Source organism: Equus przewalskii, chromosome 14 (assembly GCF_037783145.1).
Source record: "Equus przewalskii isolate Varuska chromosome 14, EquPr2, whole genome shotgun sequence".
Classification (NCBI taxonomy): domain Eukaryota; kingdom Metazoa; phylum Chordata; class Mammalia; order Perissodactyla; family Equidae; genus Equus; species Equus przewalskii.
Window position 1 is genome coordinate 75,877,215 of NC_091844.1, and position 72,089 is coordinate 75,949,303.

The 72,089-nt window shown below is 39.2% G+C and overlaps 2 protein-coding genes and 1 non-coding gene across 6 annotated transcripts; all 3 read left to right on the plus strand.

Annotated features, from left to right (window-relative positions):
- Window positions 1-27,033: 27,033 nt before the first annotated feature.
- NT5C1B (5'-nucleotidase, cytosolic IB) lies at window positions 27,034-48,842 on the plus strand. 4 transcript variants are annotated; one of them, XM_008520236.2, is made up of 10 exons: window positions 27,042-27,178; window positions 28,989-29,078; window positions 29,417-29,599; window positions 30,210-30,347; window positions 31,653-32,096; window positions 32,388-32,555; window positions 34,020-34,149; window positions 35,475-35,597; window positions 35,985-36,169; window positions 47,494-48,842. In XM_008520236.2, exons 1-10 carry the CDS (start codon window positions 27,146-27,148, stop codon window positions 47,824-47,826), a joined length of 1,827 nt encoding a protein of 608 aa, XP_008518458.2. In that variant the 5' UTR covers window positions 27,042-27,145; the 3' UTR covers window positions 47,827-48,842. The 4 variants fall into 4 exon arrangements, with proteins under 4 accessions (XP_008518461.2, XP_008518458.2, XP_008518459.2 ...); XM_008520237.2 differs by lacking the exon at window positions 30,210-30,347; XM_008520238.2 differs by lacking the exon at window positions 29,417-29,599.
- Window positions 33,521-33,627, plus strand: LOC139075870 (U6 spliceosomal RNA). The gene has a single exon (XR_011526782.1). It is a non-coding gene; the product is annotated as a U6 spliceosomal RNA (small nuclear RNA).
- A 2,045-nt stretch (window positions 48,843-50,887) lies between the features above and the next one.
- On the plus strand, window positions 50,888-55,750 carry RDH14 (retinol dehydrogenase 14). The gene is made up of 2 exons (XM_008520240.2): window positions 50,888-51,406; window positions 54,688-55,750. Exons 1-2 carry the CDS (start codon window positions 51,014-51,016, stop codon window positions 55,303-55,305), a joined length of 1,011 nt encoding a protein of 336 aa, XP_008518462.1. The 5' UTR covers window positions 50,888-51,013; the 3' UTR covers window positions 55,306-55,750.
- The last annotated feature ends 16,339 nt before the right edge of the window (window positions 55,751-72,089 follow it).

Below are 72,089 nucleotides of genomic sequence, written 5' to 3' on the forward strand. Positions count from 1 at the left end.
TCCAGCTGGAAAGAGGAAGTGACCAGCTTGCCCCTTGAAGTAAAGGGTAAACGGGCAGTGGCTAACTGTATACACTCCTCTCTCTATCTTGCTACCCACTTTCTAAGTGGACTATTCCAAAACAAGTAACAGGTTAAAAAGACTGCATTATAGAGACAGGTACACTGTAGGCGAGCAATCGAAATTGTTACAGTAAATGAATATTTAGCAACATTTAATTCAACTCAATAAAAATATTATAAGTAAAAGTAGGCAGTGTAAAGTAAAGCAAATGTTATTATGCCCTGACAGCACAAGTATTCCTTCTGACAGTTTAAATTCAGCTCATCTTTAAAGGCCCAGCTGATATTTTATGCTCTCCACAAACCTTTAGTCTGGCCACGGGTAGCTCCTCAGAACTCCTGGCACGTTTGACCATGTACCACTTCTATAGCATGAATGCTTGTTGGCGCGCATTGCCATCTTTTCCTTTGTACACTGTTTTAAGCTTGAGCAAGCTGAAACTACATATCAATGCTTTGTGCATAGTCTTTCATGCTAAATAGTAACCAAGGAAATATATCTTTGGTAGGCAGAAATCTAAGCTGGCCCTCCAAGATTCTCCCCCTACCCCCGGTATGGGTATGTACACCATGTGTAATCCTCTCCCCTTGAGTTTGGGCAGGACGTCTGCACATAATGGATTCCAAAGGTGAAGTGAGTTTTACAGACGTAACAAAGGACCTTAACCAGTTGATTCTGAATCAATCAAAAAAAAAAAAAAGAAGAAGATTATACTGGGTAGGCCTGACCTAATCAGATTAGCTCTTTAAAAGAGAGAGGAAAATTCAGAGATTCTCCTGCCGAGTTTGAAGGAGCCACCAGGAGTTCCACAGCTGAAGGGAAATGAATTCTGCTAAAAATCATGTGAGCTGGAAAGAGCATTCTACTCTGCAGATGAAACTGCCGTTCTAGCCAACATCTTGATGGCAGCTTGTGAGACTCTGAGCAGAGGACCCAGCTGAGCTGTCACTGTACTACTGACTCACAGAAACTGTGCGATAATCAATGGGCGCTGTTCTAAGCCATTAAGTGTGTGTATATTGTTATGCAGCAACAGAAAATTAATATAGCGTCTGTGCTGATGGTGCACACTCGTGCAGGGTGGTCTGGAAAGAGGGAAGCTGGTTCCTCTAAGCACACAGTGACAAACTGTGCATTAGTCAGCTTGGACTGCCACAGTAAAATACCACAGGCTGGGTGTCTTAGACAACAGAAATTTATTTTCTCACGGTTCTAGGAGCTGGAAGTCCAAGATCAAGGTTCCAGCAGCGTTGGTTTTTGGTGAGGCCTCTCTCCCCAGCTTGTAAACGGTCACCTTCTCTCGTGTCCTCACATGGTCTTTCCTCTTTGCACACAACGGGAGAGACAGAGAGAGAGAGAAGGTGCTCTCATGTCTCTTTCTCTTCCATGAACACCAGTCCCATCAGATTAGGCCTCCATGCTTAAGACTTCATCTCATCTTAATTACCTCTTTCAAGGCCCTAGCTCCAAACATCATCATATAAGGAGTTAGAGCTTCGACATACGAATTTACGGGGACACAGTTCAGTCCATAACAAATAGGGAATGTGAATGGACGGCAGAGGCGTGACCGGGTGGCAGTGGAAAAGGAGTAAGAGTGGCACAGCCTGGAAAACGTATGAAGGAATAATTGTCAGGGCCTGAGGCTTACTTGGAGTGTGAAGACAATGGAGCAATTCAAACTGAAGTGGAGCTTCCAGTTTGGGGGAGATTCGCCAAAAGGGGTGCAACTGACAGAAGAGAAATCACTATTCCTTAGGGGACTGTTGTCCTCTTGTTATGGAGGGAATTATCAGGAAAAGAGAGGAAGAAACAGGGCAAGGAATTTAGTTGAAATCAAGGAATCAGCAAGTCATACAAACAGCTGTATCTACTAGACATTAAGATATATGGCTAAAAAAATAAGTTCACATTTTTAGCTAAAAGAATTATTAAAGTGTACATAGTTAGCAAAAATCTTAATTAAAATTAGTGGAAAACTATGGATTTTTTCTATTTTTTTAAAAATACAACCCTGTGTTTTGTTTCTCAATAAAGAATCAATCTATTTTATTTTGTTTGATACAGTCAAATATGGAAAAGTGATCACCTGTAAGTTTACTGAAACCTGAAATATTTCATATAACAGTTATAACACACGTTTTGTAAAACATAAACTTCATGAGGTAATCTGTGATTAGAGTTTTATGGTAATAAAAAAGGGGATAAACTCTCAGTCTCTACCAGAGCTCCACAATGCTCATTAATTATGAAAGATCCTGAAATCAGTAATGATAGTCCAGAGAAGTGGTTCCCAACTTTAGTTGCATAGTCGCATCACTGAGGGGTATTTATAAAAATGCTGATTAACAAGGTTCACCCAAAGCTTACTGAGTCAGCTTTTGGAGCTGGGCCTGGATGCTTCTAAATTTAAATTACCCTCAGATAATTCTGATGGGTGGCTAGAGTATTAGTCTAGAATAGGTTAGCAAGACACTTCTCAGGCTAATCTTGTGCTTTGTCCTTCTGTCATCATGATCAATTAAGTAATTCCTACTAGAGGCTGCTATTAGCCTCTTTCAACAAAGGAGGAAACTAAGGTTTGAAAGAGCTAAGAAGTGACCCTTCCTGTTTACTGGTATAAATGGTACAGCACAATCCAACACCGTCCTACTCCAGAATGCCCAACATGCTCTTTCCACTACACGAAGCTTCCTTCCAGCGTCTGAGAAATCTCATATTTCATTCAGAACTCTCTGAATGTATTCAATGAATATTTTCTCAGTATCTACATATTCAGCTGCACTACATAAAAAGATGAGAAAGCACAGTCTCTACCTCTAAGAAGCTTAGAGGTTAGTGCAGGGAAGGAGACAATTATGGGCAGAGGAAGAGAAAGAGAAGAGGGGAAATAGGACAAATACAGATATGACTACGATAAAATGTGGTCTGTGGTCTTGGAGAGGTTCCAACAAGATGCCTGGTAAGGAGGGTGGGGACAGAGGCTGAGGAGTGGAGCAGGATAGCGTCTTAGGATATTTGAATAAGGGAGAGGGTCAGGAATGGCTCCATGCAGGAAAGGGAAGCGGTGTTTGACCTGGTTCTCACAGGCAACCCCACCCTTACCACTTAGAGAATGAAGAACAGTACAATTAGGGTGACTTCTATTCTCCTCACACCACCATCTTCAAGGGACATGCCCTTGAGCTGCATGGTCCACCCTCTGAAGGACTGACCTGGGAAGGTTTTCCAAGCAGGTTCTAGAAAAACACTTGGTGTGGTGTAGAATGCAGAAGAGGGTAAGATGTGGACTCAGGAAAGACATAAGCCTTTTGGCCCTATTGATTTTGAACCTTGTAGGGAAAAGCATGGCTCGGGAAGACCAGAGTGGACCCCCTAGGCAGAGGCCCAGGTTGTCCAGAAGGTAGTGCCTCTTCAAGTCACAATCACGTAGGATTCAACAGACAGTGCTGGAGGAGGAAGGAGGAGGCAGGGAGAAGGGAGGTCATTTTTGGCAAGGGAACTAAATAACCAAACTATTAAGATAAGAATAGCAAAGAGAATCATCAGGGAGTAAGTAACTTAAAAGTTTATTAAAAGCAGAGGTATACATTATTCTTGCTTCTGGGAGGGCCTTCCCTCTTATTCCCCTCCTGTAATCTCTGCCTCCTGAAAACCTACCTGTTATCTGTTGAAGTGTCTCCCCCTAAAATTCATATCTTGAAGTTCTAACGCCTAAAGCCTCAGATTGTGACCATAGTTAGACATAGTTCATCACAGATGTAGTTAGTTAAGATTAGGTCATACTGGGGTAAAGTGAATCCCTAATCCAATATTACCGATGTCCTTATAACAAGAGTAATTTGGACATGGAAACATGCACGCAGAGAGAAAACCATGCAAACATGAAAGTAGAGAATGGGGAGAAGCTTCTACAAGCCAAAGAATGCTATAGATTGCTAGCAAACCACCAGCAGCTAAGTGAGAGATGTGGAACAGATTCTCCCTCAAAGCCCTCAAACGGACTCAACCCTGCTGACACCTTGATCTCAGGCTTCTAGCCTCCAGACCTATGAGACAATAAGCTTCTGTTATTTAAGTCACTCAGTTTGTCATACTTTGTTAGAGCAGCCCTACCACACTCATGCACTGCCCACTCACTCACCTCCATGTTACCTTCTCCAGGAAGTCGTTTTCTTCAGGCCCTTCTAACTTTATTCTTACCATCTCACCTTTGGACCCTCGAGCATGATGCTTTGTGTCCACTCCTCTTAGAATGGTCATGGCACGCACTTGTGCTACAGTCATGCATGTGCTTGATTCCCTCTCTGATAGACTGGAAGCTGCAGAGGGGGGGAACAATGATTCAGTTGGATTCATCATTTTATTCCTGAAGCTTAACACAGCGCCTGGAGCATGGTAGGTACTCAACACATGTTTGTTGAGTAGAAGTGACCTAAAGGAAAAACTTACAAGGAACAAAACCTACAAGAATATGTTTTTGGTCAATGCTATGTAAAAATTATTTTTCTTTCAGATGAAGAGCTATCCTTAGGGTTAGTTATTCGGCACCTACTCTCCAACAGGCATTGTGATAGCTCCTAGTGATGCAAAGATGAATCAGGCACAGCCCATGAGTTAAAGGATCTTACAGTGTCGTAAAGAAGATGTTGGAATAAACCTTCACAATAAAATGTAGTAAGTAGTAGGTTAAAATGAAGCACATGTTAATTCTATGGGAATTCCAAAGATGAAGCGCTAACCTATCCAGGGATCAGGATGGCGGTGGGGGGCTTGGAAAGCAGTGCATGTTCAGTGATAGTGACAGACGAGCTGGGACCAGAAGACTGGGCCTCCTCACTCTCTTTTGGAGGTGACTGTGAACACACAGGCCTATATTGTTGATCTTAGCTCTCCCAGCAATGTTTATTTGAACATTTCAGCATTTCACTGAGTAGCAGGTGATTAAGCATGAATTTACAGAGAAAGGATCAGTAGGTGGCACAGTTAGAAAACAGTCACCGCTGTAGTCAGTGGTTACTCCTACCAGGAATGAGATCAGAAAAGGCAGCAGGAGGGATGGTTACAATGAGTTTGCAACAGATTGGAATGCAAGTCAAGGAAGTGTAAGACAGAGGACAAGGAGCTGCCACTGGACGCTGCTCAAGGAACCAACCCAGTTCTTCAGAAAGGGCTCCGCAGGACACAGTGCTGTGCAGGCTCCTGACATTCAGGATAACTCATTCTTCCCTCAGGCTTGCAATCTTGGAAACTGCATGATTTACCACGCAATCATGCTGGGAAGCCATGGCGCCTCCTTTTACCTTGATCCCACTGTATGAATTTGCTGGGCTGCCGTAACAAAGCACCACAGACTAGGTGCCCTAAACACCAGAAAGTTATTTTCTCACAATTCTGGAGGCTGGAAGCCCAAGGCCAAGGAGATATCACAGTTGGTTCCTTTTGAGGCTTCTTTTCTTGGCTTGTAGATGGCCTCTTCTCCTCATGTCTTTACATTGTCTTCCCTCTATACCTGTCTGTGTCCTTATCTCCTCTTCTTATTAAGACACCAGCCACACTGAGTTAGGGCGCAATCATATAACCTCACTTTCTATTAATTACCTCTTTAAAGGCCCTATGTCCAAATACAGGTCACATCTCACATTCTGAGGTAGTGAAGGCTAGAACTTCAACATATCAATGGAGGGGGGAACACGCTCAGCCTATAGTACCCTGTGAAATGGGTCCTTTTGTTCTGTGTTAGATTAAGTTTTTCTATTCATGAGGAATCTCAGAACTCTGAGCAGGGAAAATCATCTTCCTGGGGCATTTCTTCCCTTCGGAAGAGGTAAATGCATTCTCAGAGCAGTAATGAGGCCTGGAAGGACAGGCCCTGAAGAAGGCAGAGATGGACAATGAAGCTTAATAAGGCATAAGCAGCACAGCCTGCCATCACAAGCCTGGAGGTCATGGAGTGTTCTGGTGGGAGAGAAAAAGCAAGGCCACAATCAAAGAAGCATTTCTAGACACACACTTCCAAGAAATTGGCAAAGAGAGTTCAAAAAAAGAGATCTGGACATCCAAGTCTCCAGCAATATGTGGTTATTTTGTTTCATGTTCTTAATAAATATTTACCTTCATACCTAATTTTGTATTCTTTCTTTTAAGCTTCAGACTCTCCTCAATACTAGATCTGCCCTCTGGAAGAAGAGGAAACAGATGGAATTCTTTCTCACAGCTTGGACATTGAAATGTCTGGAAATGGTGGAGGGAGCTCCAGAGCTGGAGTGTTAAATCTGCAGTCTACTAAGGAGAGGTAAGAGAGAGTTGGAAATGAAAAACTTAGGTAAAATGTGTTTTGTCTCTGGAATTCCACAAGATTGAGAGAGCTGACAAAACCCGCACACTGGTGCTGTCTACTCTTCATGTAACTTAGCTAATTTTGAAGTATTCAGTATTGGCCTGCTATCCGTGCTAAAAAATTCCACTGTGGAGAGAGAGAAAAAAAGCTTTCATCAGCAAACAGTTAAAAAGCCCATATACTGATTCTAAAACCTCTTTAACAGGAACTAAGAGACTCCTTTACCCAGCAACGTAATTCCCATCTCACCCAAATCATACCTTTGTAAATCAGGTCAAGGTGACACACCAAGGACCACACAACTCATGTTTACCAGAGATTCTATGGCCCATACCAATTAATAATCCCAGCTGCACAACTACAATATACGCCATGCCAACTGCCGAGCTTAAAGGCTAAAAATTGCAAGACCTTTGCAAAGAAAGATGTAACACCTTACCTCAATGCTGGTGGTACTTGAAATCTTACTCTCTTTGTGTTATTTTGAGCTCAACATGCCAGTCCCTCTAACTATAGCTCAATTCTTCCTGTCCAGTGAGCTTATATTTGGAGTTTTAATTTGTGACAATCACACTTCTCTCTCCAATTTTGAGTTTGGAACTAATTGAGAATTAGACATGGCTGTTCAGAGAGATGAAGACCAAACATCAGGTGTATTACTTAAAATCACTAGAGAGGTGGATATGAATTAGATGAACAGTCACAGTAGACTTTCTAATATTCCCTCCAAACTTCAATTAACTCCTAAGCAGAGTGGCCAACTGTAGGCATGCCCTTCCAGCTAGTCTTCCCTGGTCATCTGACCACAAGGCAAAGAGAAATCCCAGAGGAGAGGTACCCTCTATGTGGGCAGCCACATCTGAAAGACATAGAATATAGAAAGAGCTGAACAAAACTGCCTGCTTCCAAATTTACTCAGTAGATAAGTTATGTCAATCCCTATGGGAAGGAGTGAGCAGAGGTGGGAGGGCAACAATGCCCAGGAGGGTCCCTCTGCCAGAACACCAAAACATAAAGCATAGGGAGTATTGGCTTCCATCTAACAGCACTGGCAACAAATGTGGTTTTAAATTTGTTTTGATTTTTCGATCAAGTAGCTGCACTTCCAGAAATATATCCAAAGAAAATAATCAGTGATGCAAACAGTTATATACCAGTGTCTTCATTTTAACATGAGAGTAGGAAAAAAATTGATACAATAAGGAAAAAGAACGGTATGTCTCTATTAAAATGTTTTATACATGCTTTTAATGAAAGAAAAGACATTCATGTTGTAATGGTGAATTTTAAAAAGGCAACAAAATTGTATTACACCATAATTTCAACATGTTTCTGTTAAAAGTGTTTTCACAAAAAATATAAAATAGATAAGAAACATTACAAGTGTATTTTTTATTATATCATTACATATTTCCTAAATGTTCTAAAAGCATGTATATTATTAATATAATCAAAATAAGATTATATTTTTCCATTTTCCCAGTGTATCCATGATGTTTACTATGTATACTAATCTCATAAAGTAAAAAAGAATTTCATATTTAGGTATCACTCTTCAAACATGAGTTAAACAAAAACAAATCCTAAACCTGTACAGCACATTACTATATAGATAAGAAATATATATTCATATTTGTACGTATATCCCCACTAGTTCCACAATATAAAAGAGAAAATATATATTTTATCCTATTAATGTGATTTACGTAAAAAATGGGGACAGATATCTAATATCTCTATTGATTCTGGTGAATCTAAAAAATGATAAAACAAGTCACTTTCTGTAAACGACAGTAACATCATCTTTTAATTATTCCTGACTAGGGTTGCTAGATGAAATACAGTATATTCAATCAAATTTGAATTTCAGATAAATAATTCTTTTGACTGTAAGTATGTCCTTTGCAGTATTTGAGAGAGTCCATACAATATTTGAAACATACTATACTAAGAAATTTTTCATTGTTTATCTGAAATACCAATTTAATTGGCCACCCTGAATTTTTATTTGCTCAATCTGGCAACCTTATTCATGATGTCATTTCAGAAAGCCACATTCTCTGCTCTGAATATCCATTACTCTAGTTCCAGCAGGGGCTAGAACAAGTGAATTAACCAGAAACCAGTTCATCAAACTAAAGCGAGAGCTTTCTGATTCAGAGGGAAACACTCCCAGGGAGGACACTTGAAGAGATGCCAAGCTTGTAAAGCTTGCTGTGTCTACAGCACTGTAATTGCCTTTGCAGACCTCTCCCCGTCCCCATCCCTGGAGCACAGTCCCAGATCAAACGAGAGCAGCGGGGAATCCAAGCGCCCTCATTTCCAACCTAATCCTAAATGAAACATGCAGGAGCCCAGCAATACTCCCTCCACTCTGAGAGCCGCTGCCGCCACACCACACAGCCGCTGCAGGAGGGTGAGGTCCCACCAGCGGAGCTTCCTCTCTAAAGCACAGAAAGCAAGAGAGTCAGGAATCACCAAAGTAATTCCTGCTACCACTGGAAGAACCAAGGAAGAAGTTGTGTGGCTTCCTTCTTTTTATTCCAAAGATGGCTATCTCACACTGTAATGACAGTAGAATGGAGGCTGGGCAAGGAAAAGAGGGCACCTGGACAGGTGATGTGTTATTATCCTATGGCTGTTATTCCCTTGTTATATGAACAATAAAGAAAGATATGGAGCAAGGGATGAAGGTATTCAAACCTCTGCTTCACGTCCAGATGAGGACTTGATCTCCAAGAAGACTTTGCTAGCCAGGTGGCTCTCTGGATCCTTTATGAAGCGCTGGCCCCAAACCCCAATTTTATTGTTTGGTGCATTACTTCCAGGAAAGTTACTTTAGAGGAAGATCAGCAACAATGCTGAACTCTGAGAACCAGACCAGCAGGAGTAGGAAGGAATCCAGCAGAGGGCCTCAAAAGAGGACACGTTCACTGTCTGACCTTTGAACCAGATGACCCACCATGCCAACAGGGACTCACAAGGGCAGGTCCAGCTTCCTCCCTGGATAACGTCACCTCCCCACAATTCTCCAAGATGCCAGCAAGGAGATTTTATAGCCTAGTGGAGAAAGTGACAAGTAGACAGCTGCATGGTTCACTCCTGCTGTTTAATCACAAAAAAACAAGCTAATACTCAAGCTGAAAAATTATACATTTATCACCCTGCAATTTTATATTTTTTCATCCTGCAACTGTCCTATTCACCTGCAACTGTCCTGCACACACTAAGTGAGGACAAAAACCATTGTCCAACAGTTTGAAATCTATACTATTAGCTCAATGCTGAATGGATGCAAACCAAGAATCAGAAATCATGCTTTCTGTATTCTAATTTTTGCAACTTAAATGTCACTTGCTTTTAAAACTATTTGCATTTTGCTGAAAAGCCAATGTCATCCTGGTGTGTGTTTAGCATACTTTATTTTCGCCCCATCCTTTGCAATACTGTACACTTTAGTTATATATCACTTGCCTTAAGAGCCAATAGAAATCCTGTCTCCGTTCCTCTTCTGGGGTATGGTCAAGAGGCAGAAGGTCTGGTTCAGTCCCAGGGCTTCTACTTGCTGGAAGTACTGTAAGGGACATTTGGCAAGGCCTAGTGTAACAGTCAGCTTCCTTATCTATAACATGGAAACGAAACCCTGCCTATCTCCTAGGCCTATTGAAGGAAATTAATGAGATAATGTGAGTGAAAATATTCTATAAACCTCAATGACCCCAATAAAAGCAAGTTCATAGCACGTGAGCTATAACTACAGAGGAGAGTCAGTCTCTTTGGATTCCCCTCAAAGCAGGGGCAGAAACTGTGACTTGAACATAAGGCTTTATTTTAAGAGACGTATTTTAAACAATGTATATGTGCATCAAACAGATATGTTACTTTGGAAAAAAAATACCGTGCTGGTATTTTCAGTTTGTTTATTTTACACCACTCCTACAGAATAGCACAGTTCCTCTCTCCATAAAAGCCTTTCCTGATCAATAATGTGTTTAACTTCAACGTTAAGGAGGTATTTAAATTAGCACATGGTTCTCAAGTTCCTTCTTCCCAGAGAAGTTCCACAGAGTGACTTTCTAAATATTACTGTTGTCTGGGCCAAATCAACTTGCGATGCCAGAAATACATTACTGCAAAGTTGCATTATAAGACAGTGCCATCATAACAAAATGGTGGAAACCAGAGCAGTTTTTATTAATAACAGCAGAACCTAATTTCATGGGTTTTAATTTACCATTTTTACATTTTACTATGACACTATCCAGATATAAATTGTTATGATGAGAAGCTGTTCACTAGGGACACAGAAAAGGTTACAACTCTGTTTTTAAAAAAAGACTTTGCATATATCAGTGAAGGACACACTAATAAAGATTGGTCTGGAACATTTCTTTTTATGACGATTGACTTATCAGCAATAGTTACTGCAGCAGAGTTGGAAATTACATAATTGCCAGAAACTGTAGATATTTGACTTGGCAAGAACCCTAGATTTATCTGATTTATTTTTGTAAGAATTGGGGCCCGTGGATATTTAGAAATGTTTAATGAAAGAACAGTAGAATATAAATGAAACAAGCAAAAATCCTCTTTTCAAAGGCTGCATTTAACTCCATCGTCACTGTTGTGATAACACAAATAAACCAAAGACAAACCTTTGGTGATGGCATTGAGAGAAAGCACTACTCTCAGTTTAAACATTATGAGCTACTAACATCTGGACATTTTCTCCCTCTTCATAATCATTTTCATCCATTGTCTGCCGACTATTTATCAGTGGGCACTGCATAATGTGACACTGAGCCTTGAAACAAATGTACACTAATAAGGAGCACAAAACATGAAGGCCCACATTCACGGGCAGGCATGTTCTGACCTCTGTCTGCACTCAGGGAAGAGGCCACCCATTGTTGAGAGAGAGAGAGAAGTGTTTTGCTAACCCAGACTCTGTTCTCCTGCCTTTGGATCACCAGTGCCTGGTATAATGCTTGTTACAAAGCTGATCCTCAATAAATGCTTTGTTGTTGAATTGAAGTAAATAAGAAAGATGGCCTGAGGGGCTGGCCCCGTGTCCAAGTGGTTAAGTGAAGTGGTTAGTCCGAGTGGCTAAGTGGTTAAGTGCTCTGCTTCAGCGGCCCAGGGTTTCGCCAGTTCGGATCCTGGGTACGGACACGGCACCACTCATCAGGCGATGCTGAGGTGGCATCCCACATGCCACAACGAGAAGGACCCACAACTGAGATATACAACTATGTACCAGGGGGCTTTGGGGAAAAGAAGGAAAAATAAAATATTAAAAAAAAAATGAAAGATGGACTGACCAAGAGAAAATGAAATAAAAGAAAGTAGCTAGATATAGTAAGAAGAGAGAGAATGCAAGAAGAGCTGGTTGCTAGTCCTGGTTGCATTATCCACTTGCGGTGTGACTTTAGGTAAGTCCTTTCTTCTTTCTAGGCCGTGGTTTCCTCATCCGTAAAATGATGGTATCTGAAATATCATCTACTCTAGTAACTCATAATTTTTTAAAAGCCTATTGTCCCACCAGAAGTGTCACACTTTCTCCCCAATACAACAAACTGTTTGTATTCACCACTGTATTTACTTGATCAGTTCACTCATTTTAGTGATGCCCCTCAACAGAATTTCATCCATTACCTAACTTTTTTATTCTGTTTCCTCTTGATTTTCCTACCTGGCATAGCTCTCATATAACTCAAACTCTGGTGGGCAGTTACCTGGTAAAAAGAGTTCAAGATTTGAAGTCAGACCAACCAGTGTTTGGATTTTGGTCCCTTCATCTTCTCAGAAAGTTACTTCGCACCCATGAAACTTGCCTCTGCAAAGTGAGATTCCTATTTCCTTCACCAGTGAGTTGTTGTAAGGCTGAAATAAGATAAATAAATAAAGCACTCTTCTGGCACCTAGCAGGTCCTCAATATGTGTTTTTGCTTATGATCCATCTGTTGCCTTGTGGATCCTATTTCAGAAATGTATGTATGTCCCTTCTTTCCTATACCACAGCTTCACATTGTGAGATCAGACCTGGAAATGAATGGGTTAAATAGATCCTAGAGAAAGGGAAAGTCACTCATTTCAGAAGTTAGTCACCATCCTTCATTCCTTCAGAAACAGTTATTGAGGACTTTGATGAAGCAGGACAGTATTAAGCATCAGAGTACAAAATGTAATCAAGTTGTTGCAGGAGAGAGAGACATATAAACAACAGTCAAAGCGTCAAGTAATATGTTTGATAACAGAGAGATTTACGTGACGTTATAGGAGCGTGAAGGAGCATCCAAATCTGGTAAGAGCTGCCACTAACTTGGTAGTTTCAAAACTCTCGTCTGCATTAGTAACAGAGGGATATAGTGCTGGGGAAAACACCCAGATCTCCCCCTTGCGGCTCTTTTTTAAAGAAGGGTAAAAATTTAATAAAGAATTCACTTCCTCCATAGGACTATAAGCAATGGGATTTTAGTTGAATAATTATTTCACAGATACCTGTGCACATGAAAGGATTATTACAAACAAGATCTATTTGTACATTAAAACATATCAAGCCTGTGGTTTTTCTCAACACTACAAAAATGTTTATGTACACAAACTTCAAATGTCCACAAGATCTTCAAATTTCCAAAGTCAACATGGGTAGCCAAGAGGTTTCTCACACTAGAATATTATTCAGACTTAATAATTTTCAATTGTTTTATAGATCAAGTATCTTCAATGATCCAGTTGCTAACTGGCTAGCAAAATTAGCAGGATTCTAATCTAATGCTTATCATAAACATAGTAAGTGTTGACTCTGTTTTCAAATATTTTTGTCAACAAAAATGACTAAGTTCCTTTTAGGTCCTTTGCATTTTATCTTTCATTATCTCTTGAGTAGCAAAATAATGGTTGCAGTGTCAAATGCCCAAAATTTGGTCTGGTAGCTATGTGGCGATAAGAAACTGGGGCAAGAAAACTTGGAGGCAAGGAGACAAAGAAGAAGGCTATTAATGTGTTCAACAAAACTATATTTGCACAGCGTTATGAGTTAGAAATTCTAAAACTACCTTATGTATACTCTAAAGCTCAGGAATAAATATGTTGAGAGAAGGTGGAAGAAAGGAGTTACAAATATACAAAATGAGATTAGAATGAACCCTGTAGAGCTGGATTGCAACTGAATATGCTAGCATTAAGTAGCAGCATAAACTACTAGATAAACTGATGGTTTTTAATACCATTGACAAGTAGGTAGATAAATAGATATGGAAACAAACATAGATTTGTGCATGTACGTGTGTGTGTGTGTGTGTGTGTGTGTGTGTGTGCATGGTGTGTATTACACTGCTCCATCCATTGGAAGGGCCTAGAAGCAATGCCATACCAGAAACAATAAGCCACTTAACGTCTATATATTGTTTTTAAATATTATCATCCACTAAAAGGAAATAGAGGTCTGGAGAAATAGCTGATTCCAGGGATGGAAGAGAGAAAGTACAAGATAAATTTAGAGAATTTTGTTATTCCAGAAAGTAAGGAAGTAAGAAGGAATCATGGGTATATTTCATAGGTACATGGGAAAGCACTTGGAAGGGCTCCTACTGGCTAAATCTGGGACAATTTGAGCATCGAAATAACTAATGAAAGTAATGAAGTACACACGTTGAAGAAAATAAGAATCTATGAGTTCATACTTTTACAGAATCTAGTAAATGCGTGAGAGGAGAACATATTTTGCTAAAGCAGAATGCCATCTAATAATAAAGAAGGAAGAATGGAGCTGGAAAACCATCAAAGGAAGCTAAAACTAGAGATGGAAGTTTGATGAGGAATGGATATTTATAGTCTCTCAATGTATCTCCTCACAATTACATATTATTTACAAAGGAAAAATTAGTAATTTTATAATGGAGAAATCTGGAAGACATAAATTCAACCAAGTCATCAAACCAATACTAGCACAAACTGACACTGTGACCCTCCTAATAAGATGCTCTGAGAAGGATACAATATTGCTTTAGTGACATTACTGCCAAAAGTACATAACCAAATCTAATGATAAGAAACTGTCAGACAAACCCAAACGGAGGGGCATTCTAGAAAATATTTTGCTAGTAATTTTCAAAAAGGTCAAAGTCAAAAAGAAAAAACAACAACAACAAAGAAAGGCTGAAGAATCATACCAGAGACAGAAGATCAAAGAGACATGAAAACTATGTAACATATGATCCTGGATCTGATCCTGAAGGTGAAAATAATAACTATACAGAACATTATATTGAGATAGTTGCCAAATGTGAATACAGACCATGGATAAGATAATAATATTATATCAATGTTAAGTTTCCTGATGGTAATAACTACACTGTAGCTATAAGAGAACATCTTATCTTACTAATGCACATTGAAATATTTAGGGGTATAAGAGGCACAGTGTCTCCAAATCTCAAATTGTCAAAAAAAATTTATCTATCTACCTACCTATTTAGAAGGAGAGAGGAAGAGAGGGAGAGAGAACTAAATGGGATAAAACATAAACAATCATTGAATCGGAGTAAAGGGAATTCAAGAGTTCCTTTTACTATTTTACTATTAACTTGTCTGTAAGTTTCAAATTACATTAAAATTCATCTATATCATACATTTACTCAATGAACATAATTCTTGTTCTCAATCAGTTCACAGTGTAGTAGTGAGAATTTAAACAAATGCATGAAACACCTTGTGTTGGTAGAAATTTTTACTGAGCACAATGGTGGCCCAAAATAAGAAGTGGTCACCTCTGCTTGAGGAAGTCAGTGATGAGGGGTGGAACTAGACAATGATGGGGAGGAGGAGACAGATTCAAGAGATGTTATGGAAGTTGAATCAGTAAAATTCAGTGACCAAATGAATGGCAGGATTGTGGAGCTATGAGAGGCTCTGCATGACTGTCGTGTTCCTGCTGAGGTAACAGGGCTCACTGGGATAAGAAATGCAGGAAGAGGACAAGATTTTGGAGGGAGAGGATAAGCCTAATTTTGGGCATGTTGAGTTTTAGACGTCCTTGGGTCATCAGGGAGCACTGATATGAATGTTTACTAAGAATAGTCTCTGTCAAGCCATCAAATAGACGCTAATTATTGAGTACACTTTGGCTGAAAGTTGGAAAAACCCAAAGGGGTACAATATCATTCAAGCCAGGGTTGATGGAGATAGGATGGGGGGGTCTAATTTTGGGGTCATAGAAAGCATTTCCTAAAACCCTAGTCTGTCCTCTAACATAGAAAGTCTTTCCAACTGGGGACAAAACGGCTTACACTCATTCTTTTAGTCATCAAGGAAACATTTACTTCAAACACTGTATGAGGCACTGGAGACACAAAAATGATTGATTCATAGGCCCTGTCCCCAAGGGTTTCACAGACTAAGGGAAAAGAATAATAAATAAATAAATCAGTGTGCTAAGTGCTTAGGATAGAGGCTGTAGACGGTGGTGTGGAAGGGACCAGAGTATGACAGCGAATGCATAATGGAGGGACATGGTTGGTTTTGAAGGATATTAAGGAAGTCAAGGCAAAAGATGCTAATGAGGGACAGGATGTGACAGGGAGCAAGATACAGGAGTCTAGGAAAAATCTAGGATTTTACTTGAGCCACTGGGAGGACGGGTGGTCATCCACAGGAATAAGACCACAGGAGTAGAAGCAAGCTTTTGGGTTTTACCAGGGAGGAGGAAGTCGATAGCCAAGGGGACTAACTGGAAAAGAAAGGAAAGGCTATCAATCTCGAAGCCAAACTCCAAAAAACTGGAAAATGTCACAAAAGCCAATTTTGTCCATTTGCATTACCAAAAATACAGAATCCAAGCTGGACTCGACTTGGGACTCCACTTTGAACTGTGCTGCACTGAGGCACATTTATCACTGACCTACATTTTGTAACAATATCAGGGGGAGGAGCACCCCTAGAAGCAAGCTGCTTGCTCCTCAAATAGCAAACACACATATTTTCTCATCACCAACGGGGCTGTTGCCAGGAAATCACACAGACCCCAAATAAAAAACAGGCCAAAGGAAAACAAAGAGACAAGACTCCTAGTCTCCTGTTCACGGGGCACTGAAGTTCAGGGCAAGGCCCCCTCTAGGTGGTCATGGGGTCCGGATAAAATCCTCCCCAGAGTCCCTGACATTTGTTTACGCAGGTGAATCTGGAGGCAGGGGACCTGGGAAGAGGATGGTTACTGAGTGCCTGTCCTGTGCCAGGCATTGTGCTTCATCCTTCCCATTCCTTGTTTCCTTTCGCTCTAGGAGGTCGGTATTATTATCATTCCTATTCTACAAATGAGGAAGCAGGCTGTGAGGTTAAGCAACGCACAGAGACCCCTAGGCAGTGGCAGCACTAATGTTCAAAGCCAAGCCTGCAGACTATGAAGTTGTTTCTTTTCTCAGCAACGTGCCGCCTGTTGCAAGGAGGTAAACTTGCTGCCTGGAAGCTCCTGGTGCCTGGAAATGAAGCACCTACAACTGCTTCCTCCAGGCAGGAAATAACTCCGTGGCAATGCGGGGGCAGTGTGATGAATGTGCGTATGTGGGGACGTCTCAATCCTCTCTTTCTGTTTTGTTGCTTTTTTTCTTTTTTTAAAGTTACTTAATAGAGAAAGTCCCTTGGTCCCCCGCAGTCCCTCTCAGATCATGGAGTCTCCAAGCAAGATCATAAACTCCTGAAGTTGCCAGGCCAGGGATGTTTTTCTGCTTGGTTCTACTCCAGACCTGGCTGTGGAATGCAGAAGCATCAGAACATCATACAGACGCAGAGAGCTTAAAGACAGCCCCTGTGACATCCAGGTCACATCCTCCTTAACACACCAGAGTTCAGGTGCAGCAGCTTATGTACCGTGAACAAGGGCAGGGTACATATTTAAGCTCTACTTAGCACTTGTTCATCTGGCTGGCATGCAGCAGGAAACTGGATAATTTTTTTTTCTTTGGATGAGGCATAGCAAGCTGATTAATGATGTGAGGGAGAGTGGGCTAAGGAGGGGAATTCTACAAATGTTTCTTTTAGGAGAGCCATAGCAGGCATGAGGAAAGAAAGGTGTGCATTGTAAGGGGGTGGCAGGCAGTATTGGCTAATTAGGGTTTGGTTAATGCTGGTGAGTGTCGAACATTCCTGCTAATGGCTGTTACTAATGGGAGAAATGGAATCATTTGTTAACTTTACTCAGGAAAGTGAGTGTTGAAGGCAGGTTGGAGGAAAAAAGGTGAACACGGATCATTTTGGCCAAGCCAAATGAAAAGTGGAAAAAACTCCTCATGCTTTTCTTAAAAAGAGCAAGACCCCGATTTCACACTGGCACCAAGCTCCCTTGCCTTTATAAGAAAATGTCACCAATTTCTATTTAGCCTGCCCAATTTTCAAACCCTTTGGCCATCTTCCAAGTGACATTTTCTCCCTGTTCAACATGCAAAGTTTTTTAAATGGAAGTTTTCTTGGAGGCATGTGTTGTTAAGAACTTAGTGAACTATGCTACATGCTTTTACTTGCATGATTTCATTCATATTTTACAACAAAATTTTGAGATGTATACATGCATTTAATTCCTATTTTACATATGAGAAGACTGAAGCTCAGAGCCCTACTCTATACAACAATTAAGTGGCACTTTTATTTTTCAAGGCCTTATATTTTACAGAGCATCTTTACCTTTAAGATTCCCCCAGGATAATTTTTAAAATTTATTTTCTAAAGTACAAGTGTTTTACATTTTTTTATTCTTTCCTAATCCATCAAACACATTCCATCCCAGGGTCCCACAGACAGAGTTCTCTGGCCTCCTGAATCTTTGGTAACACCTGAGTCATGTGGATAATGAAGATGGACTGACTCAAGAAATATGAACTTCAAAAACAACTTATTCTTCACTGGTGAATTTTGAATGACATACTCTCCTCTCTAGATAACCTTCCCAGAATTTGTACTTTGCAGCCTTGACCTATATAAGCAGAATGCTAATATAACCACCATCTCGGCAGAGCCTGGTGTATGCACATTGACTTCCAGTCAATATTTTGGATAAGGAATTTCCACTTAAGCTTTGGGTAAGGGTACTCTGCATATGCACTATGAACAGGGTTGATATGAGAAGCTACTCCTTAATCATGCTCTGAGACTTGTAGAGATAGTCTCATTGGATGGGGCTCATATTTAGAAATTATGAAGGCTTGTCTGATCCAATTCTTTAGGCTATTCAATTAGCTGCATGAGATTTCCGATTGACGTGTTGCTAAGGTGGATATAGAAGAGAATGGGCCACTGGAGAAGCTCCCTAAAGAGGAAGTATGATTAAACAAACAATCATTGTTAAGCTTTATAGGCAGGTAGGACGGAGTTACCTGACTGAGCTACTTGAGAATCTTGATTCTACCAATTGGCCATTTTGTGACTTTGGACAAGTTGTGTCACTTTGCTTGGTAGTTAAAAAGTAGTATAATATAAAATAAATAAAGTGTCTAGTATATGCTCAAAAACATTAGTTCTCACTCTCTGTATTTTTTCATTCATAAAGATTTCAAACCACCTCTATGGCAGCAGCATGCCAAAAGTAGAAAAGTAGTCACTGTAAGCCTTTGAAGGCCTGAGCTCTAGAACTCAGACAATGTTACTTCTGCAGTGTTATATTACATAAAACAAGTCTTGGGCAGGCCTGGATTCAAGGGTTTGGAAACAGACTCCACTTCTTCATTGGAATGACTACAAAATATTGTGCATGATTCACTCAGCCACAAAACCAAGTAGTCTGGGTCAACCATATTACATGCATTACTCATGTATTTCTCCTTAAAAAACACTCAAACTAGGTATCATGCACCCATTTTATAGACATGAAAAACAAGGCATAGAGACATTAAGGACTTATCTGAGTTTAACCAAGTGGTTAGTAGCAGGGCTGGCTTTTAAACTCAGCTTTGACTCCAAAACCAACATCGATACCTCAGACATATATTTTGAAGGCCAGTCATGAAAGATGCCTCAATTTCTACAGAAAGGAACTCAAAAGGATGTATCACTTTATCTCATATTTATTTTTTAGGACAGTTCCAAAGAAAACATCTTAAGTGTATAAAGTATTTTGGTGTCAAGGTTCTCCCAGGTCTGTCCCATGCCTGCCTCAACAATCACAGACCTCAGAGAACTACAGGAAAATGTCCACCGCTCTTCCAAAAATATCCAAACTCACAATCCAAGGGACTCAGGAATAAGCTCAGGCATCTCTTTATCTGTTACCTTTCTCAACCCATACTCTCAAAATATAAGAAATGTCTTTAAATCAAGTGGCCAGAGCAGCCCTGTTTAGCCCATATTCTCTGAGGTAGATAATAGTGGTAACCAATTTGCAAGACTGAGTTTTATACATTTAGCTCCCCATTTTGAAAGTTTACCATGGTAAAGTCAGTTAAATGAGTGTGGTAGACAAAATTCCAAGACGATCCCCTCAGCCCCAAAAGATCCTCATCCTTGAATAATTCTGTTTCCTGTCAATACATTGGGACATCACTCCCATGATTATGTTATTGTATATGGCAAAAGGGAGTTTGTAGCTATAAGATTACTAATCAGTTGACTCTGAGTTAATCAAAAAGAAGATTTTTCCAAATGGGCATAACCTAATTGTGTGAGATCTTTAAAAACAAAGAGTTTTCTCTGGCTGTTAACAGAAGAGAAAGTCAGAGAGATTCAAAGCATGAGAGAAATTCAACATGAGGGAGGTTCTCCACTAATGAGATGGAGGGCATGGGGCAAGGATCTGAGAATGGCCCCAGGAGCTGAGAGTAACCCTCAGCTAACATCCAGAAACTTGGACCTCAGTCCTATAATTATAGGAAACTGAATTCTGCCAACAACCTGAATGAGCTTAGAAGCAGATTCTTCCTCAGAACCTCCAGAGAAGAGCCCAGCCTGGCTGACACCTTGATTTCAGCCTTAGAAGACCCTGAGAAAAGAACCCAGATGAGTCCACCTAGACTTCTGGCCTTCAGAATGCTGAGATAATTAATAGATGTTGTTTAAGCTGCTCAATAGTTGGTAATTTGTTATGCAGCAAGAGAAAACAAATACAGCTAGCCAATCCAAGTGGTGGATGGAAACAATAGGAAAACCTGAGTCTTTCTCCTTCTCTATAACCTACTCTTTCACCTCAGGAAAGGTGCCTCTGTATTGACTAATCTTAGGCCCAATATTCCTCAAACTGTCCACTCTTTGATATTGACAGTGTGCATGGCTAACTATACTAAATTTTCTAAGATAGTCTTGATGTGAAACATCTCATTAGACCACATATTCTCACTTTCAATGAACTTCCTCATCTAGTTGGTAAGGCATTGGTCATAGGATCATAACAATGTTTTTTTTCAAAATCTATGTTCATAATCCACTAAAACAAAAAGATAATTATTACTTACCTATAATTTCTGGGCACCTTATTGTGCCACCAATAATTCTCAGAGCCTCTCTTACAGGTAGATATTACTCCAATTTTGAGGGCAACGAAACTGAAATTTGAATGGAGTAAGTGGTCCAAAGATATTGACTAGCAGAGGTAGGATTTGAATCCAGCTCAGTCTTACTCCAAAGTTCAGAAGTCTGTTGTGGAGAGGAGCATAGGTCTGCAAAATGGGCAGTGAAGATAGCAGGTTAGTGACTAGTTAGTGGTGGGCAGGAAATGGGCAGATAGGCGGGTGATATCTAAAGGATATCTACTAGGTTCATTTTGGGGTTGATGAAAATGTTCCAAAATTGACTATAGTAATAATCGCACAAGTCTGCAAATATATTAAAAATCACAGAATTATACATTTCAAGAGGGAGAATTATATGGTATGTTAACTATATCTTAATAAAGCAGTTTTCTAAAAAGGGTGGCAAAAAAGGTTGTGTAGGGGAAGTTGAGGTATATAAAGCTAGGAAGCAGGTGAGGGATGGCAGCGAGGCTAACTCATGGAAAGCCTTATATATCAGGCTAATCTCTTCAAAATTTGTTCCTTCAAAAATAATGGTTTCTAGAGGTCGGCCCAGTGGCACAGTGGTTAAGTTCACACGTTCCACTTTGTTGGCCCAGTGTTCGCCAGTTCAGATCCCAGGTGCAGACCTACATACCACTTGTCAAGCCATGCTGTGGCAGGTGTCCCACGTATAAAGTAAAGGAAGATGGGCATAGATGTGAGCTCAGGGCCAGTCTTCCTCAAAAAATAAATAAATAAATAAAATAATGGTTTCCCACAAAGGGTTTTACATAAGAGAGTGAAAGATCCTGTTGGTATTTTTGAAAGGTGCCTCTAGTGGCTCCGTAAGGATAAATTTGAGAAGAGGAACATAATACTGTAGACTAGGAGGTTGGTGAGGAGACTCTTGCTTAGCTCACTGGAAGGATGATGACTTGACCTAAGGCTAATGGAATGGAAGAATTCCTAGTGTTTGAGAAATACCGCTAGGAGAAAAGAGATGCAACTTTGTAAGAACCTGAGATAATAGAAAGGGAAAAGTGAAAGAAGACTGGAATTCTTAGTTGGGGTGTCCAGCTTTGTAAGGATGATGCTACCTGGCCCTTTGTAGAATCTGGGGAACTGGACTGAAGGCAACTGGGTTGGGGAGGGGTGTATTAGGTACCTTAGAAATTCTCCTTAGAGCCTGGGACTCAGTCTTCTAGTCAAGCACAAATGATACCGATATGTGGGCCCTACACTCAGAGATTCTGATTAAATCTGTCTGTGATTGTGGTCTGGGTAGTGGGATTTTTAAAAGCTCCTAGGTCATTCTAACGTGTAGCAAAGGATGTGAATCTCAGGCTTGTATACTTCCTTTCCAGTTGAGGCAGTAAGAAGAGGACACAACTGTTGCTCTCCAACTGCTTGCTGCCCAGTGAACCAGACTTGACCCTACTGAACAGAGGTGAGGCTCCATCATGAGCACTTGAGCTCTGATGGGCCCATCCTAAAGCAGTTGCACTGACAACAGGCTTTACTACAACAGATGAAATTGAAGATGAGGAGAAGACTATTTGAAATGCTTCAGATGGATTCAGTGAGTTAGCTTAATTTCAACTGTGAGTAAGAAGAATTCCTAATTCCTCTAGTTCAAGTGATTAACAAAGTGTGATTCTCAGACAAGCAGTATCAGCTTCATCTGGGAACTTGTTAGGAATTCAGAATCTTGGGCTCTATCCCAGCCTAGTGATCAGAAACACTTGGGATGAAGCCCAACAATTGGTGTGTATTTTTTAATTAATTAAGCTCTTTATAAAATTTTGAAATAATTGTAGATTCATAGGCAATTACAAGAAATAATACACAACAATCCCATTACCCCTTTACCCAATTATCCCAACGGCAACATCTTGCAAAACATAGTATCACAGCCAGGATATTGAAGTTGATACAGTCGAGTTAAAAATACAAAATATTTCCATCACTAGGAGATCTCTCATGTTGCCCTTTTATAGCCACATCCACTTCCCTCTTGCCCTTGCCCACTCCTCAACCTTGGCACCACTGACCTGCTCTCCAGTTCCATAATTTTGTCATTCAGCAATGTTATATAAATGGAATCATACTGTGTATAACTTTTGGGGATTGGTTTTGTTAACCCAGGGTAATTCTCTGGAGAGTCATCCAGGTTGTTGTGTGAATCAATAGTTTGTTCTTTTGTATTGCTGAGCAGTATTCCATGGTAGGGATGTGCCACAGTCTGTTTAACCATTCACCTATTGCAATCTTCTTTTAACAAGCTATCCAGGTAATTCTGATGCATGCTCTTGTTTGAGAACCACTGATCTCTAGACAAAGAGCTTAAAAAAACGCGAAAAAATACAGCACTTTCCTAGTTCCACCTCCCACTCACTGACCACGTGGGCCTTCTCAAAGGCATGCGGAAGCAATCTTTTTTCTTCATCACTGCTGTTAACACAGTACTCTGTATCCTTCTTATCACTGCTATTCACTTCTTAAAGCATTAACATGTTCATTCAACAAATATTTACTATCGTACCTCCTAGTAACTGTTCTAGGCACTAGGAAGACTGCAGTAGGAAAGGTATACAAGTCTCATCTCACAAGTAGCTTTCACGACAGTGAGGCCAGAGGAGACAAGAAACAAACAAAGACAGGCCGAAATAAATGCTGACTGCTTACAGCCCAACAAACCAGATTTGGCCTTGATGAACACAAGTGAGGCTCTATCATATGCACTTGGAGTCTGATGAACCCATCCAGCTACAGGTTTGAATGTACTAGTCATTGTGAAAAGAAAGATTTTGTACTAGGGAACTTAAATTTTAGATAAAGAAAGGAGATACTCTGGAAAATATTTCATAGCAAAAACTCATAGACACCCCAAATATTCAATAGTAGGGAAATACTTATGCAAATTGTAGTGTACCCACTTTAGAACATTATGGAGTCATTAAATTTATGATTACTCAAACCAAGTAACAGCATGTAAAATACTTGTGCTTAATATTATATAGGAAAAGTCAGGATACTGAATGATGTATACTATACAATTCTAAAAATTTTTGCAAGAGAGGGAAGGTTAAACTTTACACAAATGGATGAAAATGTTTTGGAAGAATATAATTATAATTCTTGACTATCTTAGGATAGTGAGTTCACAGATGCCTTTTTTTCTAACTCTAATTTTTACTAAATTTCATTATCTTTCAACCTATCTGTGTACATATATATAAACACTTAAAAATATTAATAAATGTTCACATTCTGACATGTTAGTGACTTTTGTATCTTTAGACTCAGGTAAGAGAAGCTATGAAACTGATAGAGCCACTTTCCACAATATTTATTTCTACAGATCAGCGTGGAGCAGGGTGACCACAGTGAAGAAAAAGATTCTTTGGAGACTTCCCAGGGCACTAGCACCTAGTCGTATTACTTAATTTGCAACATACATTATAAAATGTATGGTTTACTAGTAAACCACAGCGGAGCCTACTAGTGTCTCCAGAAATTTTGAATAATAACAAGACTCCTCCCCAAAATAAAAAATAGCAGAAGGATGGCCAAGTGGGGACCATGTCCCACAAATCCCTCTGTAATGTCCTCTTAGCACTGCCACAGAAAGAGATATATTCCTCTGAGTACCATAGTAAGAAACAAGAAAGATTTTCCAAAAACGGATGGAGAATGCCTGCTTAGACTTGTTCATGATTGTGGTGTTCAAAATTCCTTTAAGCCCTTTTATGCAGCTCTTTTTTTAAAATTTTATCCACGCTAGAACTGACAATGATAATTTCATTACCAAAATCAGTTTTGGGTGATCTGGGAAGATTGCATGACAATGTGATAACATCGTAGCATCTTAGCTTTATTACCAAAGTTGACCTCATGGAGAGAGGAGCCCAAGCCTAACAAAAGATATGCTGTTGGGATGGTTAATTTTATACATCAACTGGACTGGGCTAAGGAATGCCAAGATAGCTGGTAAAATGTTATTTATGGGTGTGTCTGTGAGGGTGTTTCTGGAAGAAATTAGCATTTGAATCAGTAGACTGAGTAAAGAAAATGGCCCTCACCGATGTGGGCAGGCATCACCCAGTCTGTTGAGAGTCCAAATAGAAAGAAAAAGGTGGAGGGAGGGAAAATTCTCTCTCTTCTTCAACTGGAACATCTGTCTTCACCTCCTGCCCGCAGACATCAGAGATCCTGGAACTTGGGTTTTCAGGCTCCAAGACTTAAGCCAGTGGCCCCTGAGGTCCTCAGGCCTTTGACCTCAGAGTAGGGCTTAAATCATGGGCTCCCCTGGTTCTCAGGCCTTTGGACTCAGACTGAATTACACCACTGGCTTTCCTGGTTCTCCCGCTTGCAGATGGAATATTGTTGGACTTCTCAGCCTCCATAATCCCACGAGCCAATTCCCATAATAAATCTCCTTTTACGTATCTATATATATCCTATTGGTTCTGTTCCTCTGGAGAACCCTGACTAACACAGCTGCCTACATATATGTGTAATTTTCCATGCTCAATAAAAAAGTTAAGAATCAGAAGATAGTAAAGGGAAACAGATTAGGAAATCTGAAAAAAAAAAAAACCCATAAAAATAATTCTTTAATTTCACCCTCAGTACTCAGAACAAAACAATAAAATTATACGTTTATATCTTAATATATAAAATAATTCAAAACACACATTAGACTCATATTCTATCCTTTGGTCCCTTCCAAAGCAAAGGCTGATCTTTGGTGTTGGCTAGAAGGACCAGTCAGAAACTACAGACTCTTTCAAGCCCTTATCTCTGAAAAATCTTCCTCCTGTGTTTTGGAGAACACAAGTCTCAGAGCTCTCCAGCTTCTGTTCCTAACCACTACTCTAATGCCTGCCCCTCCTCAGCCTGTCCTCCTTGCTCTGTCTGTACCACTAAGACTCAGAGTCAGGATGTAGAAAGAAACACCAAAGTGACGTTTGATTGGCTATAGATGTATATGAACAATAGGTATTTTAAACTTCTTTTCCTACAACTAGATTGCAGTGCAGATTGTTAGAGATTTTATATTTGATCTCCATAGCATAAGCTGTAGCAAAATTATGAATAAAAGTAAAAGCTAACATTTATTAATGCTTATGAATGCCATTCACTGTCTTAAGTACTTCATAATATTTCAAAGATCACAACTATCATTTGGTGTTGATACCATTATTATCTCCATTTTATAAATGAGGAAACTGAGATTTGGGAAAATTAATCACCTTGCCCATGATCACAGGAGATATGGGAGGTGAAAGGATTCAAACCCAGGCACTCTAACCTAAAGCCTGCGTGTTTTACTACCTAGAAGAGGCCTTGGAAAACTTTGATTGACACTATCAAAACCTTCTCCTAACATCCAAACTAAGTTTATAGATTCCCACGAAGAGAGACCAGAAATCTGTCATAGTTCATGATGGTTTGACCAACTCAGGCTGTCATGGCACTTCTCTCTTACCTAAAACTTGGGTGAAGATAAAATCAGAACCACAAAATGAACATTGTCGAACCCTGTGAACCAGAGTCGGGGGCTAGATTTTACGTATTCCTCTCTGTGTATACACAAGAGGGACAGATGTGTGTTTAAATGTTTAAGGATGGGCCAAACAGCAGGAAAGAGTGCAAGTATTATTCTGCCACTGTGTCTAGCCTAGGGAACATGCTTTGACTTTGTGATATGGAAATGGCCTTGCTATTGTGAAAGAAACACCAAACACTAAAGCCAAATTCAAGTCTAAACTCCATGTCTAGAACAAAATCGCAGCTGTCAAAAATACTGTCCAGATTTTCAGAAAGTTCTCCAAAATCTGTCAGGATGAAACGTAACAAACAATTGGGTCCACACTGAGTTTGCCACTCATTTTGGCAGTACCAGAAAATGTATAGCCGCAAATGGAATTGATATGATGAGTGGCATAGTAATGCCTCATGAGATTTATAAGGAAGGAAGCAGTAATATTGATATTGCCACACATTAAATATTTGAACATTGTTTAGATATCATTCCTAAAAACCCAAAAAATGATTATGAGTTGGTGTACTCAAATATGAAGAAATAATATTGCTTTTTCTTATAGTCACATATTCACAGAGTCAGTTTGTTACTATGGAATCACATACGATGTCATAAATTTGACATTCTAAATGAAAACCTAGACTGAGCAACAGGAGCAACAGGAAATGGAGCTGGGGAGAGAAAAACCTGCATAACAACAAAAGAATTTCAAGAGTTAAAGAAATGAGTCAAACATCTCTGAAACAGAAAAAGAAAGTGAGTGAATTGAACATCTTAGAATCTTGCCAAAGAGGCGAGTAAATGTAGATATCAGTCCATCGTTTATCTCTGGGAATGCTCTGCAACAATCAAATAATTTCAGATGATGACTACATGTAGAGACAAAGGAAGGCAGAGTAAAAAGAATGAAGAATGTAGAGAAAAAGGGAATTAAAGCATATAGTATGTCATTCCAATAAGTCAGCATTGATTGACATAGGCTCATATGTTATTGGTAAGAGGTGAAAACACAGTTGCTATCTTTGAGGAATCCCAGCCTAGTAGGAAACAGAATCCATAAACGAAGTACAATTCAGTGCTCAGTAAAATGATATACAAAAGACACAGGCAACACAGAGGAATGTGTCACTCTGGGAACTTCTCCCAGGTCACGCTGGGTGGGATTTTGAAGAACATTACAGTGAAGAGGAGTTACAAGGAAATAAGGGTGACCTGTAGGCAAATACAAGTCATTCACCATCAGCAGAACATAGAGATCAAACGTAGAGTGAAGGCTGTGCACGCTGGAGGTAGACAGGATATATCATGAGGCTCCTGATCTCTCTAACCAAGTGAATGAAGAATCTATCTAGAAATGAAGCATAAATTGATTTACTTTTTATAAATATCACTCTAAATAAATGGAGTGGATGGATCTAGAAGTCTGGAAGATTTGAGGCCATGAAACCTGATCAAAAGGCTATATTCTAAGAATGTAGGCCCATGATGATCTGAGGAACAAGGCAATGATAATAGGGATGGAAAAGGGGGATTGAATTTAAAATACCTTTTGGAGTTAAATTTTATGGCAGTGGTGTGGAGGGTTGATGGAAGGACTTTAGGGTTAGTTCTAGGACCAGGCAGCTATGCCATTCTCTGCAGTCACAGATTCAATCATTCAACTAACACTGATGAGATTTTTCCTGGGTGCAAATTACAGAGCACAAAATGACAGAACAGACTGGCCCTGAGCACCATGGTCTGAGCTAGAAGTTGAGCTCCTTAAACAAATAATACTAATCTTGATCACATTGCAGCTACTGAATTAGCATGAAACAATACAATTAGTATTCCAATACAATAGTATTTCCTGCAATTGAAAATGAAAACAAATATTTGAATAGGCATCCAGGAAGTAAGTTATCTTCTTGTGCCCCTCTGTGTGGTCTTCCCTATTAGTTTGTTAATAAGAAACCTCTTTTCACTCTAGACACTATGAGTAATTAGGTAATATGAATAGAGAACATGCCTGTCAATAGAGCTATACAGGATTAAAGTCCTTGATTTTAAAAATCAGACAAATATTGTAGAGGCTTAGATCCAGAGAAAATTAGAGCTATGGTTTACTAAGAAAACAAACAAGAGAACTTTCAATTCAACATAGCAAAAGAAAAAGTTCCATAAGTAGCAATCTTCAGAGTAATGGAGAGAAAAAAATGTTATATTGTGTGAGCAACTTCACATTTAATTCCAAGTTTTGTTGAACCCTGGAAAATTCTCCCACAGCATTTCCCATGCTATCATTTTTTTTTCCATGCTATCATTTTTTAAATAATAAATGCCTCCTGCCTCGAATCTATAAGCCAACAAATTTCTATATTAAAAATTTGTCTATATAGTTCCCTGATATGTGTTAGTTTTGTTCATGCTTGTTAGAACAGGGGAAAAATAATGTCTAAAATTTATATATTTTTGATATTGGCAAAGAGATAAAGTCTAATTTTTATTTATCCTTTTATTCCCAAACCCAAGGTTGTAATGCTCTTGAAATTAAAAATTAATAAATATTCTTTGTTTCCATATTAAGAATGAAAGTGGAACGAAGTACTCAAAAGACAATCTAGAAACAGAGAGAAGAAGGGATTCTGAGAAGTCGGGAGCTCGTCTGAGCACACAGGTGAGCTGACCTCTTGAGAGTTGGTGACAGAATTAAAGACCAGAAAGTATAACAGAAAATATTAGGGGGCAAGGGAGGTCTAGGAGAGAAGACTGAGCTGTCAAGATTTGTATGAAAAGATAAACAATGTCCTCACGGAGAGGTTAAGGAAAAAGTAGGAGAAACTGGTCCCCGCCTTCCCCTCCAGCACATATCCCCACGTTCAGGTAGAATATATGGTGTAGTCACCACAGCTGTTTCCTCTGCTCAGCCTATGGGAGGAGATCAGTCTTTGCTCAAATCAGGGAGGGAAGCGGAGTCTGGCCATGGCATTGACTATTTTCTGCACAATCTTTCAGATGAGGCGTGCAGACAAACCGAATCACTCGCTGAGATGTTGCGCCATGCGGGGTCACCTGTCGTGTAGACACTGCCTTAGTGCAGCTGAGGGAACAGTACTTCTTGGCCCCTGCCGCACAATACGTATTTATATTCACATGTGCCTGTTGTGGGAGCAGGGCCGGCAGATCACCATGATAAGGGTGAGCAGAGATCAAACTACCCATTTGGAGGGGCGCCACAGGCAATCTGGGTGAGGGGAAGGATCTGGGGAATAGAAACTCTTCCACGTGCCTCTCTGTGGTCTTCTCCATTCTCGTTCCTCCTGAGGGGCATGCTGGAGGGCTCTAGTCCCTCTTACGTAGCTGCTTTGGAGCCCTGGTGCAGCCTTGTTTGGGTACCAGCTGCCTTCATCTTTGTAGTCTGGTCAAAAATGATGGCTGTGTCTTTTAGTATCTGCTAACAGGCTTATCCTCAAGGGAGGAAGGGGAAAAGGAGAAAAAATGGTCAGCTCTACTAAGTTCCATACAAAAGGAGTCACAGGTGAAAAACTATGAGACATCAGATTTGCTTCTTGGATTTAGATGCTCTTCTGAGTGGAACCCCACTTCACTGCTCCTCACAGAAGTTAGGATTGGACCAGAGCTAAAATAGTATGCAAGGGCCAAGGTGGAATTAAGGGTCATAGAGGCCAGGGACCTTCTCACTGGGTGCTGCTATGTTTTTAGCCAGACAAGCCTATTCTGTAGGCACACACATGGAAGGAGTGGGTGGTGGGGTATTACATCCCTGGGTCTCTTCTCTCCTTGAAAGGGATCACAAGAAATATCAGTGCCGAAGACAGACTCTCGAGGGTACCTTGTGCGAAATCAGTGGTCCCGAACTTCACGGAGCGCATCCATCAGAGCTCCATCAGTAGATGAGAACAGAAGCAAGACAGCCAGTCTTAAGGTAGAGAATAGAGATGAAAGGAAGGAGTACACGAGAGAACAATAACCATAACAATAATAATAATGGCTTACATTTATTGATGTTTTCTACATGCCAGGCCCTGGTCTTTACATGTTTTTGCTAATTTAGTCCTCACAAAAACCCCACTGTAAGCCCCATTTTATAGTTGAGAAAACTAAAACAGAGCAACTTGCTTAAGATTTCACACTAATAATGCTCATAGAGCTGGATCAAAATCTAGGATCTCTAGGTCTACAAGCTGCATACTTAATAAACTCTATGGTTTCTCCTTCCTTCATTCATTCAACAACTATTTACTGAGTACCCAAGACTCATAAGAGGCGTTGGAAAGGTCAACAAAGGAGATAAATTGTTGAAGAGTGTTAGATTGTGTGGCACTTTGGGCCCTTGACTAGGCCTGGCCACATAAGAAGAAAAAGTTAGTTTTGAGATTTTTTTGGATGCAGAGAGAGTGACACAGATCCAACCACTGGGAGAACAGGTATTCCTACCAATCCATCTGTCTCTGTGAAGAGTGGCTCAATAATATAATCAGAACATACCTTTCAAAACATATGAAACAATCAGAAAAACTGAAATAATAGATGGATGCTTCATAACTTATTGCACACCTTAGGGAAGAAGTCCTTTCTCTAGAACGGTTTCCTCCTATTTAGGAAGATGATTCTATCCAGCTGAGCCCCACAGGGACAGGAAGCTCTGTAGGCAATAGGCAAACACTGGATTCTCCAGCCTACCAACCTTCCCAGCAACCACTGCATTAAGAACAGGGAAAACATGGAGAGAGATGCGCCTGAGGTTTTTTGTAGAGTCTTCGGATGGGAACATCTGGTCTAGTTAACTGGAGGTCACAGATGCAGGCAGTGGCAAGCAAGGTCCCTTACTCAAGCCCTCTGCCCTAGCTTGAGGTCTCTGATTGAACAGGTATACAGGAGGCAAGTGACAGAACTTTGCAAACCATGTGCCAGCTGTCTAAGGACAGGGAAGGGGACCTGTGCCCTACCTACTGAAAAAGAAAAAAAAGTGTGAGGTGCTGATGGGGGAGCTAGGGGAAAATGAACAGACTCTCTCTGTGTCCATTTACCAGACATAGTTACTATCTGGAGCCCTGAAATGTCTGAGCCTCTTTAACCCTGCTTAGAGGAGCCGAGATAAACCAGAATCTATCTAAGGGCTAGGCATGGAACAGAGGGAAGCGGACAGTTCCTTGACTCCAGCTTGGCAGAGATGGGGAGAGGGACCTTCGGCGAACATTGAACTCAGATCCCTACTGTCTTGCCCCAGCTCCCCAATAGCTCCACGACCTCCCGGACTTCATCCACCTCCCTTAGCCAGCAAGAGTTGCCACAGCAGCTGTCGGCACAGCCCTCACCGCCCACGCCTCCCATGTCTCTCGACCCGAGTCCTCCCACGCCCCCGGAGACCCAGCCCAAGAATGGGTCCCGGCGCAGCTCCAAGATGCATGAGAATCCCGAAGCCTGGGCTCACGGCATCGTACGGGACGTCCGGGACTCCTGGGACACGCAGCAGCCCCGGGAATATCAGCGCACGCCCCCCACCGAATGGAAGTCCTATGCCCAGCGTAGGGCACTCTATCCAACCCAGGAGGACCGCGACTGTGTGACCGACATGCTCCGGAAGCGAGAAGAGGAGGACGACGACGAAGCCTACTGGTCATCCGTGAAGATGCTGTATGAGAAGACCCCAAGCTGCTCGCGCCCCAGGCCGGTGAGCAGGGCCCGTGGCCATTGTACCTCGGGCGCCCCTCCTGGCAGCCCCGCAGCCCGAGCCTCTCCCAGCCTCCTTCCTCTCCTCGGTGTAGGGAAGTCCCTTCCAGTCCTCTGCTTCTCCTCCCCAAATCTGCCCCCTTCAGCCTCGGGAGGTCCCAGCCCTTGGCTGTCTCCCAGCGGTCCAAGCAGTGGCCCAGGTGTTTTCCTGCCACTCTGCCCAGAGACAAGCCCCATTCCTGATCCCTTCGGGTCTGTGTGACTGTGCCCCCGTTGGTGTCCCTCTCTGCAGCCCAAACCGAAGCATGCCATCACCATCGCTGTCTCGTCCAGGGCACTCTTCAACATGGTGGATGGCAGGAAAATCTACGAAGAAGAGGGTCTGGAAAAGTATATGGAGTATCAACTCACCAATGAGAACGTCATCTTGACCCCAGGGCCTGCGTTCCGCTTCGTCAAGGTACTCTGCAAAGATGTCTTTGGCCTGCCAGGACCCTGGGAAGGACCCAAGCCAACCCTTGGGATATCATCCAGGTTCCCTTCTAATTCATAGTCCACCCTTGACATTCTTTTCAAGTTGATCCCAGGTCAGTTTATGCTTTCACAGAGGCTTCCAGACTGTTAGGAAGGGACCCCAGCCCACAGCCCTAGATTTGGAATGTTGAGCTTGCCTAAGTGGAGTCCTAATCATGAGACCTGTTACAGAAACCTTTGTTCCCTCCCTAGAAGGAGCAGTAAGAAGCAATAATGAGTTTACCATCCCAAGTAGTAAAAATAGAACCCCTCATTAAAATTAGATGAAATTCACTTTAGCTGCTCTTGCCCCAAACATAGCATATTAAGAAAATCAAGATGCTCTTGGCACTTAGGGGCATGATTTTAACAGAGAAAGTAATGTTCTCTGAACTTATATGGAAGTGCATAGCACTTAAAACTCTGATCCTCTGGGCAGCCAGGTGGCATAGTGGTTAAGTTCCTGTGCTCCACTTCAGTGGCCCAGGACTCCTGGGTCTGGATCCCAGGAGCCAACTTACACACCACTCATCAAGCCGTGCTTGGGCTGCACCCCACATACAAAATAGAGGAAGACTGGCAACAGATGTTAGTTCAGGGCCAATCTTCCTCACCAAAAAGAGAGAGAGAGAGAGAGAGAACAGGTAGGAGAGAGAAGCCTCCATGGGGGACACCCTTCCTTCTGGAGGCCTGAGTCTTCGATGAAGTTCCACTTTAAAAAAAAACAAACAAGCAAAACACCCTCTGATCCTCTATATAACTTATACAAATATTACACACTAACATCATAACCAGGTAGAAACAAATGACACCTCCACAAGTTGTGAGTAGAAAGCGCTTATGGGGCATGGTAGAAGTATGGGAGGAAACCACAAACCTATTCTAAAGACTCGTGTTTAAAAAGCAGACAAAGAGCTCACTTTGACAGCACGTTTACTAAAATTGGAACAATACAAAGACCATTAGAATGGCTCCTGTGCAAAGATAAAATGCAGATCCATGATGCATTCTATATTTTTTACAATAAAAAATAATTGTCAGATGATCAAGAAAGGCAGATTTTATGAATCAAAAAAAATAAATAAAACCACACACACAAAACAGACAAAGCACAAAAGGGTAATCTGAGCCTTCTCTCTGCCTACCCCACAGAGATAATTCTAGTAAACCAAATGTTGTACAGTCTTCAACAAACATTACCCATCTATTCGGTAAACATTAACTGAGGTCCTGTGTATAGAGGAAGAAAATACAGAAATGAATGGCATAACCCTGCCTTAAAGGAGCTATAATCTGTCAGTGAAGAGTCCTCAGAGCTTGAATTTGACATCTATGAGATCCTTTCCCTCCAGCCTCCCAGTGCCCACCTTGCCTGGCTCTCCTTACACGCATTCGTGTTTGTAACCTGTAGGCACTGCAGCATGTCAACTGTAGACTCCGTGAGCTGTATCCTGATGAACAGGACTTATTTGATATTGTACTGATGACTAATAACCATGCCCAAGTGGGAGTGCGGCTTATAAACAGCGTCAATCACTACGGTAAGTAAAATAAATACCATGTGGAAGAACAGCTTGCTGCTCTGGAAGAGAGAAGCCACGTTATTTTGCTAACTGTGGCCTAACTAATGCAGTGTCTTTGATACTGACACCCTCTTCTGAGTGAGGAATGTTTATTTGCCTATGTCAGAACAAGAGAGGCCACGTTCATTTTTAACTTCAGCACAAAGTTGGGCCCAAAGCTCTGGACTTAACTTGTCAAGTGTGAATTTCAAAGTCTTAATCCTAGGTCCCGCAATATATTTCTCTGTTTTATGTTTCTCACTTCTGAACTTGACTTCAAGGAGCCGTCGACCCAGAGGCTTTCTCTGTGTGATCAAACTCCTTGCTCACTACAGATACATGGTAAAGGTTGAAAGGTTTTCACCTTTTCTTTCCACTCTTAAAATCTGATTCTTCCTGGCTGTTCTCCCCACACATCAAATCTATACTCATGCCCCCAAATTGTCTTTGTTCCTTTATATGGAAAATTTGATTGACTCTAGTCTCTTCCTAGCATTTCCATCAGTATGTTGGAGACTTTAAGAGAAAGTCATTTTTCCTGTTATGGAATTACCTGACTTCTTATTTGGGGACCGTTAGCCTATTTTCTAAGAGACAAATCTAGTCTTATGGGTATGTCAAGTCAAAATAAGGTTTAAATTTTGCATATTTAAATTCTAGGTTTAAATTGGGCATATTTATAAATAATCAAGATGTATTACAAGGTGTGAGTTTTATATTATCCTAATTATACAATTGTTGTTGATTTGAAAGGCATTCAATGGTATATTAATGCTTAGTCTGCTAATAATTGTATTTAAAATTTCAAGTCAGGAAAGAGACAATTTTAGACCTTTCGTTGTTGTTTTTAGAAAATAGTTTAAATCCTAGTATACCTGTTATTACTATTGTATTGTTACCGAAGAAATACAGAAACGGTACTTAAAGTGGTACACACCTTAACTGGCCCTTTCAACAAGAGGCTGTAGTTGAAGGAAAAGAGCACTGTTCTAGTCTAGACAAGAGAAAATGTGAACCCGCAGGCTTAGACCAGTCTTTACATCTCAGTTTATTTTTCTGTACCAAGGATAATAATGCTTGCCTTAGAGTTTTTGTGAAAGTAAACTGTCATGGTCTATGTGGATATACTTCAAAAACTATCAGGTACCAAATAGCTGAGACACTTTGCAATACTGGTGCTATGAAGGCAATTCTGAAACCTCAATAAGCACTCAGTTACTCCTAAGGTAACTTTTATTTGCATTTACAGTAAGTATATTGGCTTTAGTCTCTGACATAATAAATTCTTTCTTGCCCAATAATAGGATTACTAATTGACCGCTTCTGTCTGACTGGTGGAAAAAGCCCCATTGGCTATTTGAAGGCATATCTTACCAACCTGTATCTTTCTGCGGATTCTGAAAAAGTACAAGAAGCAATACAAGAAGGTATTGGTTTGGTTTTATCCCTCTGGTTAATAAAGAGGTTTGTGCTAGTGATTCCTTCCATTTGGGCTTCACTTATGATTGTGGTTTATGTCCTTGGATTTGCAGCCGAGGTGCTTCCACACTGCCAGCCCTTAAGCTTGTCTTTTAAAGCTTTGACCTTCCTGAAGGTGGACATCCTCAGTGATTGTCCTACAACCCATTTTATACTTTCCCATCCCTTACAGAAACCAATGTAGGGCGTAGACCACTCTTCCGAGTCGTGTGGCTGTGAAGAGGAGTAATAGCTAGAGAGGAAATGTGAGGTCTCGGAGGACTTTTTTTTTCATGGTAGAAACTAAAATTCATGGCCCTGAGAAGTGTATTAATCAATCCCCCTGGATCTGCCAGGAATCGCCTCTGCAACAATGTTTGATGGAGCCAAAGACATAGCTTACTGTGACACACAGCTCCGCGTGGCCTTTGATGGGGACGCTGTCCTCTTCTCTGATGAGTCTGATCATATTGCCAAGGAGCACGGGCTGGACAAATTCTTTCAACATGAAGCACTGTTTGAGAATAAGCCTCTTGCTCAGGTAGGTTCAATAGGCTCTAATTAATTTTGATCTGCCTATTTTCCAACATATAGAGAAAAATATTTGCTCATTGTGATGGCTTTTAAATTATTTTAGGCAGGCCACTCCTCAGTTCTTATCCTTTGCTGTTTTCTTCCTTTCTTTTGTGAACTCCTCATTTTGAAGCATCTGCTGCTGACTTTTTTTTTTTTTTGTAATTTTAGCATTCTTTTATCTATCCTTTTGGAAATGTTCCTATGATCTTATGATAATGAGTTCACCTCCTCCAAATTATTAGTAACAGAGGTAATACAACTTACCAAGAAGCCACGTCTAAACAATAGGTTCTCAAAATAGTAAAGTCATTTCTAGTAGGGCCATAAACATTTGTTGAACGTCTCCGTCCATAACCTCAGACTCCATAAAAGAATCACTTAATTGAAAAAATCTGTAAAACTGAGAGCTTAAATTGAATCAAATAAGGGGCTTCCAACAAGTGCAAACTATGAGCATCTATTCAAACTGAAACGGAATATTTAGGTTTTTGGAGTCAATCCATGAACTGATATGTTAAAGTCACGGTCGAGAATGAACAAAACCTGTAACTTCTGAACCAAAGGGAATATGAAACATCAAAACATTCTCCAAACTGAATCTGAACTGATGGATCATTCAGTTTTAATCTATGAACCTTACCAATGAATTTAATTGGCCTTTTTATTTCTCAGCTCTTCTTGAACTTAAGATAAACTTAAATACGTATTGTTATTTTTTATTACATTTACAAAAGTATGAATAGGCTAGTTGAAGGCTGAAAAGTTTAACTAACTCACCTCATGGTACAGCAAATAATATTTAAACTGTATTTGCATGTGTGCGTGTGTCTTTAACTTTATAGCCCCTTCCTAAATAGCTTCCTTGGAAGCCTTGATCTCATGTTATGAAGTTGTTCAGTGTTAACAAAGCTTACTAGTGAGAGGAAGGTCCTTTGTTATCTTTTACATAAGTCTGCTTTGCTCAAATTCAGAGCCTGTCGTATATTATGAGCCTTTAACTATTACTGAAATGTGGAAGATCTCTAAAAAAAGAACACTTCAAAAGTTCAAAAGAAGAATTACTTCAAGATAATCTTAAAATACCATTTTCTCTTCTCATCACCTAAATAATCCAAATTTCTTTTAGATTTGGCATTTATCAGTTCTTTTTTCTGTGTTTTAAGTCATTTTATTTTTCCATTAGACAACTGAAATTGTGAAATCCAACACTAGTCATTGCACGAATACCCCACAATTTTCTGCTAAGCATACTTGTTTTCGTTATGCAGTCCTTCTGGAAGTGGATAAAAATGCTGGTTTTTTTTACATAGAGAGGATAGCTTTTCTATAAAGACCAGGCTTCGCCACGTGTTCCACTGATGAGAAAGAAGTCATAAGGTACAATTCATACCCAAGGCTTTCAAGTAAGTTGGTCCTGGGGCCTTGATTTGGTCGTGACAATGTCCTAATTGTCTCAGATAGAGGAGATGTGAGAGTCACCCTTAAATGGAACAGATGGAGAGGATTAATTTGACCACTCTCAATGTAGTCTCCAGTGTAGTACCATGACTAGTAATGGATGTCCCCTGATTTGATCTCTACCTCATCTTGCCATTGTGGAATAGTGGTCTCCAAGTATTTGTGTATATGTGCATGCATGTATGTGTTTTAATCAGAATTGTTGATGTGTAACTTACATACATTAAAATTCATTTTTAGTGAATGGTTCTAAGAAATTTGACAAACACATACAGTTGTGAAACCACAACCAAACTCAAAATACTCAACATATTCAAAAAATTCCTTCCTGCCTCTTTGTAGTCATCCTAGCCCCCTATCTCCAGATCTGTCAACCACTAATCTGATTCTGCCCCTATAACTTTGCCTTTTCCAGACATCATATAAATGGAGCCACACAGGATACAATCATTTGAATCTGACTTCTTTTATTTAGCATAATACATCTGAGATTCATCCATGTCATTCCATGTGTCAGTACTTTGTTCCTTTTTATTGCTGAGTAGTAGTCTGTTCTGTGAATGTACCACATTTTCTTTATCCATTTACATGTTAGAAAATATTTAGGTCATTTCCAGTTTGGGGCATTTATAAATAAAGCACTTTAAAATATTTGCTTTAAATGCACAGGGTTTGGTGTAAACAAGGTCTCATTTCTCTTGGGTAGATACTTAGGAGTGGGATTACTAGATGACATGTCAAGTATATGTTTAACTTTATAAGATACTGCAAAACAATTTTCCAAAGTGAGCTTACCACTTTGCATCCCCAACACCACTATGTGAGATTTTGTTGCTCTGCATCCTTGCCAGTAATTGATAGTGTCAGCTGTTTGTTTGTTTTAAGCTATTCTAGTGATTATATTATGGTATCTCATTGTGGTTTTAATCTGCATTTCCTTAATCACAAATGATATCAAATATCTTATCAGGTGCTTATTTGCCATCATATGGATTCTTTGGCAAACATATCGGTTCAAATTGCTTGCTCATTTGTACTTGGTTGTTTGGTTTGTTATTACTGAAGTTTGAGAATTCTTTATATATTCTGGATACAAGTCCTTTATCAAACATGTGTTTCGCAAATATTTTCTCTCAGTCTGTGCTTGTCTTTTCAGTCTCTTAACATCTTTCAGCATCTTTCAATGAGCAGAAACATAATTTTGATGAAGTTTAATTTATCAATTTGTTCCTTTATGAATTGTGCTTTTAATATCATATCTAAGAAATCTTTGCCTAATCCAAAGTCACAAAAGTTTTCTCCTATGTTTTTGTACAGAGGTTTTATAATTTTAGGCTTTATTTTTCTTAGGATTAGGAATTATTTTGAGTTTATTTGTGATTCGTGCAAAGTATTGGTTAAGGTTCATTTTTGCTGTTTATGTATAACCTAATTGTTCCAGCACTATCTGTGGAAAAGACTGGCTTTCTGCTCCTTTAATATAGGTATCTATCCTTTTACCATCACATTGTCTTTTTTCTGCTGAGGAAGATTTGCCCTGAGCTATCATCTGTTGCCAGTCTTCCTCTATTTTGTATGTGGGTGGCCACAACAGATGGCCACTGATGAGTGGTGTAGGTCTGCGCCCCAGGAGCCATACCCAGGTGGCCAAAGTGGAGTGTACTGAACTTAACCACTAGGCCACCTGGCCAGCCCCACACTGTCTTGATTATCATAGTTTTATAGTAAGTCTTGGGATCACATGATGCAAGATATCTGAATTTGTTATTTTTCAGAATTTTTCTTGGATATTCTGATTCCTTTTCATTTTCATATACATTTAAGAATTAGCTTGTCCATTTATGGGAAAAAAAATCCTGCTGGAATTTTTATTGTGATTATGTTGAATTTATAGCTAAATCTTGGGAGAATAAATATCTTAACAATGTCACATCTCTTAGTCCATGGACATGGTATATCTCTCCATGTATTTAGGTCATCTTTGATTTTTTTCATCAAAGTTTTGTTTTTCAACATACAAATATCATACATATTTTGTTAGATTTATACCTAAGTATTTCATACTTTTTGGTGCTATTGTAAATGGTACTTTAAGAATTTTAATTTCCAAATTGTTTACTGCAAATATGCAAAAACACAACTGGTTTTTGTATATTTACCATGTATCCTGAAACTTTGTTAAAGTCACTTGTTACTCATAGTACAATTTCTGTAGATTATTTGAGATTTTCTATGTAGATAATGTTCAACGCTTTTATTTCTATGTTTCAATTCTGTATATCTTTTCATCTTTCTTGCCTACAACCCTTGGTGGTACATTTAGTACAATGCTCAATAAGAGTGATGAGAGTGGACATTCTTGCCTTGTTCCTTGATCGTAGGGGGACATCAGTCCGCCTTTAACTCTTTTTTTTTTTTTTTTTTTGCTGAGCCAACAGCTGTTGCCAATCTTCCTCTTTGTTTTTGATGAAGAAGATTCTCCCTGAGCTAACATCTGTTGCCAGTCTTCTATTTTATATGTGAGCCACCACCACAGCATGGCCACTGATAGACAAATGGTGAAGGTCTGCACCCGGGAACCAAACCTGGGCTGCCAAAGTGGAGCACAGCAAACTTAACCCCTAGGACAACGGGGCTGGCCCTCAGTCTTTGGCTCTTAAGTATATTATCTATAGGATTTTTTCAAGATGTCTTTTGTTAGGTTAAGGGAGTTGCCTTCTATTCCTATTTTTTTGAGAGCTTTTATAATAAATGCATGCTGAATTTTGTCAAATGTCTTTTCTACATCTATTGAGAAAATCATGTAGCTTCTCTGGTCTGTTGATATGTAAATTATTTTAAAGGATTTAAAAATGTTGAAGCATCTTTACTTTGCTAGTATAAAATCATCTTGGCCACGTTGTATTATCCTTTTTTATATCACTGGATCCAATTTGTTAAAATTTAGTTTAGAAATCTTTTTGCCTTTATGCTCCTGAGGGATATATCTTACAGAGTAATGCTGACCTCATAAAATGAAGGGGAAGTATTTTCTCCCTGTCTGTTTTTTGGAAGACTTTGTGTAGAGTTGGTATTATTTCTTCTTTAAATGTGTGGTAGAATTCTCCAGAGAAGGCTTCTGGGCTTGGACTTTTCTTTGTAGGAAGGTTTTTAACTAACAATTCAATTATTTTTAATAGATATAGAATGACTATTCAGATTTTCTTTCTTCTCCTTCCTTTTCCGGAAGTTTATTAGTTTGTGTCTTCCAAGGAATTTGTCTATTTCATTTAAGTCATTGAATTCCTGGGAATAAAGTTTTTCCTATTTTCTTATTATGCTTTTGCTATATTTAATGAGGTATCCCTTTTCCATTCCTGGTGTTAGTAATATTTGTCTTCTCTTCCTCCTGCCCCTCCTCTTTGGTCAATCCAGCTAGACTTTAACAATTTTATTCATCTTTTCAATAACCAGCTCTCCCTAAGTTTTTAAAGGTGGAAGTTGGGGCCACTGATTTGAGACTTCTCTTTTTTTAAAATAATAATTTAATACTATAAAGTTTCCTCTAAATGCTGCTGTAGTTACATCCCACATATTTTGATAGGTGGTTTGAAATTTTCATCCAATCCAAAGTATTTTTTAATTTCCCTGTGACTTCCTCTTTTACTTATGGGTTATTTAGATGTGGGTTGTTTAATTGTCAAATATTTGGAATTTTCCAAGATACCTTTCTGTTCTTGATTCCAAGTAGAATTATCTTGTGGTAAGAGAATATATTTTGTGTGATTTTAATTATTTAAATTTGTTGAGGAGTGTTTTATGCCCAGAATATGGTCTATCTTGGTGAATGTTTCATGTGTACTTGAAAAGAATATTTATTTGGCTGTTGTTGGGTTGAGTATTTAATAAATGTCCCTCAGATTAAGTAAATTGATAGTGTACTATTCAGGCCATATTGCATAGGTTTTTAATATTGTCCATGATTTTCTGCGTACTTCTATCCACTATTGAGGAGGCAGCATTTAAGGATTAATTGAGGATTAGTCTATTTCTCCTTTCAATTATATCAGTTTTGCTTCATGTATTTTTAATCTCCATTGTTCAGTGCCCAAATATTTAGGATTACTATATCTTCTTGGTAAAGTAATCCCTTTTCATTATGCAATGCCCCTCTGTCTGATATTCATACAACCACTCTAGTCTTTGTTTTTGTGGTTTTTTTGGACTGATATTTGCATGGCATATCCTTTCTATGTTTTTACTTTTAACCTATGTTTTTTCATTTAAATTCTATGTTTAAATTTGTTCTTGCAGATATTATATAGTTCATGTTGCTTTTTTTGTACAACACAAAGAGAGATCTGACGATCTCTGTGTTTTAATTGCTGTTTTTAGACCATATACATTTAATGTGATCATTACTTTGGTTGGATTAAAATCTGCCATCTTCCTAGTTTCTTCTAGTATGTTCTGTTGTTTCCTTTGCCTTTTCTTTTTGCTTTTGAATTTATTGTGTGCGTTGTATGTTTTTAGGATTCTGTTTTATCTACACTAGTGACTTATTACTTATTTTAAATTTTTTAGTGGTTACCCTAGGACTTACAATATAAAACTTTAAGCAATCACAGTCTACTTTCAAATAATATTATACAACATTGTTTATACTGTAAGAACCTTACAATAGTATATTCAAAATCTCTCCCTTCCATGTTTTGTGTTATTGTCATACATTTGACTTTCACATATACTATAAACTCACAATATCTTACTGCTATTTTTTATTTGGGTAATCAAGCACCTTTAGAATAAGGATAAGACAAAAAATATATCTTTTTTTGTATGCATCTTCATTCTAATCATTTCATGTCCAGGGATCTTCATTTCTTTGTAAAGATCCAGGTTTTTCTGTGGTATCATATTCCCTTTGCCAGAAGACCACCTTTTAACATTTCACATAGAACTAATATGTAGTTAAGGAAAGCTCTCTGTTTTTTTTTGTTTTTTTTTTTTGCCTGAAAATGTCTTTATTGTCCTTCATTTAAGAAAAATATTTTGACTGGATATAGCTTTCTGCATTTACTGTATTTTTCTTTCAGCACTTTAAAGATCCTCATCCATTCTCTTCTCATTTGCATAGATTCTGACAACAAATTGTTTAAGATTCTTATTTTTGGTCATCTGTATGTAATGTCTCTACTTTTCTCCTGCTGCCTTGAAGATTTTCTATATTTCTTTGTGTTTCAATAGTTTGTGTTTCAATAGTTTGAATATGGGGTGTGTGTGTGTGTGTGTGTGTCTATGTTCCATAGCATTTCAATGACTTCTCCTTTTTTCCCCCACTCTTTTTTCTCTTTATTTTCAGTTCGGGTCATTTCCACTGAACAGTCTTCAAGTTCACTGATTCTTTCCTCAGCTATGTTAATTCTATTGATGAACCTATCAAAAGCATCATCATTTCTATACTATAATTCTACTTCTAGCATTTCCATTCAACTCTTATCTTTTCTATCACTTTGCTGAAATTACTAGTCTACTAATATATGTCATCCACCTTTTAATACAGTTGTTAAGATGTTAATCATAGTTATTTTCAATTCCCTTTGCTATATTTTTGATATCCAGGTCATCACTGACTCTTCTTCTGTTACTTACTTTCTCTTGAAAGTTGATTGCTCATTTTGTTTTCTTTGGTTTGGTTTTATTGCAGCCTCATAAATCTTTGATTAAATTCCAATAAGTGTGAAAACAGTTGAGGTTTTGGTAAATAGTATTTTTGCCTGGTAATAGGCATGCCTTCTTTTCTGCTAGCAATTAGGGTGATGAATTAAGTCAATCAAATCAGAAGTTTGACTAGGTACACATTTTGTTGTTGCTACTGTTACTTTCATTTCACCACAGGCATCAGATTCCTCTAATAGGGTACTGGAGGGTTTTTCACAATATTCCTTTTCCATTTTCAGCTTTAGCACTTCCTTTTGTGTCCCTGCCTCAGAGATGGTCTCCTCATTGTTCACCCTCTCCCAACTGTTACTTGTTTGTTTCTGCCAGCCAGGTTGGTGATGTGGGGCATGGAATTCTCTGTTGTACTAGTAAAGCCTAAATCTAAGACAGTGCTTGTATCTCCCTAGGTTTTAGGGATGAAGTTTTATCATTGATCCTGCCATTCCCGCAGTGATAGGAGATATCTAATAGTGTTGGTCCATAACAGTCTCTTGTCCCTTTCCCAGGAGTGGAAGGTTTTTCCTTTCCCCTTCCCCCATAGCAGATCTTTACCTGTGCTATGGGGGTAACAGTGTTTGAAGCCTTTCTTTTAGCAGCTTAAGACTTTTGCTCCCTAGGAGATACAAGACAAGGTGGAGTTTTAGTCTTTTCTCACAGTGGCAGCTGCTCCTCTCCTCTAAGCCTGCACCACCAAGGATTGCATTCTTTCCTCTCTCACCCTGCCTGCAGTCTTTCTCATAAGCAACTAGTGATGTCCATGGAAAAAAATCCTGTAAGGGAGTGTGTATTTCTTGTGTCCATGGCTTCCAGGGCTTCTATGCTCTCCCATTAGCCCACGTTTGTCCTTTATCAACTTGCTTTAAAAAATTACTGAACTTTTCATACCTACTTGTATGGTGTCTGGTATGTCTTCCTTCAGTGCTCTGCCAAAGATCTGCCAGTGCTTGAATTCCATCTGTCTTTGAAGATACCGTAGAGTTTTTCCTTAGTTTTTTTTCCCTTAGATTTCATGTTATTTGGTTGCCCTGTTACCCCTACTCTCTAATGGGTTCAAGAAAACTTGATATTTTACATTATCTGGCTTTTTCTTGCTGTTAGGATAGGAGTAACAGTCTTTCCATCTTTCTACATCCTAGGCAGATTTCAAATGTTTTAAATCATATAGCTCCTCAAAACGGTATTTTTGAGTAACTTTCCCTCATATTTCTATATTTTTTGATACATTATATACTTGTACTACTGCACAAATATATAAATCAAAAACATACTCAAAAATAGAAGTAAGAAAACATGCTATGCATACTTGGATGAATATGGTGACATAAACTGACCAGTCCCTATTTACTCCCTTTGGAAATCACTCAAAATCACAAGGAGAACAGTGTTCCTCTGTGTTTCAGAGACAAACTGTGAGCAGAGTGGCTCCTGCCAATAGTCACTACACCTCCTTTGCTGATGTTGCCAAAAAAAAACAAGTTTTAGTTTTTTTTCTTTTTTTTTACATATATATATGCCTCTCACCTTTAAGAAGTGAGTTTTTACTAGTTTCTTTCTGATTTATGGAGCCTGAGAGAAAATCTAAAGAAATGATCACATAGATAAGCCATGTTTGTAGAAAACAGTTTTTTTCAGTGACAGCAAAGAAGAAGGGAGCTTTTGAATTGTGAAAACAAGTCAGTCTTAAAATACTATCCTTGACCTTCCCCCAGAAACTTTCTAATTATTACATGGAAAACCAATCTACTTCAGTGATGAGTAATAAAAAGAGAATGAGCATAGAACATCTGTAAAGATACTATGAGAAAAAGGCAGACAAAGAAGAGCAAACTCCAATAACAGAAGAACTCTCACTAGAATAGTTGCCAAAGTATGGGTGAAATTTTTGACTAAACATTTGCCATGGCTTTTAAAAACTTAATAAAGCAGGGTCTTAATGTAGAAATCCAAGAATCAGGAAAGAGATGATAAAACGTTAAATGATAGAACTCTGGAAATGAGTAGAATTGAAAAAAAAGATTTTAGAGAGAAAAGTGACAGATAAAGATCATGAGTAAAGAAAATCCAACATATGCATAATTGGAATCCCTAAAGAAAAACACTGAAATTATGTTCTGTGGGAAGCAGGAAAGGTCTGTGTGTGGTAAAGATGAAAATTTATATGAAAATATAAATCAAGAAAACATGCTGAATTATCAGAAGATTTTAATGCATACATTAAACTATTAAATGATTAAAGGCCACATTATGTAATAGGGAAATTGAACAGAATGATCATCACTAAGGAATGTCCCAGTAAAATGATTTGATTCAAAGATGAAAAAGTTATTCTTTGGGAAGACTGCACACACAAGTGAGGCAAAAAAATCAAGCTGTCCTCCATATTGTCTGTAGCAGCACTCTATAGCAAAACACAGTGGGGCACTCCTTATAAAATCAAATGGAAGGGCCTGCCCCATGGCCAAGTGGTTTAGTTTGTGCACTCCACTTTGGTGGCCCAGGGTTTCGCCAGTTGGGATCCTGGGCATGGACATGGCACTGTTTATCAAGCCATGGTGCGGTGACATCTCACATAGCACAACCAGAAGGACCTACAACTAGAATATACAACTATGTACTGGGGGCTTTGGGGATTAGAAGAAGAAGGAAAAAATAATGAAGAAGAAGATTGGCAACAGATGTTAGCTCAGGTTCCAATTTTTTAAAAAAAAACTTAAAATAAGATTAAATGGAGAGAAAAATACAAATCAGAGATTCTCTACACAGCCAAAAGTTCATTCAAGTAAACAGGAAAGAAATCAACAGTTGAAAACATACTGTATTCTCAGGGATTTTTATTTCCATAAGATATTCTTGAGAAAACTAGTACTAAAGAACACATTTTGACCAAGATGTATATGACTAGAAACACAAAGGCATAAATGGGCATAAAATATATTTAACCATAGAACTAAAACTAAAACAATTGTAGAGATTAGGGTGACAGACAAGAAAGCACATATTATGAGCCCTAACAATGTAGAAATTATATAACTAATGAAAACTGGAACAATGTGGAGGAAAAGGTCTAAAGAAGATTAAGTATGCTGATATCTTCAGTTATAATAGCTGATCAAAGGATAATATGTTAACATGATAAATAGAAATATAAGAATATTTAGCAATGCGAATGTAAACACCAAGAAAGACGAAATAAGTAAAATTAGATAGTTGAAGAAGAAATAGAGGATAAGAGAAGAGTGAAGAAGTACCCTAATTTCATTATTTCTCAGTGAAAAAAAATAAGACTCTGGATTAAAAAAAACAAAGGACTGAGGATACTATAAAAAATTAGTTATAAAGGTAACCAATAGAAGGAAATAATACAAACCTTCCTAAATGTTAAAAGAAACACACATACACACATGCACAAAGAAAAAAGACACTTGTTAGTGGACAATCCTTTAAAAATCTTTAAACATGAAAAATGCAATAAAAATCATAAGACAAAAGCATTATCACATATATTTGTAATACCAATAAAAATAAATGGCCTAAAATTCAACTTTTATTTTAAAAATTAAGTCTTTCCAATTTTGTTACATAGCAAAGTCCAATTCTATGCTCCATACCAGAGATACAGCTAAAACTAAGTGTTCGGAAAAGTTGAAGATAAAAGTATGAAGCGATACAAAGTAATTATAATACAAGACAAGGTTTGATTCAAGCCAAGAAGGCATTGAATGACATAAGGGAGTATACTTTATAACATTAAAATGTACAATTCACAAAAAGCAAATTGAAAGAGTTGTGCTTTTGGTGATTATATGAACTTTATATAGAGTATCCCATTTTGCCATGGACAGTTTATGTCTGTTGCCCTGGTTTAACTTTTTATAGAACCTTCTTTATTCTTAAAATATCTGTGCTTCCATAGTGAATTATATAATCATCCTATGTTTAATCCAGGAATGCAAGGATGGTTCCATATAAGGAACTGTATTCACATAAATCCAAGGAGTCTCAGCATTGTGCCATCAGCCTTGAGACATGCAGTATTATATTCTTTTATAAGCTCTTGTAAGCCTCTGCTTTTTCAGCATTCACTTCCTTTGGCTCACTGGATCACAGCTGTGACATATGTTCCTTTTACAGGGTCCCTTGAAAGGCTTTCTGGAAGATTTAGGCAGACTGCAAAAGAAGTTTTATGCCAAAGACGAACGGTTACTTTGCCCTATCAGGACCTACCTGGTTACAGCCAGGAGTGCAGCCAGTTCAGGAGCCCGCGTGCTGAAAACCCTTCGCCGATGGGGTCTAGAAATAGATGAAGCTCTTTTCCTTGCTGGAGCTCCTAAAGGTCCCATCTTGGTGAAGATAAGGCCTCACATCTTCTTTGATGACCAAATGTTCCACATTCAAGGGGCACAGAAATTCGGCACCGTCACAGCTCATGTACCTTATGGCATTAGTCAAAAAATGAACACTTAGGGTTGGGGAGGAGAAATAAAGTAGTGAGTGTGGTATTCAGAAGCCACTTCTTGTGGATCTCTAGGGTAATTATATAGGCATTTTAGAATATTGGACCTCAGAACTCAGCCCATTTGGAAAGGTTTTCCCTTGAGTTTTGTTAAACATTTTGAACCCTCAAGTTACCTTCAAGCTACTTCTCTTCGAGCTGTCAGTGCTGTTGTATACCATTGCACCTACTTTTGTGTGTAAGTCATAAGGACGACTCTTTACAAGTTTAGAACTTGAATGCTCGAATGCTTAAAGGGCTCTGTCAGAAGCCTACTTAGTTTTACAAAGCATTGCTCATTTTTGGATGTCAGTAGATAGAATGAATTGTTATCCATCATCATTATAGAACAGTGGTCTTCAAAGATGGAAAGAGTAAAGTACACTCTTGAAAATTAGGGCTTTTTAGCCTGTTGCCTCTATTACCAGACTTTTAATCAGAGCAAAATGAAAATGTCACTCCACCTGCATGAGTATACCAATTTGACAGTGCTCATTCAGGAATAAATCAGCTGGTTATTCATACAGGGCCCTTTCCATCTAAGATGAGCTCAGAGAGAACCTCCTGGGAAGGAGTCTTTGAATCTTGTTAGGTGGGTTCATTGTCTGTGGACCACAGGGCTTCATATTTGAAGTCTCTGGCTTTGGGCCTGGAGGGTAGGCCCAATGTTTGTATGAGAGAAAAAAACCCTTGGCCTCCACTTCAAAATGTGACATGAAGTACAGTATCCTAGCCTTTCATTGTTGTCATTCTGTTGTGATTTTTGTTTTGTGTTCAAAAAACATTAATTGATTATTAACCATAATCTACCAGACATTCGGCAGTGAGCTGGTTATTTTCACGTTACCTCATTTTCTCTTCAACCAAACATTTGTGACATCATATTATTATTACCTTCCTTTTTATCAATGAAGAACCTAAGATTCAAAAAGATTAAGTAACTTATCCAAGGATGTGCAGCTAATAAATGGTATGACTAAGATTCAAATTCAAGTCTTACTTACTTCAAAAGTTATATGCTGTCTATTTTCTCTGTGTTATATAGCCTTCCAAATTGAGTTGTTCTTAATTCCATGGCCCAAGGACCCATCATGAACAGATTTGTCATTCCATTATGTTCTGTGCTTAAGCTACACAGCAGTTATACTGCACGTCTGGGGATTCCTCTCCTCCTCTCTCTGCTTCACTCCCTCTCTTGCTCTTTCTCCCTCCCCATCTCCATCTCTCCCCCATCCAGACATACATATTCCACCCCTGGCTCTAGTTAAACACCACTGCTGACATACATCTTTTGATCTGCTTCCTAATTTGATGTAAGCCAGTCCAAAATATATCAGTTATAACACTTATTGAATACCTACCATTTTCTCCGCATTTCCCAATGTGAAGACCACAAAGGAGACTCAGACATAACGCCATCCTTTAGGAAATTTAAAACCTTAACAATCCTGTAGAGGAAGTCAAATGTGCAAACTCAAATAGCCAACACTAGGGGGCTGTTTGTCCTCAGTGCCAAGTGAGGGTCACACATGAGGTTGAAGCACAGATCTGTGTGGGGTGGAAGTGGTCTGGAAATGGAGAGAACTGAGCAGGACTTTGAAGGACAGGAAAGATGTGGATGGACAGAAAGGAAGAGAGAGAGGAAACAGATGTGCTCTGGGCTCTGTGAGTTTGAGAAGCAGCTTCAAACTACAGACAGGGTGGAATACAGGCCCATCCTTCATGATTTCTGTTCCTGGCGCCACTAATCCTCAGTGACAGTGCTCTTTCCCACATCTGAGATCCATCCTCAGCACTCATAAGAGACCTTCTTCTGGCACTCTACCCCTTTTCTCTTGGTATTGTGACTATTCATTGCATGTTATATCCTTCTCAAATGTAAGGGAGTGGAGGTGAGTTTATCAAAATCGTCTAGGGAGTTTATTTCAAACTATCCAAATCGTGTGTCTCTTCTCTTGCCCCGAAGATTCTAGAATTGGGGCTGGGGCAGCAGAGGTCTCTGTACCAGACAGTAAGCACCCCGAAGGCAAAACTGGTGCCCTATTTCCCTGTGACCCTCACAGAGCACAGGGCCTGGCACGGACTGGATGGGTGAGAAGATGAATGAATAATGAATTAAGAGTAGCTTGGCCTAAACCTATGAAGTTTGTAACTTGAAGATGGGTCCCTGTGGCAATAACCCCTGACATTTCTGAAGAATTCCGCAGCAGTATGAAAGCACTTTCCCTGCCACTGTTACATTCAGTAGTCTTGGGAGGGGATGGGGAGTGAGAGAGGGGGTCTGCTTAGAAATCTATATTTACGCTAAGTCCAAGCTTTTCCCACTGTATCTCTGCCAGTTTCAAATAGACCATTTGAGGATGAGTTTTTCTTTACGGACCAATGCCATAATAGTCTTCAATTCTCAAACTGTGGTTCCCAGATAAGCATCGGAATCACCTGGGAACTAGTTAGAAATGCAAACTCTCAGATCTCATCTCCGACATATTGAATTCGAAACTCTGATACCGGGACCCTGAAATTTCTGTTATTTTGTTTTCACAAGCCCTGCAAGTGATTCTGATGCAACGCTAAAGTTCAAGAACCACTGGCCCATTCTATTTCCAATCGATTCATGCTGCTAAAGTTCTTAGCCTCACCTATGGTAAAAAAGAGGCCTTCTCAGACTTCAGTTGGGCAGGGACCGTTCTCCAGAGGGTGAAAATAAATTGAACTAAAGGTTAACAAGTCCCAGGAGCCCTTAAGGGAAAACACAGCGTCCTAACCCTGAAGTGCGGGATTTGTAAACCTGCCTATAAAGAGATTTGTAAATTCAAAGTATTAGTCATTCCCATAGAGAAGGCCACCAGCACTCTGGGATTTCCACGGGCAGGAACCTGAGCAGCCTGAAAACCCCGGTGCCTGTGCTCACCTTCTCCACTCTCAGGCTTGGCGTTGGCTCTGCGGAGGCACCGTGACCCCGCAGCGCTATACTCTCCTAACCAATCAGGTGCCCTCGGAAGGGAAACTACAAGTCCCAGCATGCCCTACGCCGCCCCTTCAGGGGACGACAGCTTGCGCCCCAGAATTCTCCGCGAACAGGTGGCAGCCTCAGCCGGTGGCGCGCTGCGTCCCCGGAAGTCCCGCGCAGAGGCTAGTGGGCCTTCGGCCCCGGCGGCTATGGCCGTGGCTGCAGTGGCGGCAGTACTGGCCGCACTGGGTGGGGCCCTGTGGCTGGCAGCTCGGCGGTTCGTGGGGCCCAGCGTCCAGCGGCTGCACGGCGGCGCGGTCTCCGGCCTCATGCACGGGAAGACCGTGCTGATCACGGGGGCGAACAGCGGCCTGGGCCGCGCCACGGCCGCCGAGCTGCTGCGCTTGGGGGCGCGGGTGATCATGGGCTGCCGGGACCGCGCGCGCGCCGAGGAGGCGGCGGGTCAGCTCCGCCGCGAGCTCCTCCAGGCCGGGGACCCCGGGCCAGGCCCCGACGCCGGCGGGGCGGGCGAGCTCATCGTCAAGGAGTTGGACCTCGCCTCGCTGCGCTCGGTGCGCGCCTTCTGTCAGGAGATGCTCCAGGTGTGGGCCTCGGGGAGCCAGCAGGAGAGCAGGGGACGGCGCGGGGCCTCGGCGGGCGGGACGGGAGCCCAGAGGCCAGGGGGTGTGACCTTGGGAATGACAGAGATGAAGAGTAGAAACAAACGGTTTTTGAGGCGGCTTGAGAGTTGCAGGCCGGAAAAATTGGTAGGGCAGTCTTCTCTCCTCCAAGGATGTTGAGAGAAAAAAAGGAGCCCAAGAGGGGAATAAACCAGTTTCTGAACATTTCCTTTTGTTATTTGAGGACGGCACGGTCCCAGAGGAGATCCCGCCAGATCTCTGGGTAGTTTTTCGTGTGTCCCAAAAAAAACAAAATCTGCACCAAGCCCTTTCTCAGAAAGCCTGACAGCATGTAGGGGAAGTTGCTAGCCAGGGACCTGGGAGCAGTTTTTTTTTTTTTTTCTTTAATCCTGCTGGGGTGGGAAGCTTAGCTCTGTGCCACCAGGGGATTCATTAACACCATCCTTAACCAGACTAGACTGGAGCTTGGAATCCCAGTGGTCATGTGCCCTAAATGGGGACAGAAATAAAAGTAATATAACACCTAGCATTTCTTGAAGGTTTCCAATGTGCCAGGAGCTGTTCCAAGCATTTCAGATACTTTAAAAAAAATTGTAATGAAATTAAAATGCCCTTGGCTGTTATCGTCGTGGAATCCTCAGTAACTCTGTGGGAATTATTATCCCCGTTTTACAACGGGAGGCAACTAAGCACAGGTAGGCCAAGTAATTTGCCCAGGATCTGTCTCCAGAGCCCACCCTTCTGAGTCGTCTTCTGCACTCCTGCTGCCTGCCAATGAGGTGGAGGATTTCTTTGTTTAGATGGTGAATATGCCGCTGAAGTGGATGCCCTCTGTTGAAAGTGGGGTAGAAGGGTTTCCTGCAGAGGTGACTTGTAAGAGGACTTTCAGAAGAGAAATTTAAAATTAGCGGGCCTAGGAAACTTACCTGTATGAATGGAGTCTCTTGAGTCTTGAACAGAGGTTCCCAAACTTTCTAATTTTCTCATGATGCCCATAGGCCAAAAGAATTATCTACCAGTTTATTTAGTAAGTAATTAGATCCAAACAACTTAATAAGTATTTATGTCCCGAAAACTTAGAAGCTGTTTGAAAAAATAATACACATAACTGAGAGGAAAAAAGGTATTTTCTTTAATTCTTCAATGACCATAATCACTTACTAAAGGGAAATGTGCGCCTGTTCACTGCACCAACGTCTCAAATTTTGGAATCAGATTGAGTATTGCCACTTTCTTTCGTATTCTGCATTGATTTTTAACATTGTGCTTGCATTTTATTACTGCAACTGCTAAAACCTCAGCTTTGCAAAGATATGATATCATCAGAAGGAATATAGCACAATATGATGTTGAAGGTATGAACCACCTGGAGCTAGTAGTTGTTGAGGTGTTGAGCAGAGTATCGCTTCGTTTCCCTTGAAAATTTACAATACTCCATAGCACCTTGTGACATCCTAGGGCACCTTGACGCACAGTTTGAGAGCTGTTGGAGATCTAGAAAGGTTTTTGTTTGTTGGTTTTGTTTTTTATGGCTAGTATTTCATTATCAGGTAAAACAGGTTAGGAAATAATACTAATGTATAAGAGATGTTGGAAGCATTAAAAGTGGGTCTTCCTATTCATTAATTTGTGGATGGCCTGGGCATACTTCTCGTTCCTGACACCTATGGTGTTTTACAGCTTTGGCCACTTGAGACAGAACCAATTAAAAGTTAAGGATATAAAGAGATAACTAAGTTGTCCTTGCTTCTGGGTATTAGGTTCCCTCCTGGCTCTAAAGTTCAGGGACTATAACCAGAATTTTTTAAAAAAAGAAGAAAAAGAGGAAGTGTAAATTTCCCACAGGTTGGTATTCTTGGTATTTATATCATTTATCTCCTAGAATTTAAAAAATAGCAAATGATAAAGTCTTAAAATAACACAAGCCCAGCAAAGAATGATGGCTCAGAAATGATTAATACAGGAAACTCTTCCAAAGGATTAGTGAAAAAGAACACTCCTTTCTTTCCCCCACGGGTGAACTTTTGCCTTCTTTTTGAAGTTGACTATTGGAAAAGCTAAAGGTGCTTAGACAGACAGAATGAGAAATAGTTAATCCCCTGACAGGTAGGCTTGATAACTGTTGTGAAATTTAACACATTTTTCTTTCCACTTGTACTTGGCAAAGGGGCTAGTGAAATTTGAAATTTGACCTCAAATTAAATTAATCGCGGGTCATCGCTGTGTCTTTACACCTGGAACATGTTGTACATTTCTTTTTCTCCATCAAAAGAGACAGAGAGGAGCCAGGAAAAGGGTTGGGAAAACCAACTTATCTGAATAAGGAATGAAAACACTTCCCTCTGAGGACAGTCTAAATTTTAGGACTTTAATCTGGCAAGCTACAGGAGGGTATGGTCAAAGTGCAAAATTCTGACTATATAGATCTCCTAATCTGAGGGCCCCTCGAAGCTTGAAAGAGGTAGATTTCATATAGGAGAAAAAAGAACTGAATTCTAGAGTCAGAGTAGAGGTTAAAGGTGTTTGTTGGTCCTACCGCCTCTGTTAACCTCCTGTGTCCTGTGTTATTGTGAGACGTAGTATTTATGACTCATTGTTTTGTTTCTGTTATGTTTATATTATCTATTTAATGATTTTTCTTAATATTTCTTTGATTTATGTTCTCTCTAGTCTTAATTTGCATTTCTGACCTCTGTTGCTTGTGTCAGTTTTAAGGAAACAACTTGAAGTTGCTCTGTCCACCTGATACCATTTACTCTTTAAAAACTACAGAATAAAGCAAGTCTAACTTTGCCCAGGTATTGATACTTGTAGCGCTGGGAATAAACAATGCTGTATTTTGACTCTCTAGCTGCCATCCACTCTCTGGCAATGGTTTGAAAATCCAAATTAGAAAAGCAAGCTAGGTTACTAATAAGAGCAAGGGCATTGGTGTCAGAAGATTTCATCTTCAGATTTTTGTTTGCCACTTACGAGCCCTGTGATACTGGACAAATCATCCAACTTCAATGCTTCAGTTTGCTCCTACAGTGGTTGAGAGTACAGGAGATAACACGAAAAGCACAAGGCCAGGCTCCTATTAGACAAGCAAGTGTTGTTTGTTTTTTCTCTCTCAATTGTTGAAAACTCATAGAGGCATTTTATAGACTTCTAGTAGTTTGCAAGAATTTTTTAAAATTTTATTTTAGGTACAATTCAGGCTTTTGTTCATATTTCTGCCATTCTCTTTTTGACATTTGAAGGAAGAGCCTAGACTGGACGTCTTGATCAATAACGCAGGCATCTTTCAGTGCCCTTATATGAAGACCGAAGACGGGTTTGAGATGCAGTTTGGAGTGAACCATCTGGGGCACTTCCTGCTCACCAATCTTCTCCTTGGACTCCTCAAAAGTTCAGCTCCCAGCAGGATTGTGGTAGTTTCTTCCAAACTGTATAAATATGGAGACATCAACTTTGAAGACTTGAACAGTGAACAAAGCTATAATAAAAGCTTTTGTTATAGTCGGAGCAAACTGGCGAACATTCTTTTTACCAGAGAACTAGCCCGCCGCTTGGAAGGCACAAACGTTACCGTCAATGTGTTACACCCTGGTATTGTGCGGACTAATCTTGGGAGACACATACACATCCCACTGTTGGTGAAACCACTTTTCAATTTGGTATCATGGGCTTTTTTCAAAACTCCAGCAGAAGGTGCCCAGACTTCAATTTATTTAGCATCATCACCTGAAGTAGAAGGCGTATCAGGAAAGTACTTTGGGGATTGTAAAGAAGAGGAACTATTGCCCAAAGCTATGGATGAGTCTGTTGCAAGAAAACTCTGGGATATCAGTGAAGTCATGGTTGGCATATTAAAATAGAAACGGGGTGAAAGAGAGCTGTTTATAAAACTACATGTCAGTTATAGCTGCGATCAGGAATGGTGTGGCTTGAGCACTTCCTACTTGAAAAATTTTGGTTACAATAGTACTGCTTAGAGGTACATATGGATATTTTCAAGTTACTAAAATCATTTTTTGAAGAAGATAAAATTTTTGAAAAGATGGTTTAAATATATATAATCACAATGAATACTGAAATAAGTATAATAAATACACTTATTTTAAGAATTATAATTGAACAAGCATGGATTACAAATATTAAAGAATTCAGTGGCTTAAAGTAGACACCTTGAGAAGTTTTTCAAATATCTTTGAGTTTCATGGCCAAAGTTTTAAATATTATTGCAGTGCTGGGGTTTGTGTTGAAATAATATGCCTGGTGCATGTGCAGAATTCTCACTTGGAATAAATTTACTGATGCCAATTCTTAGTTGTGTATTTCTTCAGAAGTTGTACCGAAATTCGCCCTTTATCATCTCATTAGCCTCTGCTGGTCTTGGTACGCCCTGTGTCTTTTGTTCCCACATATCTTGCATGCTTCTTTAAGAGGTGATATTTCTAAAACCAAAATCTGTGTCATTGTGTCCCAGCTTAAAAACCTGTGATGGTTTTCAATTGCCTCTAACAGTGGGTTTCCAGCCATTTTTTTTTTCTTTAAAGCTGCAGAATTCTTTCTTCAAAAAAGGTCTTACTCATATGTTGAAGCTGGACAGGTAAAACAGGTCATAGCAATGCTGCAGGGGTGGAGTTCCCGAAGGTCTTCCTGAAGGGACTTTGTAAAATATAGTAGTTTATAAACCATTTCTATTTAAAGTTTAAGCTCTTTAATGTACATTTGAGACTGGCCACAAGCTTACCTTGTACACTTACACTTGGTGCTGTCCAGTAGAACTTTCTGCCATGATGGAAATAATTCTCTCTGCACTGTCCAATACGGTAGACTCTGGACAGATGTGGTTACTGAGTACTCGAAATATGACTGAGAACAGATTTTCTAATCTTGTCTAATGTTAATTTAAATTTAAATAGGCACATGTGCCTAGTGACTGATGTCATGGACAGCACATGTCTAGTCATTCCATTGTACAACACAGTCCTCAGTATAGACCAATCACCCACCCACTGTCTCTTGGCCTTTCCTGATGCTGTGCTTTTGATCTGGAATGCCCTTCATTTCACTGGGAATACTACTTACTCTTTAACATTTCTGTCAAATGTGTTCCTTTCTCCAGTCCCTGTGGGAAGAACCAATTCTCTTTCTACCTTGTTTTCATTGATCTTGGCAGCTTTACCACGAATTTAATGCACTAATTATTTGTTCACAAGTCCAGTTAGACAATTGGAATAGGGATTCTCCAAGGAAAGACTTTATTCTTGTATTACATTCTTATTTTCCTTCCTCAAGGGTCAAGTATAGTACCTGACACACGTAAACATTGAATTACTTGAATAATAAGTAATGAATCAATAGTGTCCATAAAAATAATCGATTCTAAATAGGAACAGTGTAGGCATCTGTGTTATAGCATCAAAAATAATTACTTAATAATTTTTAATTATTTGTCTTAACCATGTCTTAATATTACAAAAAGGGATTATGGCAGGAAAGGATAGACTGAACCACAGTGAATTTAATGACCTTTTGGGTCAGGGGTCATCCTTGATTGGTTATTATTTTTAAGACTATTTATAATATCTGGTTACCAGTATCAGTTCTTTTTGAGAATGGCAGGATCTTAGCAAATCATACAGAAGGTCTGTTTTCTGTTAGAGCTTTGGGTTGTGAGTATGAAGAACACTGAGAGTTTGTATCATCACAGGTGTGTCTTTGCAGGTGTAGTGAGTGTGGCTGCATCGTGTTCTTCGAAACGTATTTTTAAAAAATAATCCTACAAAGAGACCTGCTGAACTTAGAAATATGGGCAGGAAATACACCAGAATACAACTTGGAAAAATGGAAGCTAATAAATCTGTCCTACACCTCGACTTCATTAAAAAGGAACCCTTTTTTTCATTTAATACCATCTTTTCTGGCTGCATTTTGATACCTGATGCTTTTCAGGGGATTTGGGCCTTTTGCAAGAGTTGAGCCTTTCAGAGTTCTTGTTTGTGGCACCAATAAAATAGGATATATTAATTTATCATGATGGAAAACTAGAAACTCATCTGGAAACACCAACTATTAAGGTAAAATGAACTGCCATTTGGAAGATGTCCTTCCCACCTGGTGTTTGATGGAATCGAGGACTAACAGCTCCAGTATGACTGTTAGATTTTGAAGATTATTTAAACCCTTTGCTTCTCTCTTCTTTCTGCTGACTTGCTTCTAACCATTTCACTGGGCAAAGAAATATATAAAAGGGAATTCTGTTACTTTGATATTTACTCTGACCCTTAGGAAAATATAGTTAGAAGTGTGTAATAGGCCAGCTAATGGAATGAGTTGCAAACCCATTTTCGTGTTGTTTATTGGCTTCATCTTTTGCAATACTGACTTCTGTTTCAAGCAACTTGTTCTGCAAAGGGGTGAGATTGCTAGGTCTTCTGCCTCAACTTTACTCAGAGTAACTATTTTATATAGTGAGGTTCTCAGAAGCATTTAGTTGGGAAAGGGATTTCACTACTTAAACAAACTGCCACATTGGATTTGATTAACAGCTCCACTAATTTCTCCCTGTGACATTGGCAAGATACTTAACCTCTCTGAGCTTGTTTTCTTGGCTCTATCATTGAGATAATCAATTCCCACTTTAAAGGATTCTCAGTGAATAAATTGGCAGAGTATGGAAAACATTTAGCAAAGTGCCTGGCACATACGGTCACTCATCCATTTCCCCTTCCTCAATGCACCTAATGATTACTATTAATAGTAATTAGTAATGTTTAGATGAGTACATAGGATGGAAACAAAACTAAACCAATGGTCAGCAAACTTTTTATAAAAGACCAGATTGTAAATATTTAAAAATTTTAGGCCATATACAGTCTGTGTTATATCTTCTTTTTGTTTTTCTTTTACAATCCTTTAAAAATGTGAAATCATTTTTAGCTCGTGCAGGCCATACTATTGTACTGATGCAACAGCCCAATGTACTCACCTATTTCTTGTCTTTAAGACACTGTGAGTGGCAGGAGTTCTCATGGATGCTACAACTCCTGTTTCTCGATAAGGCTCTTGCTGCTTCTCCACATTATTTCTAACCTTGTATGACTATTTGCTTGCAGACCCAGGAAGTCTGGAGAGTATATTTTTAAATCTCTCTCCAGCTATAGATTCTGGTGTGAGGAATAGCAGTTATCTGCCTTCCACTCCCTCCCCTCACAAACCTGCTGGGCCTGGCTAGAGATCTGAGAGAAACTGTATTTGAATATTTAATTGATTCCAAATGTCCTAAGGAACAGTGAAGAGAGAATATGTTACTAATCACCCTTCAGGAGCTTGGCCCCCACAGACAGCTTCAGATGTTTCACAAACCTTCTCTGGACAATGGGGAGTTAAATTAGTTACAGGTTAACATGGAGGAAGGTAGTTTATTCCTAGAGGAATGTTTGAACACTCAGATTTATGCAGCATGCAAAGAAGAGATTTTGCTGAGTTAGATGTTTAATCAAAGTACAGTAGAAGCACGTTTAACCAACCATCTTTTAAAAGACTTGCTGTAATAATTGATTCTCCATTCTTTTGGTAAAACATACTGATGCCCATAATATTCGAATGCTCTAGGCTGGCAGGCTCCCCTCTAGCACACCCCTGGCACATCTGCTTCCACCTGTTCTATTATATACTTAGGGAGAGTGAGTTGTGTACCATTCATTTATCATTTAACAAATATTTTTTGAATACCTCTTAAGTACCAGGCATTATTCTAGCCTCTGGGGATACAAGAGGCAACAGAGAAAACCCAACCAGACCTGTGTGTATACGTTAGTGATGCTTGTTATTAATCATAATAGAAATTATTAACTATAATGAAAACCAATGAAATATGAGTACAAAGAAAAAGAGAATTTCTATGAAAAGTAAGCTGAGTGCTTTGTAAAAACTATATGAAGGTGGGGCTTGCCCCGTGGCCGAGTGGCTGGGTTCGCCAGCTCCGCTGCAGGAGGCCCAGTGTTTCATCGGTTCAAATCCTGGGTGCGGACATGGCACTGCTCATCAAACCATGCTGAGGCAGCATCCCACATGCCACAACTAGAAGGACCCATAACGAAGAGTATACAGCTATGTACCGGGGGGCTTTGGGGAGAAAAAGGAAAAAAATAAAAATCTAAAAAAAAAAAAACTATATGAAGGCAAAACACTAGAAAGTTACTGTTTAATAAAGTTTCAAAACAACTGTCAAATACTAAAAATAGATATAAAAATCTAAAAGCTGTCTATATTTAGTGCTTTACAAGTGACTTTAAACTTTCACTCCCCTTTAAAGGTACAAAAGCTGAAAATCATAAACTATACTATTTAAGTGAATATAATGTAAGAAGATGGAATTCCAAGTGAACTCATACTCAGAAAAACAAAAAAGGCAAGCCCTTAGCCATGTATCAGAAGATAAGCAAATGAGTGAACGTGTTATATGTTTTAAGCTCAGATAATAATTTTTTGGTGCATATGATATATCTTTATGATTTCCTTCTTTAATCAACTTTTTCATGTAACCAACCAGTTCCAAAGAAGTGGGCTTCTACTGTAGAAAATAGAGCTATCACCAATATATCAGAAAGTTTCAGTTTGGAGGAATTGGCAATAAATGTGTTCTGTGTAATGAATCATATTTCCCCGAAAACTTCTAATCTAATTTTGGTATTTGTTTTATTTTTTTAAGTATCCCAATATACTTGATTATTTGATATATTTGGTCCTGAGTGTTCTTGTAGCCGAAGATTTATTTTCATCGCCAACCCTGTGTTTGCTCCTCTCCCTCGTTTAAAGCCACTACTAATTGTGTTAAATAGGTAAGTGCCTAAATATTTAATGGAGTTACTTTTCAGTATGTCATTTTATCTTTAGAAGTTGCCGGGTTACATATGATGTGTTACAGCCTGGTCTGTCCTAAGTTGCAAGTTTTAAAGTGTATTTAAAAAAAAAAAAAAGTTCCTAACTGCCTTTATAAATTCTGACTTAAGAAAATACATGTACCTTTCTTTCTTTTCTTTCCTTTTTTTTTTTTTGTTTGATATACCTCATAGATCTAGATAGTTATCCAGTTATTGGCAGAATGGTTCTAAATCATAATGGCACATTTTTGCTACTATAAGAGCAGGTAGGTGAATGAGTAAATACAAATTTAAGTTGTAAATATATTCCAAAGATTTTTATCTGTGCAGACCTGCATACAGTGTTGGCGTTTTAGGTATATCTTGAAGTTGTACACATGGCTTGAGGAAATGCTGAGCACGGAGAAATATATAATCATTATTAGTTTGCGAAAAAAGCAAAACAAGTTTCTGCCACCAACCCATGAAAGCACAGGAAATGGCTTCATGTAGTAGGTGTTGGAGTCTAAGCATTCTGTTGACAGAAGCGGGTTCTACCCAGGGGTTTTGTGTTAATGTAATCAAACACTTCAGAGCTGCAGCCTAGCAAGCTCAAGTCCACCCACCTCAGAGTTTATCTTTAGCTCATCTGGAAGAGTTTATTTTAAACATTGAACATTGTTTGCTGCTGTTGAAATGAAAGTGAGAGAGTTACAAGCTTTCTTCCACTGCCATCTGGCAGATTTACTGATGGATCGGGTTCTTTAATCCATGTAGCCCCGTGTGTGGGAGCTATTGTCTTTGTGTTGGTCATGCAGCTGGCTTGGCTGAACTTTAAAAAGCTCACACAAAACTATCCAGAGCCATCCTATAGATAAATGAAGTTAGGGGTGTTACAAAAGTCACTGAAGCCTTTTGGAGGAGGGTGCAGAAGGCTCAGATGTATATTTTTCATTTTTCTCTGAACGCACATTTTTTTCTCTATAATTCTTTATAAACTGGGAAAAAAGGGTGACTATATTGGAATATTTTGAAAGAAATAATTAATTGAAGTGACTATACTTAAAACAGTAGGCAGCAGAGGAGAGAGGAAAGGAACAGCAAATGGGGGGCGTGTATCCCACTCAAGTAAATGTGGGATGTAAGAAGTCACACTCATGCGCACTTCTTCCTGGTTGGCATTTGTCTTGCTATTTCTTCACATTGCGTGTGATATGGGGACGTTCAATGATACACACATTGCATACTTATCATTAGTTGTAGCATCTTTGGGTATGGAACTATGCGGGATCTCATGCAATACATTACACCAAGTAAATTTAACAACTAACTCGAGTGCACAGTTTTGATTATATCCACAAATGCATACACATGCATTAAGAGATTACATGCGAACAGTGAGCTTTGTGCAATAAAACTTATATTAAGTTTATAGAAACGTAAGAAGACAAATAGAACCTGAAGTATCTTGGATATGTTCAATTGGCGTTCAGTTTTCTTTCCTATCTACATCTAGAGTACCTTTTTTTTTTATCTTGCATAGGCTGGAGAATTTAAAAACAAAAACAAAAAAACTGCATTGTGCACATTCTGGATGAAAATCAATTTCCAACAAATAGATGCCCCTAGAGTGAGATTTCAAACGGAGAATTGAACAGGAGGCCTTCTTCCTACTGTTTTTGGCTATTTTCTGCTTGCAAGAAAGGTTGTTGAAACAGAGTTGTGTCTTTTTGTTTAGTTTTCTTTTCTTTTGTTTTTTTAATAACAAGAGGCAATTGAGGTAGACCTCACAATTCTCTGTCCACTCACTTCTTGGTGGGTGTTGAGAGAAGGTTGCAGTGGGGGTGGCACGCTGATTCTAGTTTCCTGATCCTTGAATCATAGCTGTGGTGCTGTGTGTTGTGACTCAGTATTTCCATTGGCATCCTCCAGAATCCCAGCTTCCTGATCATGGCAGAAGTAGTGGTGCCCCTTGCAGGTCAGTTCTGTAGTATTTTTGAAGTCATTTCTGTTACCCTAACCCATCCCACTCTTCTAGCTCCTCCCAGTATTTTATAGGCAGCTACTTTACTGTATTCTATCCCTTCCTCCTTAAAATATCTGGAATGGATTCTGTTTCCTATAAAGAAAGTAGACTACAGGATTGCTAACCAGAGAGTAGAAACATAAATTTTAAATAAAAACCACCTTGCAAATGAGCAAGTGAATTCGCTTATATAGAAGGCACAAAGAAATTGAGTATAAGAGCTTGAAAGGGAGGGGCTGATGAAAAAGACGCAGGCAACATGGCATTTCTTTGGTGACATCAAAACAGCACAATGCTTGGGCCTTCACATAGCAGCCTCAGATACTTAAATTTATCAACATATTCAGTTGACAATGACAACCTACCAAAGGAACTGGAAACCTCTTTCCTTTGGATAGCACGTTGTATCCCAGTGAGGAAATCCCTTTGGGGACCCAAATTACAATCACAAGCTTGATTAGTTATTATAGAATCAGAGGAAAGGAAGTTAGTTCTGAGGTTGAATGTTTGGTGACATAAGCAGTGATACCTGCTTTGGGTGGATCCATAAGCTTGAGATTTGTGCTCGGGATAGATATGGCTCTTGAAGTAGCTCTTGTAAGGGTGTGTTCTGTTGTTGCTAACTATGCCGAATTCTGAGTGACATTTTCTTTTTTTAAAGATGTACTTATCCTCTAAATATTACTAGTCTGGCTCAGGAAACATTTCGCCTCTAGTGCACCTCACAGAGAGGTAGAAGGGGCCAAGCAAATTGGCCACACTCAAAGACACAGGTGGGGTAGAGGAATATATTATTCATAGTTGGAAAGACTGACAGTTAAGAGAATATCTGAGAATCATTTCAAATATGAGATTTCTGGTGAACGGATTAATTTATCACAGCTGTTTTCCATTTAGGAAAAATGTAATAAATACTAGACTTCCTTCAGCAGGCAATTTGATTAAGACTGTAGGATGACTTGTGATGGATAATACTGCGTAAGTGTTTTGGGTAGTGTGAATGGATTAGAAAGACATTCGTAACTGAAACCCTGGCTACCCAGGAATATTTATTTCTATTTACCTGCTGCAAATCGAATCAGAGAAGTATAGGTAAGAGGGTATTCAAAGGCTAGATGTGAGCCTTCAAGAACTAGACTATAGTGCATTGAAGGCAAGGAGGTGTTTGAACATTTTCTGCTTCCTGCTAACATCTGGCATGGGGCTGTAATATATCAATTACTCACAAGACATTAGCTTGATTATTTAATTTGTTAATTAAACACTTAAAAACTATGGTGTATACCACTCTATTGATGGCCAGGGTAGTTGGAGCTGATTTAACTGGCCTGCAGATGGTCTCTTCCTACACCCAAGAAAATGAATTCAACCTTGACACAGAGAAGAGGACCCTTCTGACTTGTGAAAGTAATGCTGGGTTTTCCTGCACACTCTTTCAAAAACAGGCAATGAGAAGTATGAAAGAGCCTTGAGTAAGTGTGCCATTTTGACAAGTGTAGTCAGTGGTAATTGGGAATTAGTATGAGGGAAGCTAGAATATCAACAAATGTCACAGGCTGAAAAATTTAATCGGGCCACAAATTCCTCTAGAAGCTTCTATGTAGTTCATATTATTGACTATTGCCTTCCAGTTCTTTCTGAAGATTCCTGTGTATTCTAGTAAGCAGTCTGCCTTCAGTTAACTAGATATGATTTGCTAAAGCCAACACAATTAATTCTGCCATAACCAATGTGGATTTACTCTGGCCCATAATTAATTTTTATGAAAATTATTTGTATGAAAAAAATGAAGAGGGTTTATTTTCTTTTAAAAATAATGCTGTATTGTTGCAAATCCCTAAGACGATTGGATCATCAATTAATAGGACAAGTTAGGAGATATGATTAAACTTACTAGAGAAAGTTCTTTCTAGAATAATTATTATTTATGTGAAATATTTTAGCTATATTATCTCTAATCCTTATAACAACACTGCAAGGCATTCTTATTTCTAATTTACAGATAAGGGAAGTGAGCTTCAGAAAGACTGAGTGACTTGCCTGAAGCCTGGTGAGCCTGGGATTTCAAGGAAAATTTTCAGATTTTTGAGCCTCTGGTTCCTTCCTACCAGTGGACACTTCTTTTAGTGAACTAAAATAATGTATGTAGAAAAAGTTAAAATTTTCTCTAAAATCAAAACAATAATATTTAATTTTCATATTTATAATCATTATTGTTCCCAATCTTTCCCTTTAACGTATATTCATTTTCTAGAGTAGATAATACTTTAAATAAGGTTATTTCTGCATGATAGGTCAAAAATGTTTAAAAAAATTTTTTTCGTTGACTGCTATATTTAGTTTCTCTGTCAAGACAAGTTAATTGAAAAGGTTTCTGCATAATATCCGCAAGTGTAAATTATTTATCAGGATGGTTAAATAACCCAGCGCCTAATCCAGAGGGTTGGTTTCCTGCCAGAGGGATATATATCATCTTTCATGGGTTTGGCGAAATTGCACAAACAATGAAGATGTCTGAGTTAAGTCATAATACAATGATCAAAAGAACCATATTACTGCACTTTATGGTAAATGCATCCGTTTCTTTTGAAATACAACAGTTTTAATTCTCCAACATCTGCTGAGAATTCAAAGAGATTACACATTCCTATTAGTGGAAACCCACTAATTAAAGATTCCAACACTTAGAATAGTTTCCCCACTAGGCAACTGATAACATACTTGACATATCAATATTATTTCATGTAAAATTTTCTGAATAAAGTGAGAGGTGATAAGGAAGAGATGTTTTGTGATTCCTTTTCAAAAATATTACTTGAAAGAAAATTTGGCTTCTGGAAATGACAGGCTAGGTTACTTAGACCAATCCTTATTTAAGGACAACTAACAATTCTGGATGAAAATAGAAAAAATCTATTATCTTAAAAACATCAAAGTGCTGACAAGATGGTAAGAAATTCTTAGATCAAAATCAGGTAAACATGAAGATAAGAATCATAAAAGTTAAGAGAGAAGGCAAAATTACTTTTGCTCAGTGGACATTTGTCTCCCCAGAAGAAACAATGATAAATGTGAAGTTTTGTTTTGACTGCTTAGAACCTGAACGAAGATAGAAACGAAAGCCTGTACAAAATCTGGGGTTTGATAGACACCCACACAAATTCACATTAACCTGGGATTTTGGAGGACTACACACTCAAGGTAAGGGTGAGCAAGAATTAACATTATCTTATACTCTCAACTGTCCCGTGGAACATGGGAGTTGTCTCAACACGGAGCAGCAGAGGGAACATATAAAAGAAGAGAAAACCTACCCCTGAAAGGCTATAAGTAAGCCCTGGCCCACGTGCAGAAGGGAAAATTGATTTCACCAGAGCAATCCAAGAAAACTCAAACCATCAGTTTGGTCTAAAATTGTTAAGAACTTGTATTACCCTAGATGACCAGCACAAAAAAATCCCCAAATCCTCTTCAGAGGAAGGTACCTTCATAAAAGGGCTCGGACTACCTCCATAAATAATTTTTTCAAGGTCAATGAGTAGTGCTAAGGTTACAAGTAAGGTACCATGAGTGAGAATCAGCATCACTGATCCAAAACTTCCAGAAGTGTAAATTGTCATAGATGACATGACAACTATGGTTGCTATAATGAAAGAAATAAAAATGAGCTTGAAAATTTCAGCAGAGAGAAAAAAAATATACAAGTGACAACTTTCAGAATGATATGGAATTTCTAGAAATGCAAATTACTGTAACAAATGAAAAACTCAGGAGCCGGCTCCATGGTGGAGTGGTTAAGTTCACGCACTCTGCTGCGGCGGCCCAGGGTTCGGATCCTGGGCGTGGACATGGCACTGCTCGTCAGGCCACGTTGAGGCGGCGTCCCACATCCCACAACTAGAAGGACCTGCAACTAAGATATACAACTGTGTACAGGGGGGATTTGGGGAGATAAAGCAGAAAAAAAAAAATAAGATTGCCAACAGTTGTTAGCCCAGGTGCCAATCCTTAAAAAAAAAAAAGAAAGAAAAACTCAGATGTTGGATTTGGCTACGGATTGAACACAGCAGAAGAGAGAAGTAATGAACTAAAGGGACAGATCAGAAGAAATTATCCAGAACGTTGCAAAGAGAGACATAAGGAAGGAAATTTTAGGAGAGGAAATAAGAAATGTGGTAGATAGAATGAAAATATATAATACATTTTTATTGAAGTTATAGAAAGAAAACAAAGAGAGATTAGGGACAGAGGCAATATTTGAAGAGATAATGAACAGAATTTTCCAGAACTGATGAAAAACAATAATCCACAGCGTCAACAAGCCTAATTCTAAACATTGAAAAGGCATACATTGAAAACTTACTTATGTTCACAGAAAAACTGCACACAGATATTTATAGCAAGTTTATTCATAAGTGCCAAAACTTCAAAGCAACCAAGATGTACCTTAGTAGGTAATGGAGATGTAAACTGTGTACATCCAAATAATGAAATATTATCCAGCACTAAAAAGAAACGAGTTTTCAAGCCATGAGAAGACATGGAAGAACCTTAAATGCATATAGCTAAGTGAAAGAAGCCAATCTGAAAAGGCTATGTACAAAATACATACATACATGAAAGATAACAATGGACTGAATGAAAATAACGCCAAACCTAGAATTCTATACCCAATCAAAATATATATCCAGAGCAAATGGAATAAAATGAAAATATTCACAATTATACCAAAATCGAGAGAACTGGCCACAGCTGAATCACATCAAAGGCTATTCTACACAACTTCCTTCAGACATAAGGAAAGCAGTTCCAGGTGGAAGTCCTGAGATGCAGAAGATAATACAAACCAAAGAAAATATTGAGTAAATATAAAGCTGATTATTACATTATAAAATAAGAATTATGCAAACATTTAGTATATAAAAATAATGTAAAATGATAGATGATATAAATGATAATATTTAGCTAGACATCAGGAAGCAGTAAGTTGAGTTAAAGTGTTCTAAAGGTTTTCCATTACCCAGGGGCAAGATAAAAGTCAAGATTAGTTTTACAATTTGTGAGTCAAGGATGCAGCATGTAACATATAGTAACCACTGAAATAATTTTTAACAGGTGTAATCTCCAAACTAATACAGCCAAAAAAAAAAGCACAGAATAATAAAAATAATCTTCCTGAAAGAAAATAAGAAAAAATGTAGAAAATGTGGGACAAATATACAACACAAAATAATATGGTAGATTTAAACAAAAATGTATAGTTATAATGCCTGTAAGTGATTAAATACTCCTGTAAAAATGACAGAGATTTCTAGACGGTTTTTAAAAAACCCAGTTGTATGCTGTTTCAAGAGATACATTCTCAATGTAAATATGAAAATATTGAAAGCAAAAGAAAGGGAAAAGATGCATCCAGAAGAGTCACCAAATGAAAACTGGCATAACTCTATTAAGACAAATTAAAACTTAAGCCAAAAAGCATTATTATAGATAAAGAAGTTCACTTCATGATGACAAAAGTTTCAATTCACCAGGAAGATCTAAGAGTTTTGTAAAAAAATTCCATAAACCTAATTGCATGAAAATTTAAAATTGTAAAGCCTCAAAACATACAAAGCAAAAGCATATCTATTTTTAAACACATCTTTCAGTAATTGATTGATAGAGCCGACGAAATGTCAATGAGCCTGTAGAAGATTTGAACAAAAATTGGACTAACAAAGCTAATTTTATAGACAGACATAGAACACTCTGCTCAACAGCTGAGGAGTACATCACCTTTCAAGCACCTGAAGAAGAATTTCAAAAAGTGATTTTGTGGGGTAAAAACCAAGTTTCAACATATCTCATGAATTTGATATTACATATAACGTAGTCTCCAATTATAATGCAGTTAAGATAAGTGTCAGTAACAAAACTACAGTCAGAAATGCTCATATGTTTGAAAATTAAGAAACAACTTTCTAACTTATCAATGGGTCACATAAGAATTTTCTGAATAAAGTGAGAGGTGACGAGGAAGAGATATTTTGTGGTTCCTCACTTTGTGATGGCTTTGACTTCTTTTAGCATGGCATCTAGATTTCAAGCGGCAGTTGCCAGTTTCCTGAGGCCAGTGCCTAGAAATCTGCAAAGCACCAATTTTGCCAGATTCTATTATTTGCATTAGTCATAGAGCCTATTCACATTCGAGGGGAGGGGGCATGAGCCTCAACTCTCTGTGGGAGGACTTTCAAATAATTTATAATCATGTGAGATCTGCTATCCATATATGTATGGTCAAACAGTACAGCAAACTAAGGAAATGAGCATCACAGAAGGCAGGATGGTGAATGATTTCAGGAGGGAGGGAGAAGGTGGCAATCAGGAAGGGGTTTCGGGAACGTCCTGTCGCCTGAGTGCTTGGTTACAGGTACTTTGAACTATTTGCATATGTGCTATGCATTTTTTGGTAAGTACTATATTTTTAAAATAAAAAAGTAAAAAAAAAATTAATTGAATTTAGAACTAAAGTTAGTTTTCAGATGCTTTCAGTATAGCTTTGCTATTACTAAAACAATCACATTTGTATCCTAGAAACGTGTCTTTTTGCTGAAGTAATTCTAAGGTAAATAAAACCTTATTATTTGGACTTAATTATTGAGAATTGGTAATAGCATGTTTGGAGATAAAATGAGTTACCTTCACACTCTCTGAAAGCAAAACATATTAAGCATTCCATTAAGCAATGGAAATGCAATGCAGTGTTTCACCTGGTCAACAGAAACAGTTTCCAACCATAAGTAAATGACATATCTAAAGATTATTATACGTCATTTAAAGTTTGTCTTCTAATGACATGTATATATTTGAAATAGATTTCTAGTTTATAAATAACAATACATATTGGCTCTTCTAACCAATCTGAATTATCATTTCTGTGATAATCTACTACCCTGTATAGAGTTGCGAAAATTGTATTATTCTGAGAATTAACACAGATTTTTTTTGGAGTCACATCAGAATGAGTATAGGATCACAGACATTGTAGACTCTGTCTCTAAAACTTATAATCCATCTGTGTTAACATTTTGACTACCCCAAATTCCATTTTGTAGTCTTTTGCACATTGCAAGAAAGTTTCCCTGGGAAGCAGATTCCCATAGAGATATGCATGCAAGTGGCTTATTGGAGAGTGCTTTCCACATAAAGAAGTAAGGAATGCAAACTATCTTCCACTAGTGAGGTGACAAAGACCCTCCTTCCTGAGAGGTCTGAGATCCTTATCACCATGCTCCTCTCGAGCCATGGCGACTGCACTTGTCAATTTGCCCTCTGTATTAGGCAAGGAAGTGCCAAGGGGTTTCCCAATGGAACATCTGAGTACCAAACATACTCTTCCCTACCACATTGTGTAACCACATCCCTGCTTCATCCTATGTTGGGGCCAATTACCTCTGATGGATGATGAATTTTTTTCTTGCCTATGGTCATTTCAGAGTCCAAACTGATTGAATGACAGCCATCGTATAAAATTTAGTTGAGGAGGCCAGCCCCGTGACTGGGTGGTTAAGTTGGCGCACTCCACTTTGGCAGCCCGGGGTTTGCCGTTCAGATCCCAGTTTGGATCCTGGGTGTGGACCTACACACTGCTCATCAAGCCACGGTGTGGAGGTATCCCACATGAAAAAACTGGAATGACCTTCAACTAGGATGTACAACTATGGGGGGGGATTTGGGGAGAAAAAAAAGAGGAAGGTTGGCAACAGATCTTAGCTCAGAGCCAATCTTCCTCACCCAGAAAAAAAAAAAAATTAGTTGAATTCTTGCTTGTCTTCTTGTGGAAACGATCCTCCTTTAGGAACAAGAGCCTCTAAATTTGCAAAGACTAAAGTTGTGATGACAAGAGAAACACAAATTCCCCAAATGAGTCAATGCAAGTCGTGGTAAGAGTTACCATTTCTATTTCCAACTCTTGGTTCCTAAACCCATGTATTCAGCTTATTTGGGACATAGCACTATATAATTGTTATTGATTTAATGCGGATATTGCATCATTTCCAAGATAGTGTCTCATCTATACTTTAAGCTGTTCTATTTTTAAAGCCAACAGCATATGGCTATGTTATGTAACAGGACAAATAGAACCCAGGATCATACCTATTGCTATACTCCTTTTGCCAAAGATGGGTTTCTTGGTCTGAGTTGATGTTATGTAACAACTCATGTCAATAAATCAAACATTCTGTAAGCCCATGGATAATGTAGCTGACTGAGTCCCACAGTCAGGAGAAGCAACTCAAAACCTGGAATATTTGTAAAGTCTGATCAAGGGAAATCACTGGCCCTTCTAGGGAGGAAGGTCTCCAATCTAATCAACTTGCCGTCAAGTGGCTGGCTGATCTGCTCAAGGGATAGTGTGATAGCAGGGGGTCAGCACTGATGTCTGTTGAGGGCAGGTTGGAAATGCAGCAGTGGCGGCAGCTAACTCAATCTCAATGAGTGGGAGCCTATGCTGCTGGGCCCATTTGTATTCTCCATCACTGCAATCGGGGCTGCTCTAGCCCTGTGCCAGAGGGACTAGCTGACATTAATTTATTATGTCATTCTATCTACTTGATTGCTTAATGTATCTTCCATGGTGATGCTCTCTGGTGGGCATTAAAATATAATTCAAAGATCTTTGCACTTGTGCCCACTTTCATGGGTCCATCTACATGCTTCTTTCCCTCCTTCTTGTCCCTAATATTCCAATCTTTCTCTTTCTTGTCCTGAACTAACAACGAAGCCATTTGTTATTGTTCATGAATCCAAATATATTCTTGCCTTGACACTTTTCTTTCTACATAAAGCAGATAGTCAGGTGTACTGCTATAGAGCAGATTTCAGGGGAATCTGGGTGTTTAAAAGTGTTAAGTTCATTGACCCAGATGTTCCCATTCCATGTCTCAAGAAACCACTCCTTCTGATCCGAGTTCCTGACCTTCACATAGCTGAATTGTCGGGGCTGTGCATTGAGATTTCTCTGGGCTCTTCTACCCTAGTCTCCGTCTCAGTCCCCTGCCTACCCCACCTTACCCCTCCACCCTGACTGTAAGACATTAAGTTTCTTAGCCTCCCAGCCTACCTCATTTGATAATATTATAAGACCTTTCAGAAATGCTCTTCTCATCTGCCTATTTCAGCGTTGTCTACTAATAGAGAGGAAAATAATATATTTTGAGCAGTTTCTATGTATCGGGTGCAAACCAAGACAAGTTATCTGTGAGACAGGAATCAGTGGACGTTTTAATGAGTAAACCATTGTACAGAAGTACAGTCACTTGCCCAAGACCACACTGTTAACAACTGGGCAACTTTAGGTGAAAATTCATGCCTGGATGCTAAGCCAGAAATTCTGATTGAATTGGTCTTGAGTGGGGCCCAGGTATTAGCATTTTTTAAAAGAACCATAAGTGTTTTGACTGTGTAGCCAGCATTGAGAACCACTGAGTTAAAGAATCTCCCCTGAATGACATAGCAAAGAAGGAGCTCACATGGAGAAAACAAGCCATCTTTATCCTGCGTCTAAGCTGACTCTAGGGAGAGGCATGGTATCTGCGAATAGGACTTCCACTTCCTCTGCATGCTTTCTTGATTTCTTCTCTCACCCTGGCATCACCCGCTGATGTCTATTCCTAGCATTCCCTTAGGTTTGGAATTAGCCCTCACCAAAATATTTTATATACATTGCCAGTGGTTTTTGCCTTTTTTACTGTCTATATTTTACATTGACACCCTTCAA

Bases quoted from the DNA above. Each gene is read 5' to 3' on its own strand.
- NT5C1B (XM_008520236.2), top strand. From the start codon at position 27,146: ATGAGTCAAACATCTCTGAAACAGAAAAAGAAA. The intron at 29,600-30,209 runs GTGAGCAGAGAT...TCTCCTTGAAAG, and splicing joins GGCAGATCACCATGATAAGG to GGATCACAAGAAATATCAGT. The intron at 34,150-35,474 runs GTAAGTAAAATA...GCCCAATAATAG, and splicing joins AAACAGCGTCAATCACTACG to GATTACTAATTGACCGCTTC.
- RDH14 (XM_008520240.2), top strand. From the start codon at position 51,014: ATGGCCGTGGCTGCAGTGGCGGCAGTACTGGCCGCACTGGGTGGGGCC. The intron at 51,407-54,687 runs GTGTGGGCCTCG...TGACATTTGAAG, and splicing joins TCTGTCAGGAGATGCTCCAG to GAAGAGCCTAGACTGGACGT.